The following is a 72089-nucleotide window of genomic DNA, read 5'->3' on the forward strand; positions in this document are numbered from 1 at the left end:
CGAATGGATACGATGGTTGCACTCCATAGGACTTCGCATCCCAGGTGCACAATGGGACAACCTGTGCAGGAAGCATCGCTTGAGCTAATAGAGCCCAGTTTCATATGTCGCGCTGCACACAGGTTTTGAATCCTGCAGCAGATTGTTGTCTGTATGGACTTCTAATTTTGTCGGCGTCTCTTTTCTCTTATACAAAGATGTGCAGGTTAGGTCCAAGTATGAAGGAATATGGGTGTCTGATATAATGGTGCCTTGCCTAATGTTGAGAACTCCACAGATCCCAGTATTACTTGAAAAGGTTTGACCCAAATCACTTTTAAAGGACCAGGCAAATGTCAGAATGTTGTTCGGTGCAAAAATTTGATTGAGATAGGTTTAACAGTGTGGATTTGCACACCAAACAAAACACAAATATATAGAGGAATATTCTGGACAAAATTAAAAATGATTTCAATTTTGTCTGAAATTTTTCCCCATACAAGTTGGGTACCTGGCACTACCCAGGGTAGGGACAGTGTCTGAATTTTGGAATGAAACATAGCCAACATTTTTTCCCTGTACAAAATGTGTTGGAGAGGTCACAGAAGTTTTTACCTGAAAAATCTCACAACACACATTGCAGAACAATTAATCAAATCTTTCTGTTATTATTCTTTTGTGTTTTGAAATATTTTAAAAAGTGCATTTTTTCATTGTCATCATGAATGTGAGTGTGTGCATGTGCATTTTAAATAAGGAGGTTTCTTATGTAAAGGGTAACTAAAGAAAGTTGCTCAATGTATTCATTTTAATATATAAGGCCATATGTGCCACTTAGTCTTGGGGGGTATTTTTCGTATGTCGCTTAAATCATCCGAGATCAGATGCCTCATCTTGGATGAGTTAATGCCGGTGACACTCATCCGGGATAGGTCAGTTTTTCAAACACAGCCATGTATTAGATTAGTCGAGCTGGATCTAATCATACGAGATGAATGCGCGTGCCCGCGCTGAGTGAAAAGCCCATATATATTGAGTCTAGAAAACACGATCAGCAAGTCTTTGATAGGCTGTAACAAAATGACGAAAGAACGGGCGCATTTTTTTTTCACACACGCGGCGCAAGACCTTTTATTCGAAGGACATGAAGAATTTCAAGATTTAATATGCACAAGGGGTAACACTGCAAAAGCAGCCCAGACCAGAAAAGACGTCTGGCAAAAAGTGGCCGACAAATTAAACGCTAAGTAGTGTGCATTGTACTTACTGAATTACTTACTTACTTAATTAATTAATTACTGAATTACTTAATTAATTAATTACTGAATGAATAGTTTAATTTACTATGTGTCAGAGTAATCATTATTTAATATGTCATAATTCCAGATCAAACGTGAGCACAAGGAGAACACGGGAACAGGTTAAAGTGAAGTACGAAAATATACTTCAAACTGGTAAATATTGGTATATAACTATTTAAAAAATTGATGACATAAAGAATCATATTATGTAAAGAACATTAATTTTAAAGCTAATAAGAAGGCAGACAAGCAAAAAACAGGTGGGGGTCCACGCGGTCCAGACCTAACCCCTGCAGAAGAGTTGGCTCTCCAGCAAAATGCCCATCGCCCTGTTTCTGAGGGCATCCCATGGGGAAGCTCCTCCTCAGAACCAGTGGCAGGATGCAGTGGTCACTCCATTTCAGGTAAAGGATGGTCATTGCATATATTTGTCCTCAATGTGTGCCATAGGTATGTTCCATATAACCCTCTTTTTTTGTTGGGTCAGTTGCAGGGAATGTCATATCCCTAGAACCTGTGTCTGACCAACAAGATATTGACGAAGGTCAAATATTTGATGAAGACACTGTGTCTGATTATTCATCAGGAGGAGAGGTACATTTTTCAAATAATGTTTGATAAAACTCCACTCTGATCAGTCCCATGTGCCCCAATCACATTTGGAAATCCTGGTAATGAGAATGTTAGGCTGATTGTGAGATTCTTCATGGAACTGTGGGTGTTTTTACCTGTGTATTACTTACCTGCAATGGCATGAAACGCCTCTTTTGTCTGCACATGCAGATGTCCAGGAAACACTATGAAAACCCGAAGGAAATATTTCTGAGCCAAACAGACTTTACGAATTGCCTGGCAAACTGCACTTTTAGATAGAATTTCCGCATCGCCTACAGTATATAAAAAGTGCCACTTGCAAAAAACCTCAAAGCAATGCCCACTGTCCGTGTGGTTGTGAGAGCCCAACTTCGCCGAATTTGACTTCGAATATAAGGTCCTAATAAATTTTTGAGGTACAATATTCACCCTCAGCTAAAGCGGTATCTTTCAAAAAGAATTTCCTCCGGGAGCAATAAAGAATCTTGCCAATCGCACAAAACCCTCTCTATATGAAATTCTCTTCTTATGATTTGTGTACCGATATCAATTGGTCGCTCATTCATGAACGGCGAAGTCATGACTGAATGAATTCCACGCACGGACACTGATTAAGTGTGTGAGCTAATCCTTGTTTACATCGAACAAACCTGCTCCAAGCAGGTTTGAGGATTTGGATGTGCTGCTATGAACACACATCCAGCAAGAGTTTCGAAAAACCGACAGATCCAGGATCATGCCAAATCGTCAACAATCACATCCGGCTAAACGAGTAATCCACGTATGAAAAATACTCCTCAGGTAGTTTAAAATAAATAGAAAACATATGTGATTTGTTTTTAAATTTTTTTTAATTAAATTATTCATTCATCCACTTGTGAAGCCTGATATTTTACGGTATCACCTGAATGGCCTTAACCAGCATTACAAAGATTATCAGGGTACATTTAGGCACACTACCATAAATCACTCATATTAAACCAATTTCCATTAAACCTGACATTCATGTCTTGAAGATGTGTTAGGAACCTGGAGTACCTCATGAAAACCAACACAAAAATAGAATAGGGTGAAAAGTGCAAACTATTTACATAGAATGATAAAGCAGATATCAAAAACTATGACACCTTGGTGCCACCTTTTATTTGCTATTAATATCTACTTCCACAAAATTCATTCAAATAGTTCTGAAATTCTTGTCATTTAAAACTAATTCTAATAATATTATTCAGAAAATTGAGTTTATTAATTTTCACCTCAGGTAATCAGAAATCCTCTTTTACGTCCAAGGGACCACATTTTCTTACGCTTTGTGCACTTTAAGATTGGCCTTTAATACTTTAGTGTTATGCTCATAGTAGCATGCAAAGTGTTCAGTTTCTGTAACAATGCTTTGCATGTTTGTTGGGTTGCAAATCTCTTACCCAGACTGCATGAATTGGGGCATAGCCAGCCTGGGTGACTTGTTTGACTCTTTTTCTTCTTCTTATTCCACATTGGATTGTCTCCTCCCATAATATTCTGAGCTGGATAGATAATGAAATATTGTGCTGATTGTTTGCTTTGTTGCTTTGTTTTATATTTACTGTAATGTAATTTACAAAATGATTAATAAATGAATACATTATTTTTAAAAAAGCTAATATTCTCTGAAGGGAAAATTGCTGACACTTTTATGCATTTAAACTTAGCTATTTAGCTTTTACCTCAGTATTGTGCCACTTTGACTTTAGAATTTAGCCAGACTGGCAGGCACTCATCATAGGTACTTTATATTTATTTATTTTACCAGTGGTATTTATTGCATGAAAATTCTGTTTCTGGGCAGACAATGTAAGAGTGGTGGAGGCAATCTTAGAAACCATGCAGGGGGTGTGAGTGTATCCGTGCATGTATGTGTGACAGACAGTGAGACCAGAGGAGATGATCAAGGACTTAAAGAGCATAGCTTAGGAGACTCCCTTCTCTGCTTAAATCCATTGGCCTGGGTATGTGGTTTCTGGTGATCTTGGGAAGGATTCTGCTTTGGTTTAGCTCATGGAGTTGGGGAAAATGAGTGCAAATGGTATTGCCACTAACTACAAGTAAGTGGTAGGAAGCAGAGCTGCCAGTGTGAGTTTGCAGGCAAGGGGATACCACAGAAAAAAGATCATTGCAGCCACATGGAAGTAACAGTGGAAGATTAGATTGGAGGTTGGCATAAAAAGGAGGTGGCCTACAGTAATTCTCAAATGATGGGAGAATACAAGGGAGATGCACTGTGCTTCACAATGTATTAGGCAGCACATTGATGATAAAATATCAGCCACACAGTACTATAAAAGAAGACACACAAAATGAAAAATCTATAAACATGTTGTCATATGGTACAACCCCTAAAATACACTGTTAAAAGGTATTTCAACATCAATGTCAAATATTTAACACTGAAAGAAGATATTCATTAATTTCCAATATGTATTCAACACATATATTTCTAAATCACATTGAAATAAGTAAATGACATAATTCATGATAATCATAATACTACACTAAAAATCCAAGTTCACACACCATTTAAATTACATGACAGACGCCAACTGATAAGTCATTTTAATGGGGTCTAGTCTTTAAGCCCCATGGTGGAACAAAAATTTCAAGCTGCACTCGCATACGTATGAGCAAAGTTATGCCAAGAACACTGTAGCATCAAAGGACCTGCCCAAGCAACCCACAATCAGGCTAGTGCCAATAGGCACAAACAAAATTTCACATCCTCCAAAAAGAAAAATATTTCCAGATATAAAATTGCATTAAGCATATGATGGAAAATTTAAATATGATGACTTAGTGGAGTTTGCTATAAACATTTCAACAATGATTTAAAATACTAATGTGAATTTACTATTATGTTTTGAACTACAGCACCATTTGTTGGGAGATGAGGGCAATGCTCAGTTACCCGTAATGTAGAGATGCCACTGCTTATGATATAGTTCTATTCATATTTAGCATTCAAAGCAACATTTATCATTCAAGATTTTTTTACATGGTGTTTCAGGTAATGGGAGCACAGAAACATAAGTAAGGATTACATTAGGTATGCTGATTTATGTTATTGCTTAATTAAAGTTTTCTATTTTAATACATTCTTGTTTATCATGGTACCAGAGAGCGGACAGATAGAACTTTGTTCCCAGGGAAAATTGAGCTTTTAACAGAAGTTCTTTAAATAAATAAATACATAAATGGATAAATAAATGTATATACACACACCAGAATGACTAAAAAGGAAGAAAAGAAAACATTTGTGAGGAATTATACAAGTGTATTACTGTTGGTATAAAGGAGCCCCAGTAGCATTTCTTAATGTACTTTTGTTGAATAATTCATAGGCTGAAAGTACCCAGTGTGTCAGAGAGTGGATGTGTAGCATTGTTCATAATGGCACTCTGTTTTATTTTAATTCTCTCCTTTTCTACTACATTCATGGGGCACAGAGTGTGTCCCATGACTGAACTTGCCCTTTTCATTAGCTTGTTAATTCGGTGGGCCTCTCTTGAAGTGATGTTATTGGCCCAGCACTCCACAGTGTAGAAAATTGCACTGGCCATCACAAGACTTTTAGAAGATGTGAAAGATGTTGCTTCCCACATTAAAGTACTACTACTAGGTGGTTTACTGTACTTTACACTCATGACAAAGCTTTTAATTCAAGCACAAGTCTGGAGACAATACATCATTTCTTTTGTTTGCAGCAATACATGGAGCCCTTCAGGATTTAGAGCTTCAAATAATTATTTTTTATCTCTATTCAAAATTAAGATGTAAATTAAACATATAATAATCATTTTCACTTATATGTTAATGACACTAAACTATCGGTATAATTATCAGTAAAAACTAATTAATTAATTACCTACTTAGGTTACTTATTGTGTACAGAAGATCTTTTGGTGTAAGATAATTCTGTCAATTGCAAGATAATTCTGAATAATCTTCACTCATAAGTATTACTCTTTACTTAGGCTGAATTCTGTCATGTTCCCACTAACAAACCATTCTTTTAGGAGCTGGCACTCAGTTTTTCTGCCTGACATCTGCCGAATAGGAATAATATTAGACTGGATTGAAAAAAGATTTGAATCCAAATAAAATATGTATGTATGGGAACTATAATCAATAACAGTAAAAATAAATAAATATTCCATGAATAAGGTACATATAAAAGCCAGGATATCCATAACAATACCTTGGGTTTTAACACCAATATTATGGTGTAATCGTTCTTACAAGACAGATTCCCAAACTTTTATTATAAACATTCCAATAACATGGCACTAAGATTAACAAAGAAACACTGCAACAACGTAAAAAGGAGGCAGAACTTAAACACAAAGGAGGCAGAACAAAAATCAAAAAGAAATCCTTTTTGATTATGTTTGTTCCAATCTTCATGTGACTGCCAAGTAATTAGTGTTTTCAAGAGTAGACCATAAGTTTTGAGCTGCAGCACTTGAAAGGACTTATCACTTGTATGTATAATCATGGCAAATTTGTGGTGGGCGTGGGATTAGCTTTGATGAGTACCTGACACACCCTAATAATATACAGTTCTTATTTCCAGCAATGCTCTAAACTTAAGTTGCCAAATTTTCACTTCCAATGACTGAATTTTACCAGTTAACAGTGCAAAACGAAATGGGTGTCTTTATGTACACAATATAGAAATACTATGTTTTTTTAATTGTCTGTAGTAGAATTGACTACTGTAATGTTTTACTGCCGGACTATTCAAATATTTTGATTACTTTTCTCCAGTTACTTTAAAACATAGCAAAAAAGATCTCTACTACAGCTAGGAAATATGAATGTATAACACTAGCTCTTATTTCATATTTACATCCACTTAATTTTTAAATCCATAAATATAATAATCTATCTGGCAGTATCACATCTGCCTTTTCAACCTAAGTGAAAAGAAATCAAGGTTAAGGCCAGATACCCCATCATAGTGTTTTCTTGTTATAGTAGTTGATATTCAAATTACTTTCTAGTTACTTTGGGAATAGATTTTGTTAGATATTATTATGTCTTACACATTTTTTCATCATCTTGTATCCTGTGGTGTTTTCCTAGCATCACTGTAGTGTGGATCAGATTATCCTGTATTAATTTGTTGACTTTCATCTGTGTTGTACCTCCTGAAAATTCAGTTCAGTTGCTTTTGAACTACTGTAGAGGCATGTTCCAAGTCCATGATTTGTAAAAAAAAAGACATGGGTGTAATATTACTAGAGAAAGGATAAAAAAGAAACCAAAAAAAAAAAACTAAACAAGAAGAGAATGTAATGCACAGTGTGTATAATGTATTTGTGAATATTTAAACGACCTGGATGAAACAATGCCCAGCCACATTTATTATAAAGGAAGTCGTTAAGTGGATTAGGCATATCAAGCTTTTAGACTGGAGTATTCTCACAGTTGTAATTGCTGCCAAATATATTGGTAAGGGAGTGTAAATAAAGATCAATTTAATTGATATAATTTATTTTTGTATTTAAAATGGTGGGACCACTAGGAAATCAATTACTGAAGAATATAACATATTGCCACAAAATTACATTTTTGAAAGTGATTTTTTATTTTAATTTAGGAAAAAAATAAGTAAAGAGTTGAACAGCTATGTAATAATTGTGCTTTTAAGTTTTACCTTACATTATTTTTATCAAAATTCTGGAAAGGGCAGACTATTGTAAGCCACAGGATGTTGTTAAATTTTTTTCCGTAAATATCCTTATCTGACTGGGTGCCTTCTGTGCCTTAAATTCACAAACAAGAAAATGCAAAAAATTCCAAAAGCATGTACAATAAAGAGCAATAAATAGGATTTATTTGAAAAGCTATGTAACTAGTCCACACATTGTGTACTTTAAGACTTTTCATAAATCATTCATTTTGATACTTTTAAATAGGTGCATATTATTTGTATTGTCCCATAAAGAAAGGAAATTCTAATGGAAAAGGCTACAGTGGGATCTGAATGATCAAATGAAAATCATTACAATTAGGAAATAAAATGTTCTCAGTATTTGAAGTGACAGTTTAATGATATGGAAATTGATTAAAATGATAAACACTGATCATCTCCTATTTACTGTAACCAGTTGCCTTAATGATATTGAAATTAATTAATTGATTAAATCAGCAAACACTGATAATTTCCAACGTATTGTAACCAGCTGCCCTATCGCAAAGCTTCTAACAGAGAGAAAAAGGGGGGGGGGAAGGGGGGGAGAAGATGAAGTGAGTTTTTGATGTAGTACTGCAGTAGGCACTTGTGTGAGCCACCCCACTAAGTAGATAATGTGAAGGACCTCTTTGGTTAGGCAGGTTTCTTGTTTATTTTCACTTTGTGTTCTCCCTGTATCCATCACTTCCTGGGGTATTATGATTTTTATCTGCCTTCTTGGAAATGTTCTGCATGTAAAGGGATTCTACAAGTCCCCCATTCTATCTCACCCTACAGAACTACAATCAGAAATCTGCAACCCTTGCAATTCATATATTCATTCAAACATAATGTTTAAAATATAAAATTTTAGAGAAGCTTAAAATAAACAAAAGAAGGATTGGAAAATGATATTTTTTAATAGTCTTAGCCTATCTCGGTAGTTTTATGTTTACAGTAATGTTGCGTCAGTGGTACAATCTTCGCTTTCAATCACTAGAGGGTGCAAAAGACAAAATCCCTTCAACTTTGCCAAAACTGATTTACATTTTGTTTTTAATTTTTTGGGCAGATTAAGTGCTTTCAAGAATTCCACATCATCACTTGTTTTATCAATAAGCAGCTGCCATACCTATAAGGCGTTCTTTATAGAAATACATATTATTTCATAAAATGATGGCTTTCTAAAAATAAGATACAAATCGTATTAGCATAGAAATTATATGTTGCATATTTTCACTGATGTCTCTGATTTGATCAAAAATAGAAACACTGCATCTATACTTGTATATAGATTGACCACTTAATCAAACCATAAATACATTTAATGGTCTATAGTGTACAGTGGTCCTAAAGTGCAGTACATATGCTAATAAAAATGCAAACTATGTTGAAAATGCAAGCAAAAAGATAGCATAAGTGCAAAAAGGGTGTAAATGGGTTGAAGAGTAAAAACATCAAAATGGAAAACATCAGGTAGTAATTTTATTGATTTTCATAAATCCATGCAAAAATGTTTCAGCTTTTCACATTTGTAAACATTCTTTTTATATCCCCAAAGTCAGACAGCACGTTAATCAAAATGGCAAACTTATATATTTATTATCTTGTCTTACAGGGCCCCAAATCTAGAAACCATAAATTGTGGTTTGCAACAGTGTCCTTGAATAAGAAAACATGATTTTGCGGTAAAATAAAAATAACACGATTTAAATATAAAACTTATTAATGAAGTCCCTTGGAAAGGAAATAACCTCCCAATAAATTACCCATGTTTAAAAGTCTATTTAAGAATACAATCATCCTCCTATAAAACATTTATTTCTTGCAGGAAAAATGTAATCCTAACTTGGTGTTGAGGGAACACTCCTTCTATGCCACGGTCTCCAAATACGCCCATAAGGCTTTCAAGAGAACCTTCTGTGGAAGGCACAGAGCAACACAGGTTCATGAAAGATCCTGAAGTGGTACCCAAGACTTTTCCTCAGGTCTGCACACCCTCCAGTAAACAAGATACTATGGAGTCCAAGCACGAGGATTTAAGAATATGCTGCACTTTAAAGTCTCCATCTATCTACACCGATAATGGACTGATTACTAAATGTTGAAGGGGCTAGTATATACTGGTTTTAAACAAGGTATGTTAAACATAAAAATGGCACGAGAGGGCCAGTTTATAAGCAATCTAACCAGTTCTCTTAATAATCAAATACATTCTGATAAATCACGTCCCAATTTTCTCGAGGAACCTTTAATTGTAGATCCCTTGCTGCCAATGATACAAACTGCCTAAATGAAGAACCTTGCCACCTCGTGCGAGCCTGGAAAGGTACTGAGACAGACTAGGCACAGATGAGTTAGGAAATGAAGCATTAAACAGATTGAGCTTAAATCTGAACAAACATTCTTTAGAACAATACATTGTGTGCAACCTGTTCCAGAGGCAACAATGTTTTCCAGTGATTGTTTTGGAAGAGGTTAATAGAACACCTCAAAAACCTCTTCAGGTTCTGATTAATATATTCTGTCTGGCCATTAGTTTATAGAGGATAACCAAAAGAAAACAGCAGCAGAGAGCTCTCTGTTTTAGCATTTAAAAAGCCAAAATCTCAAAATAAACTGTAGACCCCTGTATGATACAATATAAGACAGAAACGCATACAAACAAAATATTTCTGCTGTAAATATTTCCACCAACCTAGTAGTAGTAGGCAGATTTTTAAGAAGAATGAATTGTGCACATTTTGAAAATTAATCAACCACCACCAAAATTTCTGTGCATCCCTTAGAAGAAAGAAGATTGGTAATAAAATCTAAACTGATAAACTTCCAAGGTGTTGATGGTACGGGCAAAGGTTGTAACAGCTCTGGCACATGCACATATTGGACACTATAAAATCATGAATAGCCCAGAATATATTTTTGCACCAAAAATGTATACTATTAGTTCATGCCAAATATCCTTGAGTCCACTGAAGGACTTCTTTACAAAAGAGAAAGGGTATGGAAACCTTTCCCATTGAATCAATTTTAACACGGTCTGAAACAGCATTAATCTTTTCAAACCATGAATGTGGATGAACAATATTGGTTACTCCCATAATTTTTCAGCAAGCATAATAGACTCAACTATAGCAATGTCCTCCTTATACTGGAAAGAGCGTCTACTTTGCCATTGTTATCCCTCAGTCAATACAAAATGGCATACAACGACTTAAACATAACACCCAGAGAGTATGACAAGCATTCAGTCTCTAGGCTTTTTCTGAATAAATTAAATTCTTATGATCTTTAAAGACAGTGAAAAGAAATTTAAAACCCTGAAGGCAATGATGCTATTCTTCCAATATAGGTTTAATGACAAGCAACTCACAATAGCTCACTGTGCAATTTCATTCTGTGTAGGTTAATTTCTTAGAAACGCAGGCACATAGGTGTTTTATGCTAGTGTGTAGGAGTTCATGAGACAATACTGCACCTACTCCTACATTAAAAGGATTCACCTCCACTGAAAACTGCAGATTGTGGTCTGGGCGACATATAATAGTGGCTTGAGTGAACATCTTTTTCTGATTTCGAAACACCAGTTAAGCTTCTGGAATCTATTTAAACAGTCTGTTTGTTTTTTTGGTCAATGCAGTTATCTGGGATATTGTGGAGCTGAAACCTTAATAAAACCTTGAAAATATTTAAGGAATTCCACAAATCTTTGTAATTGTTTCACATTTTTCAAAGTTTTTCAATTCAATATAGTGAAGACCTTCCTTGAATCCATACTGATTCCTGACTTTGAGATTTCATATCCCAAAAATAATTCCAAGTTCATATAAAATTCACAGTTTTCCAGATTTGCATAAAGATTATTATGATACAGATAAGACTTTCACATTCTCCTCATGATCGAATGTGGTCTTAGTTTATATTGACAGTGTACAAGTATTTTCTAATAAATACATAGACGCCAAGAATATCATGGAATTTTTCATTTAGAAAACTTTGGAAAAAGGCTGACATGTTGTTACAATATACAGCTGAAATCCCATTATAGTGAATACTGAAGTAAGGACATTTTCAGATAATACTTTTTGTTGGTCTGGACAAACATTCATACAACATCTTGTTTAAGGAATTTTGTTTTAGTGAAATGTAAATTTCAGTATAACAAACGTTTTTTCCACTAAAAATGGCCACCGGAAATTATAATGCGATACAAAAAATTCTTAATGCCACGCCTATACTTTCACCGAGTCTCAGGAACCCTGCAACAGGCTGTGTTCTTGTTAGAGCAAAAGAAAGTGACAGTCTGTTGCAAAATTTCTGGTCTTGGAGAATCTCGGCGAGAATATAGGCGCAATATCATACAGGTATAGATGAATTCTGAGTCAGTACTCCACAGAACGTCCATGTGGGTATTTGTGCCATGTGCGGATACTGTATTGTTTGAGTTTTATAGCATTCTCAAAGTTTTCTTTGAGATGAACAAAATAAGTGAGAAACACCATTAGTTTATGCTGAACATAAAAAAAGTTACATCTAACATCTTATTTTCAAATAAAATATTTTTTGCAGTTATTAAGAAGCGCTGTTTTTTTATACAGGTATTGTCAAGCTTGGGTCACTGAGTTGCATGACAGACAGGAAGGTAAATCCAGGTTTCCAAGTAAAATACAGGTACTTTATTACTGAATAGAGGAGGCAGGTACAGTGTCAAGACTTCATTCAAAATAGCAGTTATTAGGAGCTGTGACATTGGCAATTGTCCTGCTTTACCGCCCATCTTCAGATTAGAAGAACAACAGTGACTCGAAATCACCACTGTATCAGACCAGGAGAGTGTGTGAAAGAGCAAGTCAAAGCCCGGTTTTAAATGGTCTAAACATTGTGTGACAAGCACGTTACGTGGAAAACCTGATTCTGCAGAGGACTACTAATTACTTTGCCCTTGGCTTACTGTTTACTAAACCCAGCAGAGCAGCTACGGAGCTGTCCTTGCACGATTTCAGTTAGAGGTGGCAAATCACCGGCAACCCCGGTCACGTATTCTCCCCTTATTTGTTGTAACAAAGTTTCCGTTATAATGAAATTTTCCATGGTCCCATGAATATCATTACAACGGAATTCCACCTGTATTCATAATGTCCACAGGTTGTGCTGTCTTCCTCTCACCCCCTCCTGAAATCAAATTAACTTACATGGGCTATGTAGATCAAGTTTAGCAAAAGTTGCAGATTCAGATGCTTGATAGATACTGTAGCTGAAATCAACAGTAAAGGATGGCTGTTCTCGATAGTAACTTTATTAAGTTCCCTATACTGTAATTAATACAGGGATGGAGTCTCCATCCTTCTTTTGGATGACAAAGAACCCTATGCCGATAGGACTTAGAATGTCCTATAAAGTAATTCTTGAAATCTTCTTGTATATAATCATCCAAAGTCTCGGTTCAGGTCTGGATACTGTATATATTTTACTTTTAGTTAATTGGGCACAGAGTAACAAATGTATAGCACAATCTTATGACCTGTGTGTTGGTAATTTCTTAATGTAATACTCAAAACATCCATCCTCCCACAGGGTTGAGCACCCCGGCTCTGTGACCCCCATGCAACCCAGGAAGGCTGCTCTCTCATGTCCCGGGGAGAATATTGCCCCTCTCCCGGTCCTTCCCTTTTCCCAGCAATGTCCTTGGACATCTGTCACAGCTTTTCTCCAAAAGTAACAAGGTACACATTGGTCAAAGACTTCCTCTTTTGACTCAACTGTCAATGCAGGTACATTTTGGCAAATTTGAGGTAAACACTTGCATTCTTATTAGCAAGCCATGACTTTTGCCATGATAGTCTTCCTTGGATCACATTTTTCAATCATGGTGTTTGTGAAGGTGGAGTTAAGAGGTAACTGAAGACAACAGATCCATAAATATTGTTCTGTGGTATGTCATATACTTGGAGAGATAATGAGTAGATAGCCATAGTTTACAATATTGACTTCTGTCTCATTTTTTTCCTTTTGGACAGCATCGTTCTGACGGTGATTCAACCGAGAAATGGGTTTATAACCATACTCTACAGTTTTTCACAGACAAACAAATATAGGTAGGAAGAGTGAAATAAAACTACCAGTCCTCAGAAAATCTAAAGTATCTACAAAGTGAACAATCACCTGTAACATGATTTAGCTGCTAAAAGAACTTGAAACTATACAACCAACACACCCCAGTCACGAAAAGAAACCATTCTAGTAATTAAGATCTTGCAATCTCAATGTTTTGCTCTACTTTCAGTGGCTCATTGGTGCTATTTACATGTGTCAGTCATTAAAGCTTAAATCAAATGTCTGTTTGGATAATATTTCAAAACCTCCAAGGAGTGCAAACTGGTCTCGTTCAATGTTTAGTACAGTACTAAGTTTCTGATTTGTGATTAGCTCATTGGTTTTCTGGTATAAACTAACACCAAGAACTATGTAAGAATGATATTCTAATTCTGTAAACCAGAGTTGTATTAATTTGACTCCCAGCTCTTCTCTTGAAAGGAGTGAGGGTCATTTAAGAATTCATCTGTTGTGTACAGGGTTTATTCCACCTAATCAATAAGGATTTTTCTGAAGATATCATATTTACTAGTAACCAAGGATGTGTTTGACCTTTGACATATAGCATCATGCATGCAGGACAGAAAAATTCAAAGTCATGCACGCAGGTACACCCTCAAGGATAAATACCAAAAAAAACACAAGTGGGTACATCATCAAATTTGCCAATGCATTTCAATAATGATCACATTCAGATTTTCCCCCACTGTATATACTGTACCATAACTAGGCAGCTACTGTACATGGCCACTGATGAATTTTTGAAGATGAAAAAGATATAAAGATAATGACTGCTTTTGGCAGACTTTAAACTCAACTTTATTACTCTCTTCCCCTCTAAACATCTTGAAGACAAAAAAGATAAAGCTAGAGAGTTGGACAAGGACATATAGAAATGGATCAATGTGTTAGTTCAAAGTTTGTAGCAAAACGGAGAAATTTAAGTCCATGTCAAAATACATAGAGGAAATCCTCATGTACTATCTGGCTAGCTGACCAGACATGTTACTAAGTCTTGCAAAATTGTCTTTCTATAAGCCATAATTCAACACTGTGGAAGCCTAGCTACTTCTGCCATTTCAGGTACAGTAGGAAACTGTCAAAAAATTCTTACCTGTAATAAGAATTAAGCTGAGAGTATACATACAGTAGATGCAGGATCACCATACACCTTTACAGGGAACTGTGGTGATAGTACATTCCAATACATTAAATCTTATCTTCAAACAGTTTAATCTTACCTTCAGATATTATTTTACATCTGTAAACCACTGAATCTTAAAGTTGTGTAAATAGAGTTATTTAGGATAGTTTATTAGATAGAATAATGATTTAACAGAAATGTAAAAGGTTGGCCTGCTGTATCATGTGTCTCAGCTCTCAGTAAATTTTGGGCTAAGGAACGAGCTTGTGAGAAGAGAAAGAAGTATGATCTGGAGGTGCAACTGAGTTTTTTTGTTTGTTGTTGGAACTTTTAAAGAGAAGTTCCACAGAAAACTGCAGGAAGTCCTGTAGGCCTGACCTCTGTCACCTGTAATTGGTCCAGAATTCTGAAATTAAGGTCTTAGAAAGAAATAAGACATCTCAAAATATTATTGTTCATGGTTCACGCATTATTTGAAGATCTTTTTTTTACCAGCTGCCATTAGATTTTACAATATAACTATGTTTTCTGTCATCTTAATATGTTAATTTTGATTAGATTAGGGACATATCTATTTATATTTTATTCTACCATTTCAGGTTGAGTATCTATCTATCTATCTATCTATCTATCTATCTATCTATCTATCTATCTATCTATCTATCTATCTATCTATCTATCTATCTATCTATCTATCTATCTCTATCTATCTATCTATCTATCTATCTATCTAATATCAGTCCTGGCCCCGTGTCTGTCCTTTGTTGTTTGCATGACTTTTGTTTATTCTTATTTTGGTAAGCTTTATTTTACAATTCCCTGAACACTACTAATAACAATTGTGTCATTAATAAATATTGTTTTAATAATTTTGAATGTACTCAGTATGAAGCTGAGAAATACATAAAAGAATATATTGGCTATAATCCACATTATTATCCACATTACTAACTGAGAATGTTAAACCGGATGGATGCAGGGACATCCGGCCATAGGCCGTGGACGCAAAAGACGTACTGCACAGGCGCCCCAAGAAATACGTACTGCGCAGGCGCCCCAAGAAATGAGGCGCCGCGACCACAGAAAAAAGGAGTCAGCACAGAAAAAACGAGTCAAAGAAATGAGACGCCGCGACCACAGAAAAAAGGAGTCAGCACAGAAAAAAGGAGTCAAACGCCGGCGACGCACACAGTGCCGCACGAAACCCATTGCACACGAAACTAGCACACAAAAAAAAAGAAGCCGCTCGCGCCCCACAAATCCCACACCCACCTCCAAGCACCCCCCCCCCCCTACAAGCAACGGACGGGACACACACAAAGAGGAGGATTCAACAAGCCCCTGGCACACAATAAAAAAGAAGCCGCTCACGCCCCACCAATCCCACCATCCCCTCCAAGCAACATCCCCCCCCCCCCCCTCCTCAGACGCTGGCAAAGCACACAGCGCCACACGAATCCCATTGCACACGAAACGGGACGCACACAAAGAGGAGGATTCAACAAGCTCCTAGCACACCAAACAAAAGAAGCCGTGACCGCCACACAAAGCCCATTACACACGAAACGGGACAGACTACGGACATGGCACACGAAACGAAGAAGTGACACCCAAAGCCCCATTTCTGAAGGAACCGTCCGTATTAAACATACGTCATCTCAACACCTTCACACTATGCAGCATAGGTGGATCTCCTTACACTGAAAGCACTATTAACCGTTCAACTGCAGAAAAGGCTCCATATTAACAGTGAGTGCGATCCTCCTTATTACTTATCCATATTTCTCACGCTGAAGAACAAACAAGTCATGAATACACGATCACAGGTACAAAACGATACGGCTCAGATAACGGGACCAAACACACGAACCCGCATGAAAAGACAAAATACACGGCGGCGCATACAACGCGCTTCTGAACCTCCGGAAGAAAAAATGTCTCAGCTCCAAAAACGCAAAGCTCAACTAACACATTAACAGAAACGAGCGCATATGGACAGACACAATGAACGTACACGCATACAGCACGCGTGTCAAAGTGCTGCATCGAAACAGGCACGGATTCAAAACGAAACACCTCCCGTCTCAGACATACAGAAACGGCAGCGAAGGGACAAAATAAATAAACGCAGACGTCTACACCGCGTATCTGGGATGCCGAAAAACAAGCAGGCAAGTCTCCAAAAAGAGAAATCTCAACTGACCGACATACAAAAACGAGCAAGACTCAATACAAACAATACACGCAGTAGACTACAACGGGCTTCGCACACAGCACAGGGAAATCGATTACAGCTCCAAAACAACACGTCCCAAATACTACACATACTACAACGCGCCTCTCAAACGGCACAAGCAAAAGATACACGTCACGGACATCAACGACAGACACCTGCTAAACACTTGCGCCAGTTAGCTGACAACGCGTTCAATAATGAGTCCACTATTCAGGAAAATTCATTGGGATTAATGAATGTCATTTGCAATCATTGTCATTCACTTAACTTCCCTGAAGAAACAACTGACAATACAAGTAATGAATTTACACGTTGTTGTCAAAAGGGTCAAATTAGACTGCCTCCTTTACATTCATATCCTGAATATCTACAGAACCTTCTAACTAACGATGTACCTGAAAGTGAAAACTTTATGAACTGCATTACATCCTACAAATCGGTATCCACTATGAACATGAACAGTGGCTATGTACATGACATCCGTCTTGAAAAACTGTTAATTATTGATGAATGTACAATGGCATCCAGTCACTTACTCAACACCATTCATAAACTTCTACAAACGTTGATGAATAATAATATTCCCTTTGGAGGAAAGGTACTTTTATTAGGAGGAGATTTTAGACAGTGCTTAGCTATTGTTCCACATGCCATGCGCTCAGCTATTGTTCAGTGCACCTTAAAATACGCAGACAATTGACATTGCTTTCAAAATATACAGTTAGTACAAAACATGCGATGTCCAGATCCAGATCATAACAATTGGTTATTACATCTGGGAGATGGTACACTCACCAATACAGATAGACTTCACCCAGATATTATTACAATTCCTCAAGCCTTTATCTGCGACGACTTAGTTACAGAGATATTTGGAACAGCAATCTCATTAGACCAAATGCCCCTTTTAACACAACGCGCTATATTATGTCCAAAAAATATTAATGTAGAAAACATAAATACCCAAGTCATTGCATTACTTCCTGGAGAGACACAACTCTTTCTAAGCTCTGACAAAGTTGACTCTGATCACGACAATGACCATCTTCATTGACCTTACAAGTTCTGATCTGAAATTACCTTTTACACTTAAAAGGCGTGTACAAAGAAATTTTCCAATAACCCTTTACACTGTGCCACACACTTTATTGTTTGCTTTCTATTTGCATCATCTACACCTTCACACTATTCTATATCTCATTCATACATCACGCTCTTTGTCATTTCCCAACACCAGGGGTTGGCGAGCGAAGCGAGCAGGGGGCGGAGCCCCCTAGTTTAATAAATATTTCCTAATTGAGACAACACAACATTCACTGGGGAAATTCCAAAGGACGGGAAAATGTCAAATATTATCCTATTATATAAAAACTAGTCATTTAGCCCGTTACAATAATGGGCGCTAGAACAGTAGTACATAAACATTAGTAGGAACAGTCTATATTAAATGGCAAGAGACTTTGACCTCATTCTTTTTGTTGGTTGTATTTTTCTTTCTTTCAGCCTTTCTTTTGTTGATGTTTACTTGCTGAGCTGACCGGTCTTCGTGGGCTGCCGCCATGTATTGTGTGTCTTTAATTTTCTGTAACAGTAATACTGTCTTGTATGTGGCTGTAATATGCGTCACTGTATTGTGTACCTTTAATTTCCTCTCGCAGTAATACTGGTTTGTATTTCCGTAAAACACCTCTAACTTTCTCTGACAGTAGTATTGCGCGTCGCACCATGCCCCGCGCATGCACACTTCACCAGAAGACACACACACACGGACACCTGGACACACACAGGGATTTTATTAAAGAGGGTTGGATAATGCGGGTTGGATAATGGATGGATGGATATATAAAAAGGGTGATTGAGCAGATCCAAACAACTATAGGCTAGCAAGCTTAACATGCATTACAGGTAAATTAATGAAAGGAATTATTAAGGATAGATTGAGCAACACATGGCAAGAACAGGATATTTACTGAACAGCATTCCATATGGAAACACATGAGAGGTTGGGCATCAAACTAAAAGAAGTGAGAGTTCAGGGAGTTGTTTGTAGATGGATGCAAAATTGGCTCAGATACAGGAAACAGGGTTATGGTGCAAGGAACCCCATCAGAATTGGTTGAAGAGCGGTTTTCTGCAGGGGTCAGTGCTAGGGACGCTGCTATTTTTAATATATATATATATATATATATATATATATATATATAAATATATATATATATATAAATGATTTGGATGGGAATATATGTAACAAGCTGGTAAAATTTGCAGATGATATTAAACTATGTGGATTGGCAAATAATCTAAAATACTTTGAATCATTACAGAGGGATTTGGACAGCAAACAAGGTTGGGCAGATTTGTAGCAGAAATTTAATTTAAGTAAATGTAAACTATTTCATGTAGGAAGTAAAAATATTAGGTTTGAATACACAATGGGAGGTCTGAAAATTACACATTATGAGAAGGATTTAGGAATTGTAGTGGACTCGACACTATCAACTGCCAGACAGTGTTGAGAAGCTATTAAGAAGACTAACAGAATGTTAGGTTATATACCACGATGTGTGGAATACAAGTTCAAGGAGGTTATGCTCAAGCTTTGCAATGCACTCGTGAGGCCTCATCTGGAGTGCTGTGTGCAGTTTTGGTCTCCAGGTTACAAAAAAGACATAGCAGCACTAGAAAAAGTCCAGAGAAGAGCAACTAGGCTGATTCCAGGACTGCAGGGGGGTGAGCTATGAGGAAAGATTTAAAGAGCTGAGCCTTTTCAGCTTAAGGAAAATAAGACTAAGAGGAGACATGGTTGAAGTGTTCAGTATTATGCAGGGCTGTCTAAATGCTACAGCACGCTGGGCACTTTCCCGGGGGCCCCATGCTAATCTATGTATGTTGTGACTTGCTGAGTGGTTTTATACAGTTAGGTCCATGAATATTTGGACAGAGACAACTTTTTTCTAATTTTGGTTCTGTACATTACCACAATGAATTTTAAATGAAACAACTCAGATGCAGTTGAAGTGCAGACTTTCAGCTTTAATTCAGTGGGGTGAACAAAACGATTGCATAAAAATGTGAGGCAACTAAAGCATTTTTTAAACACAATCCCTTCATTTCAGGGGCTCAAAAGTAATTGGACAAATTAAATAACTGGAAACAAAATGTTCATTTCTAATACTTGGTTGAAAGCCCTTTGCTGGCAATGACGGCCTGAAGTCTTGAACTCATGGACATCATCAGATGCAGGGTTTCCTCCTTTTTAATGCTCTGCCAGGCCTTTACTGCAGTGGCTTTCAGTTGCTGTTTGTTTGTGGGCCTTTCTGACCGAAGTTTAGTCTTCAACAAGTGAAATGCATGCTCAATTGGGTTAAGATCAGGTGACTGACTTGGCCATTCAAGAATTTTCCACTTCTTTGCTTTAATAAACTCCTGGGTTGCTTTGGCTGTATGTTTTGGGTCATTTTCCATCTGTATCATGAAACGCTGGCCAATCAATTTGACTGCATTTAGCTGGATTTGAGCAGACAGTATGTCTCGGAACACCTCAGAATTCATTCGGCTGCTTCTGTCCTGTGTCACATCATCAATAAACACTAGTGTCCCAGTGCCACTGGCAGCCATGCACACCCAAGCCATCACACTGCCTCCACCGTGTTTTACAGATGATGTGGTACGCTTTGGATAATGAGCTGTTCCACGCCTTCTCCTTACTTTTTTCTTGCCATCATTCTGGTAGAGGTTGATCTTGGTTTCATCTGTCCAAAGAATGTTTTTCCAGAACTGTGCTGGCTTTTTTAGATGTTCTTTAGCAAAGTCCAATCTAGCCTTTCTATTCTTGAGGCTTATGAGTGGCTTGCACCTTGCAGTGCACCCTCTGTATTTACTTTCATGCAGTCTTCTCTTTATGGTAGACATGGATATCGATACGCCTACCCCCTGGAGAGTGTTGTTCACTTGGTTGGCTGTTGTGAAAGGGTTTCTCTTCACCATGGAAATGATTCTGCAATCATCCACCACTGTTGTCTTCCGTGGACCTCCTGGTCTTTTTGCGTTGCTGAGTTCACCAGTACTTGCTTTCTTTCTCAGGATGTACCAAACTGTAGATTTTGCCACTCGTAATATTGTAGCAATTTCTCGGATGGGTTTTTTCTGTTTTCGCAGCTTAAGGATGGTTTCTTTCACCTGCATGGAGAGCTCCTTTGACCGCATGTTGTCTGTTCACAGCAAAAATCTTCCACATGCAAACACCACACCTCAGATCAACTCCAGGCCTTTTATCTGCTTAATTGATAATGACATAACGACGGACTTGCCCACACCTGCCCATGAAATAGCCTTTGAGTCAATTGTCCAATTACTTTTGAGCCCCTGAAATGAAGGGATTGTGTTCAAAAATGTTTTATTTGCCTCACATTTTTATGCAATCGTTTTGTTCACCCCACTGAATTAAAGCTGAAAGTCTGCACTTCAACTGCATCTGAGTTGTTTCATTTAAAATTCATTGTGGTAATGTACAGAACCAAAATTAGAAAAAAGTTGTCTCTGTCCAAATATTTATGGACCTAACTGTAGGTAGGGGCCCTGAAGGCCTATAATGCTGTTAAGAAGGCCCTGAAATTATGAAGGGTATTAGTACAGTGGATCAAGACTGTTACTTTAAAATGAGTTCAACAAGAACGCTGGGACACAGTTGGAAACTTGTTAGGTGTAGATTTTGCACAAACATTAGGAGGTTTTTCTTTACACAGAGGCCCATAGACACTAGGAAAAGGCTACCAAGTAGTGTGGTTGACAGTAGGACTTTGAGAATTTTTAAAACTAGACGTAATGTTATTTTAGAAGAATTAAGTGGGTAGGAACGTCAAGCTTTATTAGGCTGAATGGCCATCTCTCGTGTAGATTGTTCTAATGGCAACAATTTGCAGTCGGTGCATGATTAAGGTTTATATCTTAGCAATAAAAACTTTCTGTGTATTTTGTTTCTTATTAACCACTTTTTTTAGCTAAAATTAATACTCAAAAATGTATATAATAAAAATGATGAATAACGAATTACTGTATCATTGAGTGCGGCACGGTGACGCAGTGGTAGCGCTGCTGCCTCACAGTTAGGAGACCTGGGTTCGCTTCCCGGGTCCTCCTTGCATGGAGTTTGCATGTTCTCCCCTTGTCCGCATGGGTTCCCTCCGGGTGCTCTGGTTTCCTCCCACAGTTCAAAGACATGCAGGTTAGGTGCATTGGCGATCCTAAATTGTCCCTAGTGTGTGTGGGTGTGAGCTGTGGTAGGCTGGCGCCCTGCCCAGGGTTTGTTTCCTGCCTTGTGCCCTGTGTTGGCTCGGATTGGCTCCAGCAGACTCCCTTGGCCCTGTGTTAGGATATAGCGGGTTGGATGGATGGATGTATCATTGAAATAGTAACGGCAGATGCTGTCCGTGAGCCAATTTTTAAATGGTTTATTCTGTTCGGGGTATAAGGAATCCCAGCGATATTCTGGCAGCATTTGGGTCGAGAAGGGAACTGACCTAATTCAGTCAGCTCCCTCAAATTGATAAACCTTAAAAGCAACTGAAACAAGTGTTTCATCGTTCAGGTAACTAATAATGTTACGCATTTATTCTATCTATGAGAAACGTGAATAAATACTGTTCATTTTTAAGTTTACAACTCTTAACACACACCCACTTTCCAGTCTCTTGAATGAGTGGCTTTGGTTGATCATTTTCTCCCGCCCATTTTTGTTGCTGTCCTTATTGTGAAAGAATCTACCTAGACCCAATGAAAATTCGTGACGTTAACATTAGTTTAACTTAATTGGTGGAAAAATATGCTTATTGTTATAGTTTGTCCAATCACGTGTAAAAAGGATGAGGTGGGCGGGACGAAAAGGTTTCGTCCCTCTTGTCAGTCTAACTCTCTTCCCGGCGCGGCAACGAGGTGAAGCGGGAGGTTGGGGAGGGCACGGTATTAAAGAAGGGAGTAAAAATATACCACGAGTGTAAAGGAGAGACAAATCTTGCCCCCCCCACCCCCGAAGAACTTTTAAGCATCCGGATAGTGCTGTATATCCGTTTTTTAAATGGAAGCAGATAGTTTTATGACGAGACGCCGGATGACTTCGGAAACTGCCGGCGGGGACAGCAGTGTCGCTGGTTCAGGAGCTGCTGCGGAGATTCGCTGGTTTGGTAGACGGTTTCTGGACGTATCGGACGGGATTATGAGCAGTCTGGCTCCGCGGAGTGGAGGTGATACGGAGCTATATCACTTGCAACAGCAAACATCTTCAGAGGCCGACGTTATCCCCCAGGCAGATTATGAAGGTCTACCGCAAGGAGCGTCCGTTTCAACGCACATGTTGGCTGGAGCCGTGGCTGGAATTATGGAGCACTGCTTGATGTATCCGGTCGACTGTGTTAAGGTAATAAGTATGGCTTTTGTACATTTCAAATAAGTCGTAGGCCGAGTTGACCTTCTGGTAGATAATACAACTCTACAAGTGTGTTTAATATATATAACGGTAAAAGCGTTTATGTTGCCCATAGAAGGGGAAACAGCATTTTTTTTCACTACTGGCAAAAGCTTTGTGCCTCCATTAGTCTCGCTCTATATGCTTTCATTGTTACTTTTTAGCAGAGACATATAAGGTGTACATTAAGTCCCATAAAACGTCCACGTCCTTGCAAGTGTAAATTGTTCAGACAAATTCGGCATCTGATTTGTAACAGCTCCGTAACTTTGCAGTTGGTGAAATAATCAAGAATTGCATCCTCTTACATCTCTCTGCTTATTCAGAACACTTGCAGTGTGTTTTTTGTTTTGACAAATCGTCTGTTAATAGTGTGCCTTAAGCTTAGACCATCGGTAAGCAATTCACATGCAAGAAATACTCCGGTTTCAAAGATGTGATTTAACTGGGTAAGACTGTACATTGCAATTTTAAGTTCGGTGTACTGTGTTTTAAGGGCGTGCTGAATTTGTACACAAACTTTGCTTATTGGGTGTGTTGAGGAGAAACTCTTTTCATAAGCTGTCGGTTGTGTGGTGTACGGCAAATTTCTCAACACGGTACAAGGAAGAGTAAATTTTAGAATGTGACGTCGCATTTACCAAATGAATTACGCATGCATTTCGAGAGTTGCATAATCTGTGGCCTAGTCGGAGACCTTGAGCCTGAACTAGAGTTAGGTCAACTGGATTGGCTGACATCCAAGGTTAGATGGTGGCTCGAGGTCTTGTGCCACGATAAGTAGAACTTGTGTTCTCGCGTATAAGTAATTTTTTAACTGTTTCATTGAAGTTCTTTCTGAAAATGCATACAGAATGTGGTCTTGCAAAAGAACGACACGTGGAGTTATAGTAGCCTTTGGTCACGTGACCATATTAAAAAAGCCTTCAGTGGTTGGTTAGGAATACGCGGCCAATGTCAAGGTTGCCAAATTATGCAAACATGACCTGGTCGGGGCCGAGGGAGGGAAACGAAAGATGGGCTAACTTTTAGGAGGGCTTATAATAAATATTTAGGTTTTCTCATCGAATACATTGTTTTGTGTTTGTTGTCGGCATTGCTAGTCACGTTTCACCACTTAAATACAGTTGAGCTTTATTGAAATAGAATGAATTCCACCGAGCTAGTTGTTGTGAAGTGGGTTAATTATAAGACCATTTAATTTTAAAACAACTTTTATTAAAATACTGTCTCCAACTTCCCTCTTTTCCGTTTTTGGCCTCCTTCAGCTGTTTCCAGTCCCCTTTTTTTATCACAAGATCACACATCTATAATGCTTTCCTCCTCTTGTAAGATGTTCAGCAACATTAATACATTCACATTTCAATATTCTTTAAGCATGCATATTTAAATTTTAAACAATCTCAGAACTATGTCAAAACCTTTCCTAGATATTCGTCAACATACGTTCCAGATAGAACTTTTATTTATTTATTTATTTTTACAAATTTATTGTACTTGAGCCTAGCAGGTTTATTAATGACTCCTAGTAATGTTTTTCCAAATGTTCGTTCTGTAGCTGAATCTGACAGTCTCTATCAATGATGGGTGTTCACGTTGCTTTGCTGGTTCTGTTTTAACTGGAGTATTTTGTTTGGTTTTATTGTCCATTTTCAGTTCATATCTTAGATGCTTGACATTTCTACCGAGTTGTGACGCATCATTACCAATTCAAAAGAGTTGCCTGAGGTTTTCCTAAGCAGCATATATTCAGTGTTAGATAGATAGATACTTTATTAATCCCAATGGGAAATTCACATTCTCCAGCAGCAGCATACTGATACAATAAACAATATTAAATTAAAGATTGATAATAATGCAGGTAAAAAAACAGACAATAACTTTGTATAATGTTAAGTGTTAACGTTTACCCCACAACCCCGGGTGGAATTGAAGAGTCGCATAGTTTGGGGGAGGAACGATCTCCTCAGTCTGTCAGTGGAGCAGGACAGTGGCAGCAGTCTGTCGCTGAAGCTGCTCTTCTGTCTGAAGATGATACTGTTTAGTGGATGCAGTGGATTCTCCATAATTGATAGGAGCCTGCTGAGCGCTCGACGCTCTGCCACAGATGTTAAACTGTCCAGCTCCATGCCAACAATAGAGCCTGCCTTCCTCACCAGTTTGTCCAGGCGTGAGGCGTCTTTCTCCTTAATGCTGCTTCCCCAGCACACCACCGCATAGAAGAGGGCGCTCGCCACAACTGTCTGATAGAACATCTGCAGCATCTTATTGCAGATGTTGAAGGATGCCAGCCTTCTAAGAAAGTATAGTCGGCTCTGTCCTTTCTTGCAAAGAGCATCAGTATTGGCAGTCCAGTCTAATTTATCATCCAGCTGCACTCCCAGATATTTATAGGTCTGCACCATCTGCACACAGTCACCTTTGAAGATCACGGGGTCCATGAGGGGTCTGGGCCTCCTAACATCCACCACCAGCTCCTTGGTTTTTTGTTAATTTTGTATCCGTTTCTTGCTCCTTATTTGCAATATGCACTACATCTCCAACTTTGAAAGAATTTTATTTTGCTGTTTTTTCTGAATTTTTAATTTTCTCTATATATTTTTTCATATTTCCTAAGCTCGTGTATTTTTCTCCTGTTATTTCAGTACTTGTTAGCTTTGTTCAAGTTTCTCTGGAAAACCTAACGAATGCTTGTGTTTCCCCATAAGCACGATGAGGAGTTGAATGATATGCCATCTGTATTTTTAGAAGCTCCTCCTTGCATAACTTTCCTGCACATTTGCATGCTTGGAATACTTAGAGATATCTGTGAAATCTCTCAATTTTCCCATTGCTCATTGAATAATATGGTGATGCACAGATGTGTTTCATACCCCTGTTTTTCAGAAAAGCTTCAAAAGTTTATCGAGCAAATTACCTGTCATTGTCTGTAACCATTTCCAAACGATATCCAAAGTGAGCTAAAAGTTTCATTAGCTCGGTTGACAGTGTGTGATGAAATGTCTGAAATGACAACTGTTTCTGGAAAGGAAGTGTAATAGTCAATTACAGTAAATATACGTATATTCACCTTGAATTGTACCAACTAAATAGATTCCCAGCTTAGCCCATGGCATAGTGGGTAAGTAGAGAGGTTGTAATGGGTGATCGTCAATAAGAGGCTGGTTCATAAAACATTCTAGGCATTTTCTCATACTATTCTCTCTCTCTCTCTCTTCTCTCCATCCATGTAGAGCTTTTCTAGAGTCTAATTTTGCAAACACCTTTGCACCTTGCATATCTTGTACAATGCTGTATATGGTAGGAACTGGATGCCTTTCACAAACTATTGCTTTATTGACTTCTCTCAGTCAGTAGTCTCGCCTTTGAAGTATTTTTTTTAGTAATCAAGAGCATGTTAGATATCATTTCTGCACCTTTGTTGACTTATTCAATAATTCTGTTCTCAATCATCTTGTCAAGTTCTTGATTGACCGCCAAAGTAATATGATCTGAAACATGTCATAAGTCCCTGAATGACAGGTGCAAATTCGTCATCTACAGTGACTTTGTGTGACTATCCAGTGATCTGTTCCTGTTCTTTAAAATGTAACTCCTATTCTTTAACCAGTTCTGCAGATTTTCCTGAGAAATTATCTACTTTGCACACTTTTTGAAGTAATATGCAAGATTTCCAAATCAAAACACTTTTTCTTCCTAGCAATAGTTTCCTCCACATCAGTGAGACCATCATGGCATAAGCAAAACATTTTTTACTTGTTTTTACTAAGAACTATGCCTTTTCTGTGTAAACATTCCTAGTCCTCACTGATAGTTTTTCCACTGCAAGTATAAATAATTTTTAGCTTTTGCCTGTTTACTCCATTTACATTGATTCTTTACCTTCAGGGTCAGTGGAGTAGACCAACTCCTCTGAAACGTTTGAACTTGGTTCATGAACTGCTCTTACAGATTTTTCTTTAGAGACTTTTCTACCTTTTTTTTCTGTTCATTTTCTTTCTTTCTGCTTACATGTGCAAAATGTCCAACTTTATTGCAATATCATCATTTTGCTGTCTTTGTTCCAGTCTTTAACTTGGTATTTTAAGCCCACATCTGTAGCATGTCTGGTCATTATCTGTAGTTTGATTTGTTCTGTTTTTACTCTTATTCTTCTGCTGTATGAGAGCGGAATGTGTGGTGACATAAATGTCATTTTCTTTCAAACTGCCCACCTAGTCTGAGAGCATTTTCAATTCTGCTTATTCTGCTTTATAAATTATTACAACTGTTACCTCTTTGTTTAATGTTAATCTTTCCTCCTGCAGCAGCTTTTCACAAAGACAATTGTCGTCAGAGTTGATCTCTCAATATTTTCTGACTGAAGACCACCAAACTTGCATGATTTTCCTAACTTGCTCAATGAATTTAAAAATTCATTGACTGTTTCATCTGCCCCCTGAACTTTGTTGCAGCTTTGAGTACATACTTTTCGGTACAAAGCAATGCTGTTGTGAATGCCGTAAGTTTAGACAGACTGCTCAAATGTATTTTTCTTATACAAGAGATTTCACATTATTTTCCCCACAAACACCCACCCCACAAGGTTAGTCACACATTAGAGCCAGGATTCCATGATCTGGGTAAACCAGGAAGGAAGAACTAAGAGGATGTAGATGTGCTGTTTGGGAAAGTCTCTTTCCTTGCCACATGCTTCAGCATTAGGAGTATCCCAGAACAACATTTAGTGCCTTTAGTTTATCTTAGCAGTGCTTGATCAAACTCCAAAGAAAAAGTAGACTGGAAATAAAAGGTCTGGTTGGAATGATGGTAAACTAAATACTTTCTTCAATGTTACATTGGCACATGTCAGGACCAACTATATAGTGTTGTTCCTGTCCATGTACAAAGATGCTGTTTTCATGAATTCCACTAGTTTTATTGGCATCTGTAATGTAAACTTCATGTTGAAAGAGCATTGCTTGATTTGGGACCAAGAAGTCATCAGAATAGACTTTCATTAAATTGAAGGCTTAAAATGAGTTGAAATATTCTTACTACAATACAAAAATTCAAGAAATTGGTTTGGATTTTCCAGGAAATTCATATGCTTTAGATATACCCATGGATAAAGCTTCCATTTCTCAAACTCTTAAAAATAGTCAAAAAAAAAACGAAGAGTTTTTATATCGCCTTTGCCTGTAATGCTCCAATTTACTTTTATTCTGTTATGGTCTTTTAGAAAAGCCCTTTGGTTTTGACAACAGTTTAATGTAATCTGAAAGCAAATGTATTCACTGGCAAACTACCAAAGTCACTGTCATTCTCAAACCCAGTCACTCAAATTTAGAGGACCAGGGAGTGAGATCCAGTCATAACAGTACCAGGCAAAGTGTTGGAAAAGGGTCTAAACAGGGTACTGGTCCACTCACACTCAGATTAACCAAACCTACAAGGCTTTGAGAATGAGGGAGGAAAACTGGAGTTCCCCAAAGAAAAAGATGCAGGGATAACCTGCAGACTCCACACAGATTATTAGGGGCTGCAATTACATGTACTACAATGGATGTGTAAAATTGCAGATGTAATCAGTATGTACTGCTGTCTGTATTTGGATCTCTGCATGCACAATTCAAAGAATTATTTATTTCAAGCCAAAATAACAAACAACCAGTTATTTGAAGGCTGACAGAGAACTATCTACTCAAAATTTTATAAACTGCCATGAACATCAAAAAATAAGTTGAGAAATTAAAAACACTGTTAATATTTTAGGCACTTTTTTAAACTTGGTTTTTTGACTCCCAACACACTTGTTCTTTTCAGAGTCCAAAATTTAAATTTAAAGCGGTTAATTACAAGGCCTGTTTGTTAAGATGTCGGAGATTTGGGTAAATCTTTAATTGAAAATCGTACTTTTCAATTGCAGACAGAAGTCCCTTGGCTTTAGAGGAAATTTGCCCTTTGAACAGTTTTAGGTGTCATTGAATTAATGAAAACTGGACCATGGCTATTATTTGAGACTACTCTGAAAACAAAAGACTGGTTTTATAGATATTATAGATGAGTCATCAGTCATTTATTAGTTACTAATATCTGTAGAGTCATCCAGATTAAACCCTAGAATAGAGCTAGCCTTAACTGCAATAATTTCATTTCTCAACATTTAAGAGTTTAAGATTGCATCCCAGTTTCTTCCATACTTACACTGGGGTTCTTAATCTCTGTCCTAGGGTGCAGGTTTTTGTTCCAGTCGGTTTCACGATCAGTGTGTCATTTTACCTCTTAATTGATCCAATTTAATCAGCCAGTCTTTTTTCTCTACTGTTAGGGCTCATTTATACTTCATGCTCAGAACGCGTACGCGCCCGCATCATGGCCGCCACGCATTCTGAGCGTTCATTTGATGCGTCATCTGAGCAGGTCCTCAGAAATTAACACGTGCGCAAGTTGCAGTGCCAGCAAAAAGTCGGGGGGGCGCAGTGTGCTAAAAGTTGGAATGTGACGACAGTGTCTCTGTTTACTATCTACATTGGACAGAAAGCCGCTTTGCGGATCCTACGAGATCAGTGTGCGCGCTTCAATATTTGATAAATGGTTCTATGTGGTGAAGCAAATTGCCTACATACAGATGTGTTCATGGTGCTTTTATATTCAAGCGTCGCATATTCCCGATCGTAATGACAAGATACGTTTTAAAATTCTCACTGACAGCAGCGAATCGCCAGTCAATAGATCGCCACACTGAGCACATTAAATGTATGATATTCCAACTCTCTGCACATTTAGAATCCTTAGATTTATATACTTGATATCACTTTCATGATGAAAAACATTAAAGTATGTATATTACATTTTACAGATAAATCGGTAATTTTGTTTAAATAATGCATACTGTTAATAATTGCACTCATGGGGCGACACAGTGGCGGAGTGTTAGTGCTGCTGTCTTGAAGGGAGTCACGTCGCTGATATTCCCTGCCAGGAGTTTACACGTTTTCCTGCTGGGTTTCCTCAGTGTGCTCCAGTTTCCTTCCAAAGATATGCAGATTTGGGGATTTGGTGCCGCTAAAATGATGCTAGTGTATGTGTGTGCTTGTATTCACCTTGCGATGAGCCGAGGCATCGTCCAGGGATTGTTTCTCACTCGTGCCCAAGTGGAATGGACACATCCCTGGATTTAATCAATAAACATCCTTTTCAGAGATATCGTGGTAAGGTGTCATCGGAATTTAATGGATGTTCTAGGCAATTCACAACACAGAGAAGCAGAAGATGTTCTCACCGTGATAATATTTCACGCTGCCACCTGGCGGATTCCTCGCAAGTATAAACACTTCAACTCTTGTGTAGCAGGAGCGTCCACTGCAGCATGCGTTGTGTCGTGTGAAGTATAACTCTGGCCTTATTCTGCACACAGAGAAGCCATTTTTTATGTTTAATATAAGATATTTAGAAATTTCCATTTAAAGCTATAGCAAAAATACAAATCTTTTGTTGTCTACCTAGTAGGAATTCATAATGAACAGAAAATAAATGTAATTAATTTTCAGTGTAATTTTGCTCCCTTAATTGTATCCTAATTGTGATGCATAACAAGCAAAAACCCAGGTAAATGCTGGAGGCTGAAAGACTACAACCACTTAAGTTAGAGCCCTTTGCATGCCCATTATTAAATAATGGATTAAATAAGCAGAACTCTTACAAAAGCAGAATAAAATTTATGATTCAAACAAATCTTTAAAACTAGGCCAGTTCACTATCTTTTTATCTATATGTAACATGCTTGGAATCTTATTTAAAAAAAAAAAAAAAAAAAAAAAAAAGCGCTCCAAATGCAGGTTTGTAATTTCTGTATTGACTGAAAAGCATAGAATGCTTTCTTAATCAGACTATAATCCAAAGAAAAACAGAAGTTGTAGGGGACAAAAACCTGCAGCTACAGTATATATAGTAGGGTCCTTTGGGATGATTTTTGAGAGCCATTGTACTACTCAAACACTGTATGTCATGTGCTTTCATTTCATTAGTTGATGTACTAATAAATTGTCCGTTGTCTTTAAAAACCCAATAAATCACATACATTTGGAGTGTTTGTCATTTCTCTTTATTCTTTACATCTTTACTAAGTGAACATGTGCACTTCTAACATGTTACATACAGTATCATTAGACTGGTTTAGCTTATGCTTCCATTTCAAAGCAGTAATGTTAACTGAACCAGATGAGTGTTTGGGCAAAGTAAGGATTTTGGAAATACCCTCTTGTAAATCTATATATATATAAAAATGGAATGGGTGGGTTGTCGGGTGGGCCTTTTTTTCATTCCGTCGTTTTTTCGACGTTTTGAAAATGTAGAATGATTATTTGATTTTTTTGTTTTTTATTTGATCGTGTCTATGTAGCCGCCGTCGTAATAAAGTATCGCTAAAATCGTCATTTATCGTAATTTATTTTTGACGTATAACGTCGCCGTCGTCGAGGTCAGTGATACCAGTGCAAAAAATCTGCTTACGGTTGAAAGACACGCCCTACTCACTGGACAGTTAAAAACACCAATCAAACTAACGATGACATCAAGTATTACCCAATCAAAAGTAGGAAAGGAGGCATCTTCATAAAATGCGTGTGGGATGATTTGCATGAGACGCTGCTTTAAAAAAAAAAATGATAAAAAAAATACGGGATAAATCCCGTCCAGTATTGATTCAAAACGGGACGCTCAATTTCATTCTCAAACGCGGCACGATTCCGTATTTTAAAGGACGGGTGGCAACCCTACAGTGCCAGGTAACCACCCATACAATCACATTGTGATTCAGACCAGGAATGCAATGAATGTAATTACCCCGATCTACATACAAGGCGAAAGTCTTGCAACATTCAAAGATGATGGTTTGGGATAAGTACACCATACAACATAAAAGAGCTTATGAAGCCTTGAACCGAAAAAAGCAACATCTCAGAGATCGTAAAAAAAAAAATAGGAGCTAATGTCGTTTTACTCGCTGTAGATTTTAGTCAAACATTACCAGTTATTTCACGAGGGAGACCAGCACATCAACTCAACGCGTGTTTAAAATCCATGCTTCTCCCACGCTCGGTTATATGTCGCGTGTTCTCGGGTAGGTGCACCAAAAAATTTATACATTTAAGCATGTAATGGGCAAACAAAAAATGAGGTATACCCGAAGGCACAGCAGTAGTACTTAATGTAACTTTACTTCTTAAATGTTAATGTTTTACTGTTTAATAATTTATACGCTTCTTATATGTTGTTCAAATTCTTTTATCAAAATACCACTGACAGCGCAATGCACGATAACATCGAGTGAATACACCATACGCATCCGCCCACGGCTGCCCTGCTGTGTGCAGATAGGACTTGATTGTACAATAAAATAAAATAAAGATAAAAAGACTAAAACAATCATCACCCATAAAGCGGATAGTAGACGTGACGTACTATATGTGTACCACATTTCAAGTGTATAGGTGCAACGGTTTGCGAGCTACAGGTCATTTAAAATCCTGGACAGACACACAAATTGCCACGGTAGCAAATTACAGAAGAAGATTTTTACTGTTTAATAATTTATATTTATATGAAACGAGCTGTATATACCCGGCGTTGCCCGGGGCAGAAGTAACGTAATCGGTCAAACACTTACATATATACCAAAGTAAACGTAATCGGTCAAACAGTTACATATATAAAAAAAACCGAACCTAATCGGACAAACAGCTTCATATATACAGAAGCGAACCTAATTGGTCAAACAGTTATGCATGTGCAGAATAATTTTACAAAGATTATGCGTGTTAACAATCATTAAAAAGAAAAGATTGAGGAACTCTTCTTCTATATGTGATGAAGCTGGATAAAGCTGACTTGACGAAGACGTAGGTGGCATAGATTGGTTTTTCTAAAACAGAAGAAAAAAATGAGTATCTATTATTATTTTAAATTAGAATGAAAATGAGAACCTTGATTAGAGATAGATTATCCGTATTAAAATATGTGCATGAATAAACTTTTGCTAACTCTCTAGCAAAAGTTTATTCATACAAATTGCCATGGGATGGCTTTGTGAAAAAGTAAAAATTAGATAAAAATAAATTGACAATGCGTACTTCGATTTGACTGAGATTATCTGTAATGATGAAAAAAAAGTTTAGTATGTTTTTTTTTCCATACGGGAAGGATGTAAAACCTTACATAGGCACCCTTCAGCCCGTACTGAAGGGTAGTGTCAGATTCTTACTGACTAAAAAACACCCTTTTTATTCCACAGCTACCCCAAAAACCACTATTAGGCATTACTTTGGGGTGGCAGTAGTTTAGTTATGAAACAGCTGGGTCCTGAAAAAAATCTGTCTTATTAGTGGCTTCATCACATATAGAAGAACAGTTCCTCAATCTTTTCTTTTTAATGATTGTTAACACGCATAATGTTTGTAAAATCATTCTGCACATGCATAACTGTTTGACCAATTAGGTTCGCTTCTGTATATATGAAGCTGTTTGATCGATTAGGTTTGCTTTTGTATTTATGTAACTGTTTGACCAATTAGGTTTGCTTATGTATATAGATTAGCTGTTTGTCCGATTAGGTTCGCTTCTGTATATATGAAGCTGTTTGTCCGATTAGGTTCGGTTTTTTTTATATATGTAACTGTTTGACCGATTAGGTTTACTTTGGTATATATGTAAGTGTTTGACCGATTACGTTACTTCTGCCCCGGGCAACGCCGGGTATATACAGCTCGTTTTATTTATATTTCGTCTTGTTGCATCACCACTGAAAACTGGTTAGACAACCATACAGCAGATCCATTGGGTTTTAGAGAATGAGTGCATTGAAAGAAGTTACTTATTGGATCTGTTTGTATTTTGTGTGTGTGTGTCTGTTTCTGGAGTGTGTTTTTGCTAGGCATCCGTTTTACTGTAATTCATTTGTTTATTCAAATAAATCAACTAGGATAACACTTCATATTGGAAGTAAAAAAAAGTATCCATAGCTAGTTGATTGTTCTCCTCATTACACTGACAAAGCAACAAACAAAAAACATGCATTGTGTTAGAGTTCCAGTAGAGTACAGTTTGCAATAACAGTAGTAATTATTTTTTCATTCTTGAAAGCACAGAGATCTTAATGCTTTATTAATCAGGCCGTATATTTTAGCCTGGTGTTGAAAAAATTCTCCCTGGTTTGTGTGGGAAAAATGCCAGTATACTTTATTTTTTTTGTTTTAAATGTCAAGTTTTTGTATAGGTTGATTATATAGGTCGTTTGTACAGCTACCTTTCATAACATATATTTTGCTTCAGTTTATCTATAGCTGTACATTGCTGAACCTTAGGTCACTTAAACTTATTTCAAATAACAGATGAAGCAATTATTTTTTTTGAGAGGCCCAGAGCTCACATCTGTCCACGTCTAATTTAGATTAACTTGAAAATTCTGATTAAATAAGTATGACAGAGTGGACTGGAATTAGTTGATGCACTGCGTGTGTGTGTTTTTTATTAATGTGAAATCTTAATTCTGACAAATGTGGTCAAAAAACCCCACAATATTTAGAATGCTTTAGGCTGTTTTTGAAAACATGCCATATTTTATATTTGCAGTACACCCTCCACCCTGCTTCTTGCTTGTTTTCAGCCAGTAACAAATAACTTCTGAGGATAAGGGGAAATTATTCTGTATATACCATAACTTTGAGGAATAAAAGACCTGGGCAGAGGATGATTTTTATTCTGTGACAAGAAATAAGGTTACTTTCTGGAAATAATTCTGAAATGCCACACATTTGTTTAAAAACAATATTCTGACTAGGGCTTTGGGAAATTAATTGAGCACTTTATTACACAGGTACAGTTTTGTATGTGTGGTAGAACTTTTAGCATACATTAATGAAATTAGTTTTATTCAGTAATTGTAGCATATAGTTTTGGCTGGTGTTTAAAATATTCAGTTACTTCAGTTTTTTTTATATTTTTGGAAAAATTTGACAAAGTATTGAATAGTAAAATGCCAAAAAAAGAAAAGCCATACCAACCATGCACAATCCAACACAAATGCAGAAAAGAAATGAATTATTTACTCCAATTTTAGTTAGGAAAGGTGTCTTGTTTTTGGAGTTTTAGGAGTGCTGTACTTCATCATACAGAATCCCGTTTTGGATATTGTTAAAGAATTTGGTATGCATAGGCAATTTAAAAAGCAGGATAATTGATTTTCATTGCCTGTTCTTCACAAAAAATGTTTATAAAGGGATAATTTCATTGAGGTCAAGGTTGAGGCATATTTTCCCCTCTAGTAGAGGCTGATTCATTTTGCTGCAGTTGTCCCTGAAGAGAATACACTAGAGTAAAGGGAATGGGAGTTAAATAACAAAAGAAAATGCAAGTGGATAGCTGAACATCAAAAGTCAGAAAAGTAGACACTGACGATGTTGAAGACAACCAGAATTGGGGGGAAAATGAAGAAAATTCACACAATACGGAGACACGTCAAAGTCAATTATTTTGAGCCACATTTTTTTTAACCTGTTTTATGTATTTATGTACATATACAGGTGTGGACAAATTTGTTGGTATCCCTCCATGGCAAAAGAACCCACACATGTCTCTGAATAACATGAAACTAACAAAAGTTATTGGCACCCATCATTATTTGTTCTGTATTTAACAAAAATCATTGCATGAAATGTCTTGATTTCATTGTTCCCTGCAAAGACTCAATGTACCCTGTGGCAGGTGAAGCAAAGCGGGCCCAAAACATAACTGAGCTTCCTTCATGTTTCACAGTAGGTATGGTTTTCTTTGAAAATTTCAGCCCTATGTCCACCAGTGAAAAAATGTGACTCGCTGAAAAGCTTTTTTTGTTTTTCTTTGACAAGTGAAGTTCTCCTGGGTCATCTTCTGTTGAGCCCATGGTTTCTCAAAAAGCAACGAATGGTGTGATCAGGCATTAATGAATCTTGACCTTGGAGTTCAGCTTATATACCTTTGGAAGTTGTGTTTGGCTGTTTGTCTCCCATTCTCTTTATCATTATGCCCATTCTCAGGTTTCAACATCTCCCACAAAAGCCCAATTTGTGGCTCTGTCCAGTGAGGTTGACTGCAGTCCTATGGACCTTAAACTTCTTAATAATATTCACAACTGTTGTCATAGGAATATCAAGCTTCTTTTAAAGTGGTCTTATAGCCTTTGCCTTTTAACAAGCATGTATATGTGGTATTATGGGTCCACAGCTCTCCCAGCAAAGGCCAGTTCGTTTTTAAATGAATAATCACTGCGCTCGCGGCTTAGCGAGGGGGCATGGTGACTGTAGCGAGCCGCAGGGCGATCTGCGGTGTGGGCGTTTCTCACCTAAGTGCACAGGTGAGGAACTGCTCACATCCGTGATTGTTCCTGTGGCTAATGCGCTGCAGCTGCCATGTCCTCTCTGCATATATAGAGAAGACCGAGACAGTTAGAGGAGGTACAAGTAAGAGGAGAAGTAAAAGGAAAAAGAGAATGAGGGGAAAAAAGAAAGGAAAGAGAACGGGAGGTGGCGGAGGAAAGCAGGAAGCAAGCAAGAGAGAGTGCACCGGTGCGAGCAAATGGGCGAGCAAGAACAGGCTCGCGTAGAAGAAAGCAGGCAGCTGGGAAGAGAGCCCACGAGGGGAGTGTTTGGCCGACACTCAGTGGGACTGAAGGAAGCGGTCGCTCCAGCTGAGCAACTAAGTAGCTGGAGTGACCAGTAGAGGTATCGTTGCTAGGAGCGGGAGTCGATGAGGCTTTGGACTGGTTTAGCCTCAGTGTGAGCGCCTTGGCCGCTGAGGAATGGACCAAAGTCTCGGTCCGGTTGGGAGCCCGACGAAGCCAACGGATGGAGGGCTACCGGACCTGAGAGAAGGGCAGCTGTTCCTGCAGGTAGGCGACTCTCCTGTAGAGCAGCCCAGATGGGAGTAGCAGGGGAGCCGCCATGGTAAAGGAAGACACCGGGCTTTTTGTTTTAACGTATTACTTTCTGTGACATTTTACCTCGTTTTTAGAGGATTTTTCCATCTATTGGTTTTAACCTCCACTTTCCAGTTCACAACTGTTTTTAATGGATTATTTATTTATTTATTGAACATGGCACTACTGCACTTTGGACACTGCTTTGATGGTCTTTTAATAAAAGCACTTTGCACTTTTGAACCATCCCCTTGCTCATTGTTATTGCCTCACTGTCTAGCTCATCGGTGACATTACCGACGGTGTTGGGTTCAAGGGCTCCCTAACAGCCGATGGGAGCATGGAGCTTAACCCACATCGTCACAGTATAATTTTCTTCCTAATCTCTTGAGACAACTCTCTCCTTTGCTTTCTCTTGCAGTGTTTGACACACAATGAAACCAAACGGCAGAGTGATTACTTTTCCCCATTTAAATATCCCAAATGACTTTGAAACATCATTTTTCTCAAATAATTTTGGATTTTTTCTACGTGTTACAACAGATGTGTCCAGGCTATTTTGCACAAACTTGCTTTGTGCTGCTTAACAACCTATCAAAGGAATGCAGGTATACATAGGACAATTTAGTCACTTTTCAGGAGGCATACAGCATTTTTTCAATGAGTTGAAAGGGTACCAAGAATTTGTCCATATCTGTATTTGAATTCACAGTTGGAGCTTTTGATTCAGTGGTTTGATAATTCTGATCTTTACTACTATATGTCAGTTTCTAGTAGTTTCTGTATTGACTTTTTTCTGTATGGTTTTCTCAGTGTGCAGGATTTTTGAGAACCATACATCTTGCATTAAAATTTGAGCCAGTGTTACTATATTGAAAGCAACAATGCATATTTAATTAGAAAATGTGCATAGTCATGTCTATGTAACTTAGTAAAAGTGGTTAAATTAGTATTTGAAATGAACTAAATTATATTTTTAGTTCCACATTATATAATTGCAGAATTGGCCAAAGTAACTGACAGGTATTACTTTTGTTTTTTAAATCTTAAGAATTAAGCTTAGCAATTTTGTTGTTTCTGAAGCAAATTGCTTCAGTCTGGTATTTGTTAAACAATTACACCATTCAGATAGAGCCAAAGTAAGCAAAATGACTGCTTCTGGATACAATATTAATTTGCAATTGAACTATAAAACAAATTAGGTTGGATTATCCTGTCTATGGTGTATATTTACTGTAAGCAGAGTGTCTTAATCATATGGTGCCTTTTTTTTTTTTTTCTCTTGAAAGCATACTCTTTAATTTACTACTTGGAGATGTGTCGAGTTTTAGAAAGCATGTTATGTACAGTATATGTTCTGTGTATACTAAAGGTGCATATTTAAATCCCTACAGCGTCAACATCCTTTACTGTGCAAAACATGGGTTACAGTGACCGTGTTTAATTTTAAATACATTTTTGAGTAGGTTGTTTTGGCCCACATTTTTGTGTGGTCAATTTTCTCTCCGTTTTAAGAAAGCAATGAAAGTAGACTAAATGTGTATATGTCAGCCTGAATGTCTTAAACACCATTGTTTATAGGTTTAGATCACTTCTTTAAATCTTTTTATAGGTTTATTATTTTAAAACATATTTAATATTTTGTAGAAGGTACTAGTAAAATATCCTTAACATCTAAACTAAATTACAGGTGGCAAAATTCAGTTTAACTATCTCAAACTTTTAAAGCCACCATGAAATGAACAAATGGCACCAATGCATTTGTCCCATTTTAGGGGTTATTCTAATAAATTTTAGTTTTCCTCCAAAAACCAAATGACTGGCACAAAGGTAAGGTTTGTAAATTTGTATTTTCTATGATGTTTTGACAGCATTGCTGTAACTATGCGTCTCTTAAATGCGTTTCTGTTAATGCAGTGTATGAAGCATTGTAGCTCAGGACACAGAAGTTCGCTTAGTTGTCCTGGGGATTTTTGCAACCCAATGTACTTAGCAGTATTTGGCAATGTTCTTGCAATGACTGAGCAGTGATTCATTCCAAATTCATTTAACATTTGTACAAATTGCTTAGCCCTATTGGCACGGAACTCTTAACATTATATCCGCCTCATCCAAAAAGCATATGAATAACTGTTTCCAGTGCTACCAACAGGAATCTAAAAATGACTAAATACGCTTTGCTTGAGTGAGTAAAAGTATTCAGTTTTTTTGCTATCTTTTGAAGGAAAAAAACTGCTTGACATGTGTTATACGAAAAAAAATTATACTTCATTGTGTTTCATCATGGCTTGGCTATAGGGCATATTTTTTCTTATAATGTGAGCAAATACATTTTATGCCACAAAAAGCATTTGCCAATTGTAGATTTGGTATTTCGAATTTGCAATGTACAGTGTGCATGCAGGAGGACCGTGGCACTACTTTGATATAGTGTAATCAGTTTATTTCAGATTATCTTGTGTACACAGTACAGTTACATTATTGTTTGCCTGCAAGCAGTGACATGTCGTCACACTGTTACACAGTACCCAGGTACATTACACAGTATTGAAAAAAATAAAACAAGTACAACTTGGCTTGCAGTATTATCCAGTAGTATAGAAACAGTATTCACACATTTGAACATAATGGTCCACATCCAACCTTTTAAATCCAAAGTGACTCCTTTTTCCAGCAAAAGTTCTTCTGTGTCATCATGTTCAACTTTATCGTCTGCTAAAGCTTCAGTTTCGGAATGTTCTCTGTCCATTTTAACCACTCAATACCTCCACTACCGCATGTACTCCATTGCACGCCTGTTTAGTGGTGTAGCAGTGAAAAAGAGCCCCCGCGGAACACCTCCACTAACGCATGTACTCCGTTGCATGTGTTTATCGGTGTAGCAGTGAAAAAGAGCCCCTGCGCAACACCGGTGTAGCAGTGAAAAAGGTCCCCCTTAAACAGTTTCCTACAGCTCCATGTTCTGAATGTTGTTTAGGCAATTTAAACCGGTGTTGCAGTATAAGAAAAATCCATATCCTAACAAAAATAAACGATTTTCAGTATGAACTGGTATACCGCCCAGCACTAATAGTAATAAAAGTACATTACAAATATATACAAATTGCACTGGTTGACTTAAGGTCTATTGCACATTTAGAGAATGATATGGAGCAGTTTTATTTGAGTCCAGGGCGGTTTGTCCTGGTTTTCATTGCTCTGTATCTTTTTCTGTCTGTCTGCAATATTTCATTAGTAATGAACAGTTAACATCAGTATATATGATGTTGAACAAAATTTTTATTTTTTTTTTTTAAAGTGAACTCGTTCACAACACTGCAGTCATTCAAAATTCACCATCATTCAACTAACTTATGTAGCTCCACATCAGAGTCCACACTTTAATACAATGCAAATGGCATCTACTTTATAAAACATCCATATCATCTTGTGAATAATAAGAAATCAAATATTGCTTCATAAGTAACTGTTACTCAGTAACCTGTTTGTGTTATCTCCATGTAGACACCCTTAAACTAAATTGTAAATAAACTTTGCCAAATTTATTCCCCTATTGGACATTTTAAATCTTGAATTAGTGAAAATGAAAGTTACACTGGGAAGACTTGTGTCTTTGTATAGTTCTGCAAGTTACACATCTTCAGTTGCTCGCGTGTACCAGTCATGTTGATCTGTTCCCAAATATTTCCTCACAGTTCTTCCTCAGATAAAAATGAAGCGTTTTAAAACTAAGATCTAGAGCTGATGCTTGGTGACAGTAGCGTTGGATAAATAGAACATAAAAGACTAAATCCGCCATAGTGACCAACAACAATGTGGTGCAGCTTATGGAGCTACTTCCTGTTGGCTGCTTTGCACGCACACACTTATTCTGACATCGCAGGCTACACTGAAAATTCCATCAATTGCCCTCTTGCTCAGCCAGGCAAGGCACATTAAATTTTTTCTTTTCTCACCATAGCAGTACAGTTAGCCACATGCTTAAATAGAAAGCAATGTTTATTCTACTTGCCAACACACATTTGTGATTGATGTGGTCACACAATGGAATAGCACATTGGAGATGCCAGAAAGGGTTTTGGAACAGCTAGTCCTCTCAGCAGCTCCACATATAGGCAGTGAGGTTGATCTCAGTGTGACTATTATCTGCAACACATCTGCCACAGGTGCCAAGTCATTTTAAACTTGCTGATAATGTGATTGTTGTGTAGTAATCTGCTGCCCTGGATTTTCAGGTGTTGCAAGTTAAGGCTACTCTCTCCACTAACCTGAGAGATGTAGTCATGCTTTGCTTAAGAACTTAAAGCCTGGGTTACTATAACTTCCCTTATTAGATTTCTGGTTGGTATAGCATACCGCAGTTCCAAAGCCTCTATCATTTGTCAAAAGCTCTTGTTTTCATCAATGATGTAGGATCACTTATCTTTACAAATAACTTTTTTTTTGTGGTTGTGTACATGGTGAATTAAATGGAAGCTCAGAGCTAAATGCTGTCTCCAGTGTAGGGTGTACTCATTTGGATGTTGATGATGTTGTTAATGGGTGACGTTGGGATAAATGGTTTCAAATGTTGTTACAATAATTCTTAACATCTGAGTTGCACAGCTTGCATATTGCTTTGCTTTTATCCAGCTCTTAGTTACAGACGCACTGTTTGAACCCGTAGCAAGTCCACACATCTAAGTGTCGAAGGTGCTGATTTCCGTTGAGGAGGAGACACCTTTTTAAGCGAAGTCGTAAAGTGCTTTTTCTGTAGAAAGTATTAATAGGCACATTAGTGACATTTTACTAGATTGAATGAAGATAAGCAAAAGTCTACATATAGTAACTAAGCAGAATAGAGATTCACAAGATCTATCTTGAGACATTAATAATCGTTATGAAGTTTAAATGAAAAATAACGATTAATCTGAAAATCAATATTTTTACCCAGGCCCTAACCACAAGTAAACATAAAATGCTGATTAACAACATCGAAACACATAAACCACTCAAGTATGCAAAGACCACAAATGTAAACAAATCAGATGAGCAACACTGAATTAAATCTCTTCATAACGAGTCCTTCTGCCCTTAAAGGTTTATTTTCTGTCCTTTTTTTTTTTTTTTTTTTTTTTTGTCATAGTGTATTCAACATGGCATATGTGCATTAGTGCTGGGTGGTATACCGGTTCATACTGAAAACCGTTTATTTTTGTTATGATATGGATTTTTCTTATACCGCAACACAGATTTAAATTGTCTAAACAACGTTCGGAACGTGGTGCAGTGGGAAACTGTTTAAGGGGGACCTGTTTCACTGCTACACCGCTAAACACATGCAGTGGAGCACATGCATTAGTAGAGGTGTTGCATGTGGGCTCTTTTTCACTGCTACACCGCTAAACAAGCATACAATGGAGTACATGTGTTAGTGGAGGTATTGCGCGGTGAAAATGGACAGAGAACATTCAGAAACTGAGGCTGTAGCAGATGATAAAGTTGAACATGATGACACAGAAGAACTTTTGCTGGAAAAAGGAGTCACGTCTGTTGTCTGGAGATACTTTGAATTTAAAAGGTCGGATGTGGACCATTATGTTCAAATGTGTGAATACTGTTTCTATACTAACGGATAGTACTGCAAGCCAAGTTGTACTTGTTTTATTTTTTTTCAAAACTGTGTAATGTACCTGGGTACTGTGTAATAGTGTGTCGATGTGTTGACTTTATTCTCGACATTTCCACTTTAATCTCGCCGTTTGTCGAGATTAAAGTCGACATGTTGACTTTATTCTCGTAATTTGTTATTAAAGTAGAACATCGTAAACTAAACTTAATCTTAAAATTAATATTTAAATTACTAGATTTTCTCAAACCCCGTCATAAGTTATGTAGCACATTAAATGCTTTGCGTTGTGTTCCCGGAGCCATGTTAATCACTATGTGCTTCTTAATCTGACTTCCTCTTGCACTAAGAGGAGGTGCAGACTGCACACAGAATACATTAATTTCATGATATTCCTGCTCCCTGAACATTTAGAATGCTAAGATAAATAATTGATATAATTTTCAAGATGAAATGCATGAAGGCATGTATTAATCTTGTGGGGGCACGGTGGCGTGGAGGTTGCACTGCTGCCTCGCAGCAATGGGGTTCCTGGTGTTCCCTGCTTTGAATTTACATGTTTTTCTGGTGGGTTTACTCGGCGTGCTTCAGTTTCCTTTCAAAGTCATGTAGGATGGCAGGTTTTGTTCTGCTACAGTATTTTGACCCTGCTAGTGTATGTATTGCTCGTATTCACCCTGCGATGTGCTGGCGCCACGTTCAGGATTTCCTCCTGCCTTGCACACAAAGCTTGCTGGGATGGACGCAACCTTGAATGGATGGCATAATTAAACGTATCACAAGGATTTTTTTTTTTTTTTTAAAGTTCTGAACACTCCGTGGTCTAAGTTTTTAACTAGTTTTAATTTCACAAAGACGTTTATCGTGTGGCGATTGGTTATGTTGAGAAAGAAAAAGGAAAGATAGGAACTGGGGGTTTGGTATGTCAGAAAGAGACCACACGCATGCAATAAAGAGAGCCCGCTCAGAAGAACATCCATTGAATTCTGTGTTCATGTCTCCGACCACCAGATCACGAACCCAGCAATTATACAATATTTAAGTTAAACCTGTGCAATACCCATTCATACATCCAATTTTTTGGAGCCTCGTCACACCTGTCATAAAGTTCTCTACACTGAACCTGGGGACCTCTTACTGTGAGGGAGCAGCACTACCACCTCACTACCGTGCATATTTAGTACCTGCTTTAATGCATTTCATCATGAAAAATTATCTTAGCATTCTACATTTTCAGAGAGCAGGAATATCATGAAGTGAATGTATTCTGTGCGGCAATCGGTGCCTCTTAGTGCAAGAGGAAGTCCGTTTAAGAAGCACATAGCGATTAACAACTGGGTTGGGGAACACTTAACACAAAGCATTTAATGTGCTACATAACTTATGACGGGGTTTGAGAAAATCTAGTAAATTAAACATTGATTTTAGGATGAAGTTTAGTTTACGACATTCTACTTGAATGACAAAATAAACTACGAGAATAAAGTGGAAATGTCGACTTTATTCTTGACGGTTTTTTTTCTTTCTTCACTGTGACCTTTTTTTTTTTTTTTCTTCACCGTGGCCCTAATACGATTCTGTAGGGCTATACCACAAATAGCATTATAAGTTGCAATTTTATTATTTATGTATATAGCTTAGCTTGAAGCAAGGTCCATATTAATGCAGTTTGCCTTAATGATGGTTTAGTTGGTAAAGATGTCATCACCAAGTTGCACTTATTTTATTTTTTATTGGTGAATACTGTGCAATACACCTGGGCTTGAAGTCTTGGAAGTAATATTACTGGAAGTTGCACTATTTATTTTATTATTATTTATTAGTTTAAATATTATGCAGTTTAATGATGGTAAAGTTGTTTAAAAAGTCGCTTTAACATGTCAGTGGACAGAGATTGTTAACATTAACAAGTGTAGTTAGTTTACAAAAAATATTTACTATTCCTTTTCTAAGACATGTTCAGTGCAATACAACTTTTGATAAGCACCTCTGGATATGGATTTTGGTCATACCGCCCAGCACTAATGTGCATGTACTGTAAACATGCACAGGTTTTACCTAAACTATAACTATTGCTGTTCCCTTCAATTTTTGCAGAGCAGTGGTTGCAAATAGCATTTCTAGTATCATCTGCACAAACACTTAAGTGATCCCACATTGCAGACATTTTTCTGTCTGCTAAGTTTTCTTGCTGGAGCTTCATGGAAAATGTTTTTGCAAAGGGCTTAATCGGCAGTAAGTATCAACTTATTTCTAACAATCGGCCAATAGCCAATTGCAACATTTTGTTGCTTTATCATTTGATACTGATAATGGACTGCTACAGTTGGTGTATCCCTAATTCAAAGTCTATTGTTTTGCCTGTCAGTGTAATTTTCTTCAGTTTTAAGGCCGGTGAACAGTCAACATAAGGCTTTTTATGTGGAATGCTCTTAAGAATTTGAGGTATTTAGCCAAAATATGTTTCGATCTGTAAAGTAGAAGTGCTACTCATCTAAACATCTATTGTACTCTGTTCAAATCCATTATGTAATCATCTGTGTGGACTTTGGGTTGTGTTTTTGTTTTGGGGGCTGATACCCTGTCTTTTCCAGCGTTGTGCCCAGTACAGCCTGGATATGCTCTGCTTCACTGAATTTGAGTAAATGGGTTTGAGAAGGACTATACAACATTATTTGTTTGCCATTGAATACATTTGCTTTGAAATTATCAAAATTTAAGGACATTTCTGAAAAGACCATAACAGAATGTAAAGGTCAATTGTGGTATTACTGGGAAATGTCAGAGTTAGAAAGATGTCAGCTTTATCCATGGTTTATATTTACCATTGGTTTACTTGAAAGTTTTCCTTGAATTGTTCAGTTTTTATTTGTGTTCACTGATTTTTACTTTGGTTTAAAGAAAGTCGGTCCACTGCAGATGTAATCATCATTTCTTTAAATGAATGAGCTTAAATCGCAACACTGTTTAGTCACAACACGGCTATGAACTGGTAGCTGTCAGTTTTGTCAAAAGTGAGCAAAAACTAATATGAATTCACTGAACAATCCAAGTTCCTGAATGTTTGTATTGATTTAAGTGCAAGAATATACTTCAGCCTATTTTTAGCCTTCTACTTTGCTTAAAATGTGGTTTGGTAGAACCTCGATTTAAACTATGGGTACCACAGACTGGCCACATCCTTACCGCCTCCTGTGCACTTAGGCAGCTCCACTGCTGCACCACTGAGCAGATGATTGCCAAACTCGGAGCTCCATACTGGATTGAAAAGCAACTGCAAGCTTAACAAAATGTAAAAAATTAATTCCTTAGTAACAAATGAGGCACAATTATAGAATAGTGATAAAAGAAAAAAAAAGTTGAATATTTCTGCAATAAGCAAGAGCTTGCTCACCATGTAAATGTTTTAGTGCATTAAAAAATCAAACTTTTCAGGAATTACTGCATTTGTGCAGAGTACTCGCTTTTCTCTCTTTCCCCCATCATGTCCTGATGTAATGCTATGTAGCCTCCTTAGCGTTGCATTTTATTCCAGAAACATGTAAAATGTGTTGCATTTTTTTGGCATAAAATTACATTATTAAATCTCTAAAGTATAATAATGATGCAAGTAATAGTAAAGATGAGTAAAAATAATATGAAATGAACAATAATGACAAAAATAACAGTAATACTAATGGTGCCAAAACAGTACATAATCTAAAAATGAGTCCTTTGTGTGGTAAATTTTAAAGCACACAGAAAGACTCAATCCAATGTCAGTCGCTGTTTCTTTTTGGATTTTCTTTCCAGATTTTAGTTTTTGAGCAGCACACTGTACAGGTACAAGTTGGATTCTGTTTGTTTTTTTGTTTTTTTTTTTCTTCTGATGGAGGTATATAATCAATAAAATGTCTACCAATAAGATGCTCTGGATTGATCGGGATTTGCCATTTATTTATTTATTTTTCCCTTTTTATCTTTTTAAAAATATTTTTAATGTTTGAAGGGACATGTGAAAGGCAAGGAGTTGGGCAACTTATGCTTATTTGATGATTATATTGCTTAGAAGTTAAATGTTATCGTTGTATACCTATTATTTGAGATGATTACCCTAGTAGCTGGTCCATGGGGAAAATATGAACAGAATATATAAATTCGGTTGTTACTTCTCATGGGGACTTTTGTTGCTTTACCCCAGCTCTCCTTTCAATGTATGCCTAATCTCCTCCTGAAGTCGCAATCAGGGCAAACCCTGGAATTACTGTTGCGGTTTGTGACTGGTCTAGGTTTGCTACAGGGACAGCAGGCTAGAGCTGATTGTATAGCATTCCCATTGTATGTATACCACTAAGCCCCATGGGTGTGTCCACCCCTACCCCCCAAAACACACAACCCCAAAATGATCAGTATTCACAGTGAAACTCCAGCTTCACCTGTCAGTGGCCACTTAGTTTAGACACCTTCTGTGACGTTCTGTTGAACTGTTATTTTCTGAATTAATGTCCTTTTATATTAAGTTCTGGCTGGAAAAGTACTGTCCTCTTCTCTCCTTGCCAGCTTTCCTAGGTTCAGCAGTTTCCCCTCCATATTTAGTCTGCTTGCTGTGGCTGTGCCACACTTCCAGTTCTTTTCCGAATAGTCAACTGGGCAGTTTCTGAGGCTTCCTGAATTCTCAGCCTTTTTTTTTTTTTAAGGATAACTTAGTGCCCCCAGAATCTTTCAGAAGAGGAGGCAAAGCAAGTTTTGAAAATTTCTAATTTTATCATATCCAAAAATTGGATGTTGTAGCATACCTATCACATGGTGTAATTATTAAACCATTTTCTGTTAGTATTTTTATTTAACCATAGTCCTGCCTCAAGCATGCAATAATAAAAACTATTTTTAGGACTAATGTAGTTTAGAAGAGAACTTGAAACACTAGATAATTTTTAATATCTACAGATTAACTTTGCCAGTACTGTATGTCCTATTTATACAAAGGAAAGGTTTCATATTGTATGGTAACATTTATATATGGTAATAAATGTAATATAGGCAGAGTGGTCATACAGTATTTTGCAGCAGTGTACATACTTTTTCTTCACCACAGTTTTATCATATTTAACAACTCTAAGCGACTTCCAAAACCGTTTCTGAATTATATTACTGAAGTCCGTTGAATTTAGTTGACAACTTGAATTGTGAAAAGCAAAATATATAAAATGCATTCATTACTGTACATAGGGATACATTAGCAAATAAACCTTAAAATGTGTAATGTGACTGATGACTGAAGTTGTAATAGGAAAAAAATAGTGGTTTTGTTTTTACTGTTGAAGCTTTCATTTGTCTACTGTACCTTATACTGTTTGTGCCACTGAAGAAGCTTAATAAAGTATCTATCTATCTATCTATCTATCTATCTATCTATCTATCTATCTATCTATCTAATTCGGATCGTGTTTTAACTCCATTTGAGTTAGTATTCATCACCTTGAATGCTTGTACATTTAAACAAGCTTTACTTGCTGAGTATTCATAATTAATTGTATTAGGATGACATTTGAATCTGTATAGTTGCTGAACATATTTCTTGTTTTCAACAGACAAGGATGCAGAGCCTTCAACCTGAGCCTGCTGCACGTTACCGGAATGTGATGGATGCTCTCTGGCGCATCATCAGGACTGAGGGAATTTGGCGCCCTGTGCGAGGCTTAAATGTTACAGCAATAGGGGCAGGTCCAGCGCATGCACTCTACTTTGCCTGCTACGAGAAGCTGAAAAAGACACTTGGTGATATCATCCATCCGGGTGCAAACAGCCATGTGGCTAATGGTACCAGTGCCCTTCCTCCAACTCTGGAGAAAATTACTTGCATTTTCAATAAGCTTTTTAAAGATTTCCACATTAAACTATACGCTTACTAAAGAAGTTTTTTTTTTTTTTTTTTTTTGCTGAATTTTTTGTTGCAGTTTTAGATTATTTCGAGATCTACTTTAATCATTTAAGGAAGGTTGTGTTTTACAGCCTAAAATTTGCACTTATTTTATATGAAACAGTTGTTTAAGATGCCGGTAATTGCATTGTTGAACAAAAATCTTAACTTTTTTTTTTTTTTTTTTAATCTGTTACTATTGCTAACATGTTTCAAAACTTGATTTGTTTAGTTGAAGGTAGATTTACACAGTGATATCTGATGCATTCCACTTGTTAGAGTATGTATACCTTAGATTCAAAATATTCTGTTTAAATTTATACCAAATAGAAGACAACTACTCTAGAATAGGATGTGGACGGATGGAATTTTTTTAAAAAGTATAATTTACAGCATTTCTTTTCCTGCTTTTTCATGTCTCTTTTTAGCATATTGTAAGTAAAGAAATAGGATTGTTCTCATTTTTGTAATTATAAAAGTATAACTTTCTAAAACTCTTTAGTCCAGTAGTAAGGGGTGGGGTTGGTGAAAGAGGTTAGGGTTAAGGTCCTGACAGCACAGGGTGCAAAGCAAGAAAAGGGTCTATACAGAGAGGCAGGTCCTGCTCCGGGAACCTATACTTACATAGGGATCAATTTAAATTCACTAATGAACCTCACCTACACATTGTGGATGTGACAGAAAAAACCATTCATACCCAGGGTGCTTGATCAATGAGGCAACAGTGTTGCTCACTACACCAAAAGCGCAACCTTTATGTAGAAATTATTCTCAGTTAAAATTTGTTTTGAAATCATAGCAGACTCAAAGATCTTATCAAAAAAAAAACTTTCTTTGTCTCACATACTAAAGGTTAGTGGCACATACCCGTAAACCTGTTAGGGAACCAAAAAGTCAAATCTTTTTCCTATGGTAAGAGTATTAAAAGATAAAAACTATTTATTTTTGAAAATGATCTGGTTTTAGTAGTTAAGCATATTTTATTTATCTCCAACCCTGGTCAGAATTGTGATCTTCTACTTTCTGGCTAATTTCTGGGAGCCTTCATATTTGGTTCAGTCATGGCAGAACTTGAAATTTTTTCACTTTTGACTTTTTTGGTTAACTTGGTGTATTGAGAAAGTCTGTTGCAATGAAAGTGCACTATTAAAATGTGTTTGTGCATTGTGTTGCAGGGTTATAGGATGCATACAGTATGTTTCAGTTGCAGTTATACCACTTTAAGAATGGTGCTGTCGTGTAAAATTCTTTCAGTAACCTCAAACTGGACATGTTAATATTATAACTGTTGTCACGTGGTGGTGGGGGGACTAAAGTAACATGTAATACACCTGTCAATTCAAAGTTCAGACTTAAGGCAATGAGTGTGTTATTGTTATGTTAAAAAGCAATACACACAATTAAAGGTGTGTCCGCTACTAGAAATTTAACCCCACTCCCACTTTAGACTGTCTAGTTCCCATAGCATAACATGCACAGCTGGATCTAACATCTAGCCTTTGTGAAAACAGTTGGAATCCAAGCCCAATGGAAAGGAGTTTCCTTTTGATATGAAGTGAAAGGGCATGAGAAAGTAGTGTTAAAGAGGACTGCCTATAAGCATAGACTTGCATTATGCTCAGTATTTAATTGCCCAGTTTCAGCTATTTCAAGAAACTTACCATTTTTATTTATTGTCCTGTTGACAAGATTTTATTGAATAGTTTAATTAATTTCTAACAGAACATATGTATGCTGAACTGGGTGAAAGTAATAATGAACTGTTTCTTTTAGTATGGCATTTTTTGATTGTACTTTTTATGAATTTCACTGTTAGCTTTCAAGCAAAGATTGCCCCTTTTAAGATGAAAATAAGTCATGGTAAGCTTGGAATGCAAACTTAGATGCAAAGCATGCAGTTTCATGTGCACTTTACTCACTTGTATAAAAACATTTGGAACAGAGCATATGTAAAATAAGTGGGTCTATCCATTTCTGACAGCTTTTGAATATGGTTGAAATGGTCTGACTGGGGTCTGGTCACAAGGTTATTTATTCTTGTTTTTTAATGTCGTCAAGTGCTATCCAATTGTGATCAGATCGCTGAAAAAAATCATGTTAATGCCTCATGTAAACAGGGCTGGAGGTTGGCTGGACTGAAGAAAGACTGTTAATTTGTAGAGGAGGTAAAGGCTAACAAAACTTGACATAATGCTCATCGGTTTTACTATATTTTTTTAAACCTGCTTATTTTCTTACTATCTTATTAAAAAAGAAAAATGCAACCTTCAACAAACCAGCCACTCTGTCATGCCATAATACCATTTCCTTTATACGCCATAAATTGTTAAAGTAAACAGTGAACAAGTCCTATTCATGCAGATGTGTGCAAAGGTAGCAGATTATTTAATAATTTAAGTAACCATGGGATATACACATATATAAATTAGGGTCTAAAAATGTGCAGTTTAATTATATAATATTTTTTTTTCCTACTGTGGTAACAAGTGCAAGTAGTCAGAGAAAAGCATAAAATGTTTAAGTTTTTAGAAAGTAATGAAACGTGCATATCAGAACTTTTACGGACTATATAATTCGATATTAATTATAACTAAATGTTCACAGTAGAGCCAAAAATGATTTGTCTATATCGATAATGTCGAAAAACAAAAAAACTGTAGATGGATATTTTTGTTGTTCATATGTATTTTCAGTCTTTATAAGCTTACTTACAGCAGAGATACTGGAAAGGCAGCGCTGATTAGTTGCTAACAGTTGAAGAAAGTCAACTTGAATGCGTGATGAAGAAATGTGCTGTGGATGGGATGGTACATTGAGGTTGACCGCATCATATGTTGTGTATATACTTAATGTTAGTATGCAGTTCCTTTGAATTATAGTTGTATTTAGACACTGATGAAAATTAGTTTAGGTTATTTAGTTATGATCTGCAAATACTGTTCGGATGTTACGTTTACAGTAAATAGCGAGACACTGAACTCCTTTTCAGAGGTATTGTGTTTTTTAGTGCTGTGCGAGTATTTCGGTAAAGATAAAGAAAAATGAAATGCTTTCTTTAATACTCTGTGACTGTTCAAATAAGAAATCTTTTACTGAAACATGCCACAGTGTGTTCTTACTGACACTTTGCCATAAATTGAACAACCAGGTTCAGTATCGAGTGATTTCTCTTCCCCCACTGAGAAATATTTAACGGAGAAAGTGCTACCAGCAAATGTTAAATTTGTTATGTCCTTACTTTTTTATAAGCTAACCATATAAACATTTTTTGCAGAAATACAACCGGGCATTCTCTGCATTAATTACCAATTAAATTGTGCACACATCACTTGCAAATATAACAGATCTTCACCCATCTTTGGCATCTGCTTTGTAAAGTTGCATCTCCATGCAATGCAAACAGAGTACAAGAGACTCAGATTTTCATAGAGGTACAAGTTTGGCAACACCAAGCAAAACATGGGATTTAGCCCTAGATACTAATCCATGTCAAATTCATTTTTTAGAGCAGTACCCAAGATATGTGAGCTATTGATTGCGCTACTGTACTGATTTGCTTCCCTTTTTGGAGCTTGATGTAACTCTCCTACAGAGTTCATTGGAGAGCACAGTACTCTTTGCAAATGCACTGGATAAGTTGTTACAGCCAGTACCAGTGACAAGATTCCATAACACTGGCTGCATCATGTTTTTGATGGGTATACATTTTGAAAATTTCATGTTTTGTTTTCTCAGCAAGCCCCTCAGGCATTGCCTTGTGTTTTTTGCATTTATTAAAGAGTGTGATACAATGCATGCAGAGACCGGGCAGCAGTATTTTATCTCCCTAGTGTTCATTCTGTTCATGCATCCAGACTAACTGCTTTACACTTGCAACTTTGTTGAGAACCATCCGAACATCAGCTTTTTACTACATACTCTGCCCCTTTATTGTTAACAATAAGCTACCTATCAGCTTCTTCAGTGGGTCTTCACTTTTGTGAGGAAAATTGTAAACTTTTCAAGTAAAGAAAACGTGAAATTGTACAAAACATGCCTGCCATGTTGAACCTCACAATAGAGGATGTTGTTGGGTTACTAAGTTACAACTCCATTTTCCCATCAAAAATGTATCTTTTAAAGAAGTACTGTATTTAAATGTTCTAGTGTAAATGCAATTAGTGTACAGTCTTTTGCAACCTGTCCACTAACAATTGGAAAATCGGCAAAGGGAATTCTATTGGCAGTGTAAATAGTCAATCGATTGCTGATGTTGCCTATTAGCACAAGCCTATAGGTTTGAAAGAAGTCTAAGGATTTAGAGAATTTTACTCTATTCTGTTCAGTCTTCAAGGCAGTGAAACTGGTAATTAAATCCAAAATACTCCTGAATAGCTGCATTTTATTGGGGCTTGTAGTATACAGTCATATGAAAAAGTTTGGGAACCCCTCTTAATTCTTTGGATTTTTGTTTTTCATTGGCTGTGCTTTCAAAGTTGCAACTTCCTTTTAATATATGGCATGTCTTATGGAAACAGTAGTATTTCAGCAGTGACATTAAGTTTATTGAATTAACAGAAAATATGCAATATGCATCATAACAAAATTAGGTGCATAAATTTGGGCACCCCAACAGGGATATTACATCAATACTCAGTTGAGCCTCCTTTTGCAAATATAACAGCCTCTAGATGCCTCCTATAGCCTTTGATGAGTGTCTGGATTCTGGATGAAGGTATTTATGACCATTATTCCATACAAAATCCCTCCAGTTCAGTTAAATGTGATTGCTGCCGAGCATGGACAGCTTGCTTCAAATCATCCCATAGATTTCGATGCTATTCATGTCAGGGGACTGTGACGGCCATTCCAGAACATTGTACTTCTCCCACTGCATGAATGCCTTTGTAGATTTCAAACTGTGTTTTGGGTCATTGTCTTGTTGGAATATCTAACCCCTGCATAACTTCAACTGTGACTGATGCTTGAACATTATCCTGAAGAAATTGTTGATATTGGGTTGAATTCATCTGACCCTCGACTTTAAAAAGAGCCACAGTCCTTGAACTAGCCACATAGCCCCACAGCATGATGGAACCTCCACCAAATTTGACAGTAGGTAGCAGGTGTTTTTCTTGGAATGTGGTGGTCTTCTTCTGCCATGCAAAGCGCTTTTTGTTTTGACCAAATAACTTGATTTTTGTCTCATCAGTCCAAAGCACTTTGTTCCAAAATGAATCTGGCTTGTCAAAATGAGCATTTGCATACAGTAAGTGACTGTTTGTGGCGTGAGTGCAGAAAGGGCTTCTTTCTCATCACCCTGCCATACAGATGTACTTTGTGCAAATTGTGCTGAATTGTAGAATGATGATATACAGATGCGAGAGTCAAAGGGAAGCACAACTTGCAATTGACCACCTTAAATACCTTTTCTCATGATTGGACACACCTGTCTATGAAGTTCAAGGCTTAACGAGCTAATCCAACCAATTTGGTGTTGCAGGTAATCCGTATTGAGCAGTTACATGCATTCAAATCAGCAAAATTACAAGGGTACCCAAATTTTTCCACAGCCAGTTTTTCACATTTGATTTAATTTCATACGACTAAATACTGCTTCACTAAAAATCTTTGTTCAGAAAACACCACAGTACTTGGATGTTCTTAGTAAATGAAAGACATACCACTGGTATCTTTTTTGTTGAAAGTAGAGTAAATTATTATGCAGGTTGAGAGGGGTTACCAAACTTTTTCTGTATCATTTTGCTGTTTGACAAAACTTGACTTTAAAAATTCTCTCAGCCATCTTGTCTGGATGAGTGCCCAAAATGCCAGTACACTTGGCCTTAAGAGTTTTCTTTGCTTGAAATATAGGAAAGACACTGTATAATAGACACACAGGACTTTTTTTGTCACCAGGGAGAAATTTGGCTTTTTACAGTAACTCTTTAAATAATGCATAAATCGATAAATATAAATGTTTGTATATACACTATGGTGACGTTAAGTTAAAGTTGTTTGAAAAGCAGATAAGATTGGCTATGGTACCAGATAAGTGAAATAATGCATGGCATACTCTTCAAAGCAGTCAAAAGAACAGAAAAATCTTTTCATAACTAATTTTATTATCTGGGTACTACCATAGATAGCAAAACCATGTTTTTTTAAAATCACATTTGTAGACAGACTATTTAATTGCAGCTCATTCAGAAACATACTTAGCAAACAAAACCTATCATTAAGCACTTCAACAAATGAAAATAGCTGGGTTTTGTTTTGAGAATTCTCGGTTTCACGTGATATTCCCTAAAATGCACTCTTAGCGCACTAGCTTTGTCATTTTAGAGCCTTTTTTTTTTTATTTCTCTGATTATGAACTTCCTTAAATGATGAACAAATAACTTGCACATGGAATAGGTATCTACATATATCCTAGGTGTTTCCTGCTGCAAAATAATGGTTCAGTGTCAATGAACAGATCTGTACTTTTAAAAAAAACAGTGCTGTGTTACATTGGTGTTTTATACACCATGTCTCGATTTCTTTTTTTTTTTTTCTTTTTCATTTTTTTTTTAACTTGTTTTATTGCAGGTGTGCAAGATGGTGGGTAAGTGAATACTTCCTTTGACTAATGTGTATTAGTTAATATTTCAGGTGCATAGCCTATTGTAGGGAAAGATATATTAAAAATAAGCAAAGATATTTAGTGCCAGTACCACTAATTTTTACCTATCGTCTGTTCCTGATGCTTTGAATATCAAAGAGGTTTGAATAATAAAATGTTCAGTTGTAGACTCTTGACTATAGATTTTCTTTTAATAATATTGCAGGTACTGCTGGGTGTGTAGCTACATTACTTCATGATGCTGCAATGAATCCAGCCGAAGGTATGCAAGTTTACATTTTTTTTTCTCTCCTGAAAATGACAATTAAGAATTTGATATATTTTATCTTACAGAGTATTAAGAATTATGGGACAATTACAGGCAACTATTCTTCACTGCAAGTGTGCTGTTTCGGTATTTTGTTTAGGTGGGATAAAACAGTATTAATATAGTAATATGAAACTAATTGATCATTGACTTCCATTTTTGCATGTTTTGTTAGTTAATTATGACTTAAATATCATAGTACTTTTTTGTTCTTTATTTCACCTTGTGTGACATTTCTGAACGTGGCATCATTAATCTGCAATGTTTCTTTTATTGTAGTGGTGAAGCAGAGAATGCAGATGTTCAACTCTCCTTACCGCAGCGTTTTAGACTGTATGAGAGCGGTATGGCAGAAAGAAGGCCCAGGGGCTTTCTACCGCAGCTACACTACACAACTCACCATGAATGTCCCTTTCCAAGCCCTGCATTTCATGGCCTACGAGTATCTACAAGAATTGCTCAATCCTCATAGACAGTATAAACCTTCTACACACATGATATCAGGAGCACTTGCAGGAGCACTGGCGGCAGCAGCTACTACTCCACTGGACGTTTGCAAGACACTGCTGAATACACAGGAATCACTGGCTCTGAACTCCCTCAACGTGAATGGACATATCTCAGGTCTGGCCCATGCTTTTCGGACTGTCTACAGGCTGGGTGGTATTCCTGCATATTTCAAGGGAGTACAGGCTAGGGTCATCTACCAGATGCCTTCAACAGCTATCTCCTGGTCAGTCTATGAGTTCTTTAAATATTTTATTACCAAACACCAGCATGAAAAAAGAAAAGCACTCTAATCATTCAGTGTTCCCTATAACCGAAAATAGATTTTTTTTTGACTTTCCATAGAAAGAAATGTGCTCTTAGACAAGCATAAAATGTATCTTTCACCAGAGAAAGTGATTTACTTCTCATTTCACTAGTGTATTAGATGGATATTATACTCTTCAGAGGGTATCAAATTGATTGCAATAGTGCATTTGAAAAACCGTTAAATCCTAAATGCAAGTAAAAATGCAGTTGGCCAGAAGGTGGCAGTATTGAGCTTTTCACCTGCTCTATAACACAGTCGTGCTAAATAGCAGAATACAGAATCCTTTAGTGATGATGATGGATAATGATCAAGTCATTCAAACCTAAAACGAGCAGTTTTTGTTTAAATTCAGAAGGCAGTATAACCTTTCAGGTTCCTGTATAACACCAGGCTGTTTATGCTTTTGAGATACAAAGATGTGAACTGTGTCAGTGTTCATTGTTAGGCTGTGTTCATTTTTACTAAAATGGTAAAGATGACCTACAGTGATTTAACTCTCTCTGCTTTGGGAAGGCATCTAAATATGATCACATTCTGGCATCTATTCCATCTTTGTCTTTATTTAGTTTATCAATAAATATATTTCCAGTCTTATTCCAGAACTTCAAAAAGTGATAAATTAGAGTTACCATCATTTTACTAAAAATATTAACATGTGCCTACATTTTGTGTACTAAGAACTCCTTTTTAAGTGACATTTCCAATTAATCAACATTCATAAAGACTGAATGTGTTTCACAGAAGTCGGACTAATGTATAAGATTTGTGATCTCAAATCTGCCAGGAGAGAAGGGTGGAAACATTTAGGAAAATGCCTTTTTTTTTCTTTCACTTATCCTACAATTGTGTGGTTGGTATTAATCTATCATTATCTTCAAGTACACACTGTTTTAAGTGTATTCTTAAAGAAGATACATTTCTGTATTTTGTATTACTAAATTGTGTTACTAATGTATCGGATGGTTTTTCATTCTCATATATGGATGCATTTTAAAAATGCCATTATAAGTTATCCATATAAAAAGGAGGCCACAAGAAAAAATCCAGTTTTCATCTGTGAGAAGACATGTGTAGATGTACTGAGTGTTGCTTGTCTAGTAATCCGATTCACTGAACATCTCCGTATGTTGTTAGTTTACTCTGAAAATGTAAGCAGCGCACAATTATAAAGATATTTTGTAATTGCCACTAAAGAGAAATTTTACATACAAATTGCCTTAATGGTTGGTATAACAAAGGATCACTGTTTATTATTAATGCAACTTTCAAGGCAGCTGCTGTATCGTTCCTGAACAAGGCAAAGTTGCATACTCCATTTGGCTTTGCTTGAAAATTTTTGGAGAAATGCTTTAATAATGTACTTTGTTCCAGGGTCAACATTTTAGCTATAGTTTGACCATCCTAAAGGATTCATGTGTGGATTATCTGTATGTTCTATTAACCATCAATAAACCAAAGGCAAGTGAGGTTCATCCATGGAACATTAAGCCTGAAGTGTGAATTCTGTTCATCTCTCTCTCTCTCTCTCTCTCTCAAATAATTACTAAGAATTGGATATTACCTTGAATGCATTCATTTTTACTGTACTTTGATTTTTAAGTTTATAATTACATTGTTTCAAAGTTTATCAATATATGTGTCAAGCATTACCCGTTTCATTTAATAACTTTTTCCACTTGCCAAACTTCAAATATATTTATCTATGCGCTGATTTCTGTGCCCAAAGCAGATGTGCTGTTTGTTCTGGATTTTGAGGTAGGTGCTGCATCTTATTAGCCATATTTGTTTTTACTAGGAGAAAGGATGCATGAAGTTAGGCCTAAGGTATGTAATTTTGAGGTAGGAAGAAGTGTCTGGTGTTAGTTTGTTTGCTTGTGTCAGAGTGATGTTTGGTCTAAGATACAGGTGTGACCCTGACCTTTTAATCTAGTAACCTTAAACAAGTGTGGGTTTGTTTTACATGTATTACCTGATGATCTTGTCAGTTAATCTGTGTGGTACAGGCTACTGCATCTTCTGAAGATTCCTTTTAATATGTTTAAGTTTAGTATTTTTTCTGAAATGACTGCCCATAAAAAATGAGAATTTGGTCTTTTAATTTGTTGTGAGTTTAAATATTGAACTTTATATTTTCAGTGCCTGTACCTAGAAGGTGCCATACAGTTCTTGTGCTGTTTAAAAACTACCTTGTAAACTTGTAATCTGTAGGTAGTACAGTTATGAGCTTGGTTTATTCACTGTAATAGAGAATACAAGTTCAAAAGCTTTATACAATTAACTATAAAAATTCAGATAGGATTTGTGAAAATTAGGAAACTTGATTCTTTCATCCTTATTTTCCATTTGCAAAGTTTTTGGAATTGCCACTCAGGTATACATCTGATCTTCTTAATTACATACTTTGGCAGCAATTAAAACATATTTTTAAAGTAAATTCAAAAGTTTACTGCCATGCTTTAATACTTGCTTGGACTATTTTTTTCATTCTCCTCCAGTGATTTCAAACCTCCAGAACACCTTTACCTAAGCACCGGTTCACTTCAATGGCACAAGAACCATGATACATGATGTCCTACCTCTGTGCTGGTGTTTCTGGTCTTTACAACAGAACACTCTAGAGCAGTATAGAGGTTGTGCTTTACCTTGAGTGCTTTGCTTAGTTAAACATGATATCTGAGAAATTGTCTGACACTCTAGAAAGCTCCTTTAGACCATGTGAAGTAATTTTGACCATAAACATTATATGCAGCTGGTGTCTGTAAATAAAAAAAATCTTCCAAGATTAACAGATGATCAAAGGTTTCATCATCAAAATGTGTGGATTTTCAAGAACGCAAGAAAGTGATCATAGTTCCATTATCTGATCCCAAATCTCCAGGTGAAGATGAAAGGAAGAAATTTTGGTGTCTTTTCAACAGTTATTCACAATTATTGAAGATTACGAGCACTGAAATCCTGAAAGTGGTGGGAATGTTGGAGATGTTACATTTTAGTTGATGTCGAATTATAATAATGGATGCATATTATTCTTTAAATGTGGAGTCTTAGGTTTTTGGTCATTTATTTGTGTGTGGAAAAAGTAATTTCACAACAAAAGTTACATTTTTTTTTTGTTTTGTAAAGGATGTTTTTACTTTGTTTTCATACTTCTTGCTTAAGCACACGGATTTATTGTTTGTTAATCTTTTCAGTAGCACGTTCTTGTTGGGTTTGTGTCTTCCAAAATCATAAAAGATCCATGTGGAATTAGCCTTTATTACAACCTGCACTTGTGCTTTGCAAAAAGATGCACTTCTCTTCTATATAAAAATGTGATCGTCTTTCATCAGTGTTGACACATGGCAGAAGCCAGTTTCACATGGTGTTTTATTGAAGTTGACTGGTCTGAGGCTGCTGAAGTAGTTATAGAAAAACTATTGCTTACAAAGAACAGAGACAGGTACACGTGACACATCTGGCTGCCTTATCATACTCCTGTATTTGTTACATGGACATTATGGTTGTACTCATTACAGAGTTTAAGCATAAATTACGGAGCTGCCCTAGTAATCGTTTACATGGAAGAGGAATGCTACGAGTTTTCAGCCTTTGCCCTGGAGGGCAGGAGTCATTGCAGGTTTTGTTTTTTTTTTTTTTTTTTTTTTTTTTTTTCCTCCTTCCAAACATCATTTTTAAAGATAGTTAATGTTATTAATGAAACAGCTTATTTTGTACCTGGTCATGTTCATGCCGAGCTGCAGTGCCTGATCCTTTTTCCTTCATGCTAATTTTTTTAATTCGGAGCCAGTTACTGCTACAACCACAATTATTTTGCTTTGGGGTTAATTTTACCTTGCACAAGATTCACAACCCTGCATTTTTTTTTAAAGCCTTAAAACTAAAACTGTCAGTTTGATATCTATTTGTAGCCAAATATTCATTTTTTTTAATTAAAACACCTGGGAAGCAAACAGAACTGCTATGCTTGTTTGGTTCACAAAATTACAGTGACAGACTAAGAAACGTATGTCCTTAATTGCTTCCCATTATTGGTCTTTGTGATGTCTAATATACAGTGCATCCGGAAAGTATTCACAGCACATCACTTTTTCCACATTTTGTTATGTTACAGCCTTATTCCAAAATGGATTAAATTATTTTTTTTCCTCAGAATTCTACACACAACACCCCATAATGACATGAAAAAAGTTTACTTGAGATTTTTGCAAATTTATTAAAAATAAAAAATTGAGAAAGCACATGTACATAAGTATTCACAGCCTTTGCCATGAAGCTCAAAATTGAGCTCAGGTGCATCCTGTTTCCCCTGATCATCCTTGAGATGTTTCTGCAGCTTAATTGGAGTCCACCTGTGGTAAATTCAGTTGATTGGACATGATTTGGAAAGGCACACACCTGTCTATATAAGGTCCCACAGTGGACAGTTCATGTCAGAGCACAAACCAAGCATGAAGTCAAAGGAATTGTCTGTAGACCTCCGAGACAGGATTGTCTCGAGGCACAAATCTGGGGAAGGTTACAGAAAAATTTCTACTGCTTTGAAGGTCCCAATGAGCACAGTGGCCTCCATCATCCATAAGTGGAAGAAGTTTGAAACCACCAGGACTCTTCCTAGAGCTGGCCGGCCATCTAAACTGAGCGATCAGGGGAGAAGGGCCTTAGTCAGGGAGGTGAGCAAGAACCCGATGGTCAGTCTGTCAGAGGTCCTCTGTGGAGAGAGGAGAACCTTCCAGAAGGACAACCATCTCTGCAACAATCCACCAATCAGGCCTGTATGGTAGAGTGGCCAGACGGGAGCCACTCCTGAGTAAAAGGCACATGGCAGCCCACCTGGAGTTTGCCAAAAGGCACCTGAAGGTCTCTCAGACCATGAGAGAGAAAATTCTCTGGTCTGATGAGACAAAGATTGAACTTTTTGGTGTGAATGCCAGGCATCACGTTTGGAGGAAACCAGGCACCGCTCATCACCAGGCCAATACCATCCCTACAGTGAAGCATTGTGGTGGCAGCATCATGCTGTGGGGATGTTTTTCAGCGGCAGGAACTGGGAGACTAGTCAGGATAAAGGGAAAGATGACTGCAGCAATGTACAGAGACATCCTGGATGAAAACCTGCTCCAGAGCACTCTTGACCTCAGACTGGGGCGACGGTTTATCTTTCAGCAGGACAACGACCCTAAGCACACAGCCAAGATATCAAAGGAGTGGCTTCAGGACAACTCTGTGAATGTCCTTGAGTGGCCCAGCCAGAGCCCAGACTTGAATCTGATTGAACATCTCTGGAGAGATCTTAAAATGGCTGTGCACCGACGCTTCCCATCCAACCTGATGGAACTTGAGAGGTGCTGCAAAGAGGAATGGGCGAAACTGGCCAAGGATAGGTGTGCCAAGCTTGTGGCATCATATTCAACAAGACTTGAGGCTGTAATTGCTGCCAAAGGTGCATTGACAAAGTATTGAGCAAAGGCTGTGAATACTTACTGTATGTACATGTGATTTCTGTTTTTTTATTTTTAATAAATTTGCAAAAACCTCAAACTTTTTTCACGTTGTCATTATGGGGTGTTGTGTGTAGAATTCTGAGGGAAAAAAATGAATTCAATCCATTTTAGAATAAGGCTGTAACATAACAAAATGTGGAAAAAGTGATGCGCTGTCAATACTTTCCGGATGTACTGTAGGTTCGCATCTAGGTATTAAGAATCCCACTTGCATTAAAGCTAGTGAAGAGAGAATAATAGCGTATAATTTTATTTACTAGGCTACATTTTCTCTTTATCTGGCTTTTCCTCTATGTGGTTTAAATTCTTGTTAAGCATACATGAGCATGCGTTATCCCTGGCCCATTTAACCTGAAAAGAGTTATTACAAAAAGGTTTTCCAGCTTGTCTTGTTGTGTGCTGAGCCTAATATCACTTGTGCTACAATACTAAAGTATTTTCAAAGAAGGCCCTGGACAAAATAACCATCAAACAAAACTTGTAATTTATAGAAGTAAGAAGGTTTTAGTACAGATGTGGCACATCTTTTGATATACATTTTTTAATAATTAAAGATAGTATAAAGGCAATATTAATTGTCCCTGTTCAAAATATGCAACTCAATTGTCACTATGTGTGAGAGAGAGAGTTCCTCAAATCAATATGGTAAATTAATCTGCCATGAGCAAGAGCTGTGTTTTATCTTCATGTCCTGTGCTTTGGAGAAGGACGTCCAGCTGCAATTAAACACCTGTTTATGGCCCAAATCCTTTAGCTTTATCTTGTTAGTTGTAATCAGCACCTTATTCATTCAAGGCTATTTCAGTCCCTCCTCTGCAGCCCTGCTGACAGTGTGTTCCTTGGATTGAGGCTGTACATGCAGACTGCTCTTTTGGGAGCCCCAAGAACTCTTTGTGAGCTCATTAACCAAGCATTCAGGCAGAGGCCTGTATTACCTCTGTGTACTCTGTCTGTCATTACTAGCTTTGAGCTGCTGGGAACAAGATTATTTTATTGGAAAACAAACCACAGGGATGACAGACTGGGAGTTGGAACAACCCTGAGACACGAGACATCGCTGAGAATTCTTGTTCAGCATTTTCCTAACCTATAGAATAAATACTTCTTTCCCTTGGCCAAAAACCCACATATGAAAAGTTTTCTTAACAGCCTTTTGAAGATTGTCATCTTAGTGAAATGTCAATGAGAAGGTCTTCAAAGTCATGGAATTAAAACAACGCAACTTTACTGTCTGCTGGTGTGATTTGTAGGTTTCAAGGCGCCAGTCTAAACATTTAGTGTAATCTTTTTTTCTTGGTAGGGCCTTGTGTAACAGGCATCATCATGATTTACTTTATTCCCGTTTATTGTATTTTTTTTTCTTCCTTTTTTAGGGTGAGTCATATTGATCTCCGGTTTATCACAGGAGCTAAAGTAAATTGTGCATTTATAATGATTCATTGTAACATGAGCTATATGCAAAAAGCACATTGTTGTATATATAGTGAATTATCTGCTGGAGAGCGGATAAAATTGATGCATCACAGGTTAAGAGCAGGGATAAATTGCAAATTTAAATTAAATTTCAAGTATACCAGCATGCTAGAGGGCTACATGCTGTCACTTATTCCAAGCATGATCATCTTTGAAACCAATTAATATGTAGAATTCAAGTTGTAAGCTACTGTAAATTAATTATTAGTCTGCAGCATTGATGTTTGATATTAAAGTACAAGCCAGCAATATTGTAGATCCTGAAGACTACAGTGTGATATGCCAAGATCCTATTTTGAAAGCTACAACTATACAACAGCCTTAAAGAGTCATGTCCAGGTTCATGCTTGCTCTTTAGCTTTGTAGTATAGTTCAGCATGACACCGATGAAGTACAGCAGAATTTTTGTTTAGGAGAAGTGTGCTGTAGTAGAGTGAGGGGCAAGTTCCTGTTCTGCAGCATAGATCCTTCACCCCCTCATAGCCATTTTAGATAGTTGTATAGTCCGTCATTCTCTAACCTGGTTAGTCCTAAACTGTTTAAACAGAACCATGAATGACTTGATGTTGATGAGACTCTTTCTGTGTGGGGCTATGTCTCCTACTGGGTTGCCCAGGATTGTCTTTGTGTCTTTTCAAGCTTTTACCTTTCAATCTTCTCCCAGTGCAGGCTGTGAAAATAAAAAGTAGAACTTGTTTATATCACCTGCCCCAAGGCCATAGCTCTGTAAATATGCACAAATTATTTTTTGTCATGTTCTTGTAAAAGAAGTCAGTGTGGCATTTATGTCTTAAGCTGACAAATACAGAAATACAAGATTCTTTTTGGCAGCACATCTTGTGTATAAACGTTACAGCTCGGGTAGAGTTACGATTGTGAGAGTAGTGACTTAAACTGGGACCTTGTATTTGTTTGATGAAAACAAAAGCATAAAGTCTATAGAAAAGGTTTTAAGTTAATTCTCACATCCATTAAATTGTGGCACCAGGAATTCAAGGTCTGTTAAATTCAAGGTTAGTTAATTGCTGTCTTTCAACATAAGAAGTATGACAAACGAGCAGAGACCATTCAGTCCATCAAGCTGTTTTGTTCAGCTAATAGTCAAGCTATCCCAATATCTCCTCCAGATCCAAGTTAATCAAGCTTTCTGCTACTGTACATGTTTGTTCCAGATGCCCACAATTCTGTGTAAAGAAGTGATTTCTGGCTTCATTCCTAAATGCACTTCACCTTAATTTTCTCTGGTCTTCTCAAGTATGAAATTCACTTTTAAGTAGACAGCTCTTCTCAAAATTGTGCTAATTTTTACCCATATTTTCATATATTTCAATTTGTTTATCCAGTTTAGTGTTTCAGAGAGCAGGTGCAACCAAACTTTGACAGGGAGCTTCAGTAGTTCATGCAAGCTGTTCATATTTAAACTACATGACTCTGTAGTGCTACCTAGTTTCTATCATGAATGCATTCATTATCCACTTTTCAATCTGTGCAGCAGGGCAATTCAATTACAAATTCAGCTGGGCCAGATTTTCAAACCAAGAAATTTAGCTGGGCCAGACATGTGCAGTGGCTGATAAGTAGCAGGTAATGTCAAATTTTAAACCAACCTAAATGAGTGTATTGAAAAACCAATGTTTATTCATTGTTTCCCTTTTATATTTGGTTACATCTGCTACAGGCACATTAAAAAAATGCATAAAAAACTATAACTCAATAGAATCTGAGATAGTAGCAATACTTCTTTTCCACTTTTGAAATAAACATTTTACTCTCATCTGACCCAGGCCCATCTCAAAAGTACATAAAAACAAAATAGAGCACAGTTTTAGCAATAGTATTTGTTTACCTTTGGAAATAAATAGTTTGGTCGTAGTTGAGCCAGGTACATCACAAAAGAATTCTCAAAGCTGTTAGTCACTCATCGTTTGTTATGGGTTTGTGCACTAACGCACATGAATGCAACATCTACTGCACACTGAGTGAACATTTGTTTGTTTTAAGTCACCACGTGTGTGATTAGCTTTTCCTTTCTTTTGTAAAGAAAAAGTTGGTGATACGCATATGTTGCATTTGGATAACGTTTGAGGTACCTTGAAGGTACATAGAGGCAGAGAGTCTTAGTGCTACATATTTTATTTGGTGAAAAAGGCATAACATTTAAAATTTGAAACTCACAAATTGTCAAGTATGATGATAATAATTCTTTATACAGAGCTTTGCAAACTCCACGCAGGGTAGACCTAAGATGCAAACCCGTTATCTCCTAAGTGCGAGGTAGCAGTGCTACCATTACACCACCTGCATAGGTATACGGTCCTGCATAATTTTGTGCTTGATAGTTTAAAATTACAAAAACGGAATTTCAGTAATCGAAGAATATCAACTGTAGATTAATTAAGAGCTCTGCATTGCACAAAAAAAGCTGTGGAGTCCCAAAAGCAACCAGTGCTTAATTTGACTGACTTTTAAAGAAAATTACAAACTTTTTTCATGTTTTCATCAAAAGCGGTCTTTCTAATTCGTTCTTTGCTTTGAGTGTCAATGGCTGATCGCCATCCTCATAACAACCATGAATCCGTAGGATTGAAGCATGTGAGTGGAGGGCCAACCAATCATATGAAGACAAGTGCGGAGACCGTACTTGTCAGTCACGAAACTATCACAATCTACAGTATAACAGATTCATTTGCGAAAAACCCACATTTGCACTCACTTGATGAAACTAGAATACAACAAAGACTCAACACACAATTGATTATAGAATCATTTAATATGTAGTCGATGCCATGGCCAAGGTGCTGTCACACCAAAAAAAAAAAAAAAATCACTATCCTAAACTGCTACGTACAGAAACAGCAGGATTAAAAGTTGATATTTCGACTTTAATCTCAACATTTTTTTTTCTTCTTCACTGCGTCCCTATTTTGTTTTCTTCTCTTTGGCCCTAATACACTTCCATAAATTACCACTACTTCTAGATATACGACAATGCGCTGCATTATGGGTTGAATGTTGCTCAGCTCGACTGAATGTTTAGCGTTTATGGTCTACTACTACTGCAGGAATTTCTGAAGGCTCACAAAATGTGTTTTTCTCCATTTTTCCTCTGTGTTTCTAGCGGGACCACGGACTGGGCCACTCTGAGTTTGATTCTGGGCCACATGTGGCCTGTGGGATGCCATTTGAATAGGCCAGCTGAAAAGGCTTGTGTTAGCTAGAACCATTTTTGGCAGCTATTGACGCTGGATACGAACTAGCCCTGTGCTGAATGATCTTTTATGAACTTACTCTTAATTTTCATGTGTTCGTATGTGCATCATTCACTGTTTAAGTGAAGAAATTCTGCTTGTTCAACTTTATTGTTGGCTTTGAGAATTTTGAGTCTTTTCTGTTCAAGGAATACAGGTCATTGTTCCTCTCTGGGTAATTTCAAGTTAATGGATGCAGTTTTTAAATAAAAAATGAATAAATAAATCTGGCCTTGCAAGTGGATATATTTGATCATTTTGTACACAAAAAATGTTGGTCATAATGCTTTTTAAAATTCATCTTATTTATATAAATACTAGCTGTGTTACCCAGAATTGCCAGGGAAATTTAAGTCAGTGAGCCACCGTTCTGATACATCTGATTAACTAATGGCACTAGAATGGAGGAGTTCAAGTATCGCGGGGTCTTGTTCACGAGTGAGGGAAGAATGGAGCGTGAGATCGACAGGCGGATCGGTGCGGCATCCGCAGTAATGCGGGCTCTGCATCGGTCTGTTGTGGTGAAAAAGGAGCTGAGCCGCAAGGCAAAGCTCTCAATTTACCAGTCGATCTATGTTCCTACCCTCACCAATGGTCATGAGCTATGGATAGTGACCGAAAGAACGAGATCGCGAATACAAGCGGCTAAAATGAGTTTCCTCCGCAGGGTGTCTGGGCTTTCCCTTAAAGATAGGGTGAGAAACTCAGTCATCCGGGAGGGGCTCAGAGTAGAGCCGCTGCTCCTCCGCATCGAGAGGAGTCAGATGAGGTGGCTCGGGCATCTGATCAGGATGCCTCCCTGGTGAGGTGTTCCGGGCACGTCTAACCGGGAGGAGGCCTCGGGGAAGACCCAGGACACGTTGGATGGACTATGTCTCTCGACTGGCCTGGGAACGTCTTGGGATTCTCCCGGAAGAGCTAGAAGAAGTGGCCGGGGAGAGGGAAGTCTGGGCATCTCTGCTCAAGCTGCTGCCCCCGCGACCCGACCTCGGATAAGCGGGAGACAATGGATGGATGGATGGACTAGAATTACCAAGTACTTTTCTGTATTTAATAATATTTTTTTTAAATGGGTGCTAATAGTATTAGTTCAGGTGAGGTGCTTACTTTTGAACATGCTATTTACAGACCTTGGGTATGTTGGTGTGAAAGAGATGGCAGCAAGACACTGTATTAAAGCTGTATTTGGTGATGTTGCAAAAGAAATTTAAAGTTGACTCCTTAAAAGTTAAAAAATTTTAAAAACTTAAAAAAAAAAAAAATCAACTTTCTACTGGCATCAAAGCCTAAAACTAGGACTGCTTTAGTATACAGTGGGTTTCAATAAGCATCTAACAATAACAACAAAAAGTGACTAATTACTTTTACTCGTTTAATGCACTGTCCTGCACTCCTCTTGTCACATTCTGAAAATCTGCATCAGATATAGAAAAACATTGTGATTCATTATGTTCAATCGATTGTCTGGCCCCATTGGTTAATTTGAGTGTTTTTTTAATACTTCATTTCCTGATTTGCTTTTTTAACTTCAAAACCACTTAGCACTGATTGTTGTTTAGTATGGCAAACTTAATGATAATATCCAAGTGGAGGACAATGTTGCTTTTTTTCCCCTCAAAAATGCAACGCTATACACTGATAAAAGAAAGTAGTGTAATCAGTTTGCCTCGTTTATTGTAACCTGTGACATAAAAACCGGTCCGGCAAAGCATTTGACAATGCTGTACGATATTTTTTTTTCCCCATTTCTAAATGCATATGTTTCACCAAAGACCCCCCCTGCTCTTCTAAGCTTGTTCAATTCATGAGGTAGGAGCACCCCCTCTCTTCAGATACTGACTATGGGTAGTCATAGAACTTAAAAAGGTAAAACCGAGTCCCAAGGCCATAAAGGTTGAGAAACTTTTTTTTTTTTTTTTTTTAACCCCTTAAATATTAATACAGAGAAATGTCCTATATTGGTGGATACCCACTGCCCTTGATGTACCATTATGCCAAATTTAATCTTTTTATCTAAATGGGATATTATGTATAGGGTATCATGGTGGCAAAACAATGTAGTGAAGTGTCGCAGTATGTAGACCCAGGTTAGACTGCCCTGCTCCTCCTTTTTGTTCCATTACCATACGCCAAGGGTTGGTGACCTCATGAATGTGGTACAGTCTTTTGCTCTTTTCTCACACCTAATTTATTGTCTGCACAATTTGCTAATCCTTGAATATGGTTTGGTCAGCCCAGCATTTTGAAAATCGCAGGATGTTGACCCTCAACTCTTCTTTGCATGTATGCCCTCTGAACTGAATCTTTAATACTGGGTATACAGTATTTCTGAAATAGCATAGAAGGGTCTGGAATGATTTTAATATCTTAATGTGCCTGTTTACTAAATTCTTGTACTATGAGTTGTCAATGGTTTTCTGAAAACTTCCCTACATTGAATTAAGACAGTATTCAGACCCCTATTTAATACTTACTCCATGCTTTATTGTGTGTAGGTTTAACTTTAAATTGATAATTTTGCCATGTTTGTCCATCAGTCAACACCTAATAACCCATAATGTCAGAGTGAAACCATGTTTTCAGGAATTTTTTGCAAAATTATTAAAAATCAAAGATTGAAATCTCCCCTTCATACAAGCACTCAGACCCTGTGCTGTATCACTCCAAAATAGTGTCCTGAATTTTTAATTATGCTTCAGCTTTATCTGAAACTTGATTGGAGTCCACCTCTGACAAACTGAAGTGATTGGACATTGTTTAGAAAGGCACACACCTGTGTATATAAGGTCTCATAATTCACACCACATGTCAGGACAACAACCAAGCCATGAAGTCCAAGGAACTCCCTGTTTGACTATGCTTTCGGATTTTGGTGAGGCATAGATCAGTGTGAAGGTATAAAACCTTTTCTAAGGCTTTGGTTGTTCTCAAGAGCACAGTGGCCTCAATTATTGTGAAATGGAAGAAATTTGGGAGCACTGGGACTCTTCTTGCCATTTTGCTAAACTGAGTAACTGGGCAAGCAGGACCTTGGTCATTCTAACAGAGCTTCAGAAATCCTCTGCTAAGGTGGGACAGTCTGTCAGAAGGATAACCACCTCTGCAGTACTCCATCAATTGAGAGTTTCTGCTAGAGTAGCTAGATAGAAGACTCTTTAGTAAAAGGCATATGATAATTTAAAGTAATCTAAGAGCATGAGGAAAAATATAGGGTGGTGCAGGGAAACGGAAAATTTTCAATTGATGTTCAATTTACGAATAAACACATTACAAAATACATTTAATGATGTATTGCACAGGATATGCAATTAATGATAATCACTATAAATTCAATATTCATTTTATGTTCTGAAGAAAACATCATGAAGGTGGTGTCCATTTCTCCGTACACATTCTGTCAGCCTGTTGTGGAAATTCTGCATTTTTCGTGACGTAACATGTCAAGAGGAATGCCCACGAGTTGCAGGATGTTTGCGGTACACTTGGCTTTTAAGATGTCCCCACAGAAAAAAAAAACGCAAACCGTCCGATCTGGGGATCTCAGAGACCATGGAATGTCACTGTTGGGTGAAATGATGCGCCTTCCAAACAATCGTTGCCATCGATTGTCAGGCAGTATGCAAAGTGGCTCCACCTGGGGACTTTTTTTTTTTTTTTTTTAAGGCTGAGCCAGTTACTTTGAAATTATGCACCCATGTTGTAACTGCATGAGCAGATGTGACACAATCACAAACTGGTTATGACGCCGAAATTCCCTTTCATAGCAGTCACCATTCTTATAAGAGGCTTTGACAGTGAATGCTCGTTGCGCACCACTTCACTGGCCGCTCCACAACCCCAAGGGGTTCTAAATGAGGATGCATTTGTCCCAAACAACTGGTGATGCCTCAGGGTCACCAACACCTAGTTCCAGAATTTCCCATTTCCCTGTGCCACCCTGTATTATGTGGTCTGATGAGCAAAAAAATAGAACTACAAGCACTATGTTTGGCAAAGACCAGGCACCTCTCATTAACTGTTTAACACCATCCTTATAATGAAGCATGGTGGTGGCAGCATCATGCTATAATGGGGCATCTCAATGGCAGGCACATGGAGACTGGTCAGAATTCTGAGGGAAAGATGAAAGCAGGGAAATGCAGAGAGGTCCTTGAAGAAAATGTGGCCCAGAGCTCGCGTGACCTCAGACTGAGGTGACAGTTCACTGTTCATTGCAACAGAGACCTGAACCATACACCCAAGACAATGCTGGATTAGCTTTTGGACAGGTCTCTGACTATCCTTGGGTGGCCTAGTCAAAGCTCTGACTTCAGCCCCATAGACCAATCCTATCCAATCGAACAGATCTTGAAAGGATCTGTCAGAAAGTATGGGATAAACTGCCCAAATTCAGCTATGCAAAGCTTGTAGAGACTTACCCAAGAAGACACAAAGCTCTACTTTGGTGCCAGAGGGGCTTCTACAAAGTAATAGATTAAGGGTCTGAATACTTGCATGAATTTTTAATAAATTTGCAAACCTTCCTGAAAACATGTCTTCAGTTTGTCATTATGGGATATTTACTGTAGAGTGATGTGCCGAAATTGCAAATTCATCCATTTAAAATTAAATCTACAGCACAACAGTGCAGAAAGTGATGTGGTCTGAATACTCTGAGGCCACAGTATATGCCAGTATTTCAAAGTCACACTGTAAAACAAATAATGTTAAAAGTACTGGCAGTTGTGGTTGCCAGAATTTTACTGTGAAAAGGTGACAACATTTTAGGACTATGGTATAACTTTATACTAAATAACTGTTTTTTCTTTATACTATAACACATTCCAGTAGAAGTGAATGTTTAACCATAACCTGATATCCATGCACTGAAATAAAGACGCAAATCAATAAACCATTAGAAAATACTGTCAGGATCAAACTCCAGTACACAGTTTGCATCAGTTAAGTAACAACAACCAATAACAAACAGGTATCATTTAATTATGTACATTGAAAAGAAATCAATGTTTCAGAAAGTTATGGCACATTGTCTGGTGGAGAAGTAAAGTTTACTTTTGTGGTGTATGGTGTCCTACAGGTGTGCCAGCTTATCGGATATAACCCATCATAAATCAGCTTCCATAACCTCAAAAAACCTTCAGGGAAAAATAAGATTTTTTTTTCCTTTTTGTGTGCAAAGGTGTGC

The 72089-nt window shown here is 37.3% G+C and overlaps 1 protein-coding gene across 1 annotated transcript; it reads left to right on the plus strand.

Moving 5' to 3' along the window:
• Positions 1–22975: 22975 nt before the first annotated feature.
• Positions 22976–58163, plus strand: slc25a28 (solute carrier family 25 member 28). The gene is made up of 4 exons (XM_028795678.2): positions 22976–23469; positions 48626–48854; positions 55764–55820; positions 56145–58163. The coding sequence occupies exons 1-4, from the start codon at positions 23131–23133 to the stop codon at positions 56663–56665; spliced, it is 1146 nt and encodes a 381-aa protein (XP_028651511.2). The 5' UTR covers positions 22976–23130; the 3' UTR covers positions 56666–58163.
• The last annotated feature ends 13926 nt before the right edge of the window (positions 58164–72089 follow it).

The sequence above is a fragment of the Erpetoichthys calabaricus genome, chromosome 2 (assembly GCF_900747795.2).
Source record: "Erpetoichthys calabaricus chromosome 2, fErpCal1.3, whole genome shotgun sequence".
NCBI classification, from domain to species: domain Eukaryota; kingdom Metazoa; phylum Chordata; class Cladistia; order Polypteriformes; family Polypteridae; genus Erpetoichthys; species Erpetoichthys calabaricus.

Bases quoted from the DNA above. Each gene is read 5' to 3' on its own strand.
- slc25a28 (XM_028795678.2), top strand. From the start codon at position 23,131: ATGGAAGCAGATAGTTTTATGACGAGACGCCGGATGACTTCGGAAACT. The intron at 23,470-48,625 runs GTAATAAGTATG...TGTTTTCAACAG, and splicing joins ATCCGGTCGACTGTGTTAAG to ACAAGGATGCAGAGCCTTCA. The intron at 55,821-56,144 runs GTATGCAAGTTT...CTTTTATTGTAG, and splicing joins TGCAATGAATCCAGCCGAAG to TGGTGAAGCAGAGAATGCAG.